Below are 70749 nucleotides of genomic sequence, written 5' to 3' on the forward strand. Positions count from 1 at the left end.
ATCCTTTGTTGTCTCCAGGGATCAAGCAGCATACGAGAGAGAACTCAGTCTGCTGCTGAAGAACTGAGCTGACAGGACCGGAGTGGACCGGACTCCCCGCTTTGGTGCCTGCTGACCAGCTGAAGAACTGGAGAATGAGACGTCTGCATTTGGCAATGGACTCAAGATAAAGATTCTCTGGATTCTACTGTTGCTTTCGTAATGGTCTCTATACCAATGACATCATCAGACTTGAAAGCCACCTAAATTAGCCCATGATGCTTTGGAAGGCAGGAGTACTCCTCACATTGTTTGTATTTACCCTGCAATCCAATCAAATCAAAGGTAAGACTGATGCACATGGAATATAAATGAGTTTAGATTGTTGCCTTTATTAACTTTGCAACAAGTTTTCTTATATCCATATATTAGATTGAGGATTAGACTAGACATTTAATCGACATTTTCTTTGTGTCTGAGTCTTGCAGAGAAGAAGAGCTCGATATTCCTAATTGTCCTTGAGCACTAAAATTCTAACAAATGAAAGAAAAACCTCACTGCCCAGTTAACTGGCACTTTAGCCAATATTAGAAACAATATTTTTCTGTGAAGACCTTCCCCAGCTCATCTATCAAAGAGGTGGTGAAATGGTCTAGTGCCTTTCAGGTGTAAAGAGGCGCTGATCCACTTTATGGGCAACAAGTGTGAGTGAGTGTGACGCTGCAGTATTGGAGACCTTTAAATCTGCAAAGAAGCTCATCCTCCGTGTTTCACACAGAACCACGCCAAGCACAGCCAGCCGTCCTCTTTAAGACCATGAATATTTACAGCGAATAAAAGCGTCATGTAATAAGTGCGGTGAGATAGATTGCATCGTTTGGGGCGGCGATAGCGTTTGCATCGTTGCCGGTCGCGTTGTGCCTGGGTGAGCTCATTATTCTGCAGAAAACAAGAGCCATTCTGTTCTCAGTGTGGCAGGATGCTAATCTTTTCTGGCTTGTAATTCTGCTGTGAGGCCTTTGCAGCTGCACTGGGCATTAAAGGCCATTTAATAGCCACACACACACAGACACTTCTCATCCTGGCGCTCATCTCTGCACATGTGCATATCAGGCTTTAGGCTCACTGATTCACAAAATCATTTCAGATGCTGTCTCGGTGACACAGCTGTCAATGAAATCATGTGGGATTGCCGAAGTTATTGGCCGACAGGAATTGAGCCTGACAGACACTAATCAGGGAAATAATTGCTTCCGTTAAATCTACATGCCACATCAATGGCCAAGCATTCTTTGCATGTTCTTGGTCATGAGCCAAATTTAGCTCGGGGAGAACAATCAGTCGTTGTACCAGGTTGCTATATATAATTCAGCAATTTAACGCTGTGTTCTGTGTGATTCTGATGTTTATTTGAAGCAGAAAATAATGCATTTTAATTCTTTATTCTAATTTAACAGATTAAAATGCAGACTCATAAACATTGTGAGCTTTGCAATGCTAGTGTTTGTTGCTTTCCAATTGCATCACATTAGATTATGCAGGTTGTTTGTGATATTGTGTCCATCTACTGCTCAAGTACACACACAGACCTTCACTTTGGCCCTTAAATCCAGAAGAGGTGCAGTTTGGTACTTCCTGACCTCCAGTCTGGTCTTTTGAAGCTCATAAATCCTGTTTTATTGTCTTAAGTAGGTCTCCGGGGTTGGCCACATGGCATCAGAAGGAACACCTTTCATCCAAAATAGCTTTGTTCACCTGGGCCTGTGTTGGAGAACTTGCTTTTTTACTAAGGTGATCAGAAAATTAGGTCAATTTCCCTCATACTGTGTGCAATGTCTCATAATAGGTACTATAATCTGCACAAATAGGCCACCTGTATATGGAATTACTTAGTTATTCTACCTTGGGAGCAACAAACAGCGTGATCAAATTGTTTTTTGTGAACAATTAAACTCTGATGGGTTCCTTTTACTCACAAGGTTTGCTGAGAATGCACATCGTTTACTGCTATAACCCACTTTTATACTTTTCTTCTCACTGCCTGGTACGACCTCGGCCTCGCACTGTCGGCCACTGAGCAGCTTCAGTGATGCAACTTGGGGTCGAGTCGCCCGGGGGCCTCTCAGAAACACTTCCCGAGAGTGAGAGAGAGTGTTACTCACTTGCTCTCTCTGCCCATCTGCACGTTTTGCAAAGCGCAGTGATTGAAAATGACAACCTCCCGGTCACAAACCAACAACTTTAAGCTCCAGGCTCAAACCTGTATTACACTGTGCTTAGGTCAACAAACTATACAGATGAAATCACCCATTTCACCTAAAAGAGCAAGCACACTGCTTTGTATGCAGTTCAAATTACAATCACAACAATTTTCGAGGTAACACGCTCTTGGTTGCCAGTGTTGTTAATTATAAGCAGTGTGAGAGCACAAGTCCGGCAGTGAACCTAGAGGGTCAGACAGATGCTATTAGATAATGTCCTTGTTGGATTAAGCATCTGCCAAATCAAATAGTGTGTAAGGGTAGTTAGTATGAACAGCCTAATCCCTGAATACACACCACCAGATTAACAAAGATAGCAGCTGACTCAAAAGGACAGCATACTTCCCAGACAGTGGTTGTGGTTGTTTGCTTTATTTCTTCGCCATGTCACACGGTTTGAATCAAGCCACTTACACATTTGGCGCCTTCTCTTGCAGGGCTTCACGATCACGCCCTTTCCGGACTCAATGATGTAAAATTCAGGCACTTACTGGAAGCTTCCAGAACGATCAGACATGGCGGCAGTGTGAGGTCGAAGAGGTCGACGCTCTTCACCACCGGGGTCAAACTCTGTCCGCAGGAGACGATGAAGGCCGTCATCACGAGCCACCGCGCCTACTACAGACTTAGAGGTAAGACGTTTGTGCCTGGATGATAGAAATATGACAAATATGTTGCCTTCCCTTTAAATCTCATGTTTATTTGTCTTCATCCTTTGTTGCCCGACATTGAGAGGATGAGGCTGTAGACGACGCGCGATGCCATGGCAATTCTGAAGCTGTTTTGACACTGATTTCAGGCCATTGTATGGAGACGCATAATAATGTCCAAACGCAAACCTCTGCACTCCTTTGTCAAAGCCAGATGGATGATTTGTTATACGAAGATTGCCACACCGGCTGTTACAATTGGCTATAATATACTAATTGTTCTGTAACGCTGCTGTGGCCTTAGCCACCTTAGTTGTTCTGTAAGTGCATATTAATGTGAGGTGTTGCTGGTAATCACATTGCTCCAGGAATGAGCTTGTATGAGAATAGATTGCACACAGTCATCAAGTTATTGGACTTTGTGGAGCTTGTTCCCCATGGAGCCAAATGAAACACAGCTTCAGGGGGTCTTTGCACTCATGATTCTTAATAGTCACCAAATGTCATAGGCATGCATCGTGTTTTAATTTGACCTTTACCGAAAGGGATTGTGAGTTTATAAATAGCTGCATTTTGTGGTTCTCTTTACGTCGTATAGTGTTTTTGTGATTTAGAATAATAACACGTCGAAGGGAAACTAGATTGTGTGGAGATGTGCTGCATGAAAATGTTGCTTCAGCAGGGGGGGAAAAAAAAGCTGATTTAAAGCTTCAAGTCCCAGATAACTCAGAGTGATGCCAAGATCAATACCAACACTCTTCTTCATCCTCGCTGATTTGATTTCTGCAGGCTTCACTCCAGTCCCATTTCCATCTCATGTGTCCTTCGTGCCAACTTGGTGTTCACATATTGAAGAACAATGGCTGCTGGCCTTTCTGCTCAACCTCCACTGTGCCGTCACAAGATTTGATTTGAATGTCTTAAACGTGCCAACTGTTTTGCATATTTGACGGACGTCCCTCTAATAAAAGTCAACAAATTATGCAACGTCTGTGTCAGTTTGTCAGGAGGCAATTTGGGAGGCGTTTCGCATCTTCTTGGACCGAGTCCCGAACTCAGAGGAGTACAGCGCCTGGGTCCAAACCTGCCAGCATGAGAACCTGTGCATGGATGACCTGGCCCTCAACTTCAGCAGGTCTGAGGAGCACCTAGACCTGGTGGCCAGAGTGGGTACTGCATATTCACTGCACTATACACCTTATTTATTATGTATGGCTGGGATTTGTATTCATTTGTAGCTTTTTGCTCTGTAAACTACTAAATGCAAAAAGCAGAAAGCTGACTGAGCTCCTTTCTTTACTTCCAGCGAGTCACTGATCTGGACGAAATTGACGGGTAGGTACAAACTTTATTTATTGCTTTCCTTTTTTCTTATTGCTCAATATTGTCCCCAAGTTAGTTTTTGTTTTGGTGTTATTTGTGGCAAAATCTAAAGAATCTTTTAGAATATATTTTATTCAAGTTCCCCAAAGCTTAAAACTGGATCTTTCTGATTAACGAATGGTGACAACAACATAAACTATAATCCTAAGAAGTAAATTCTTTCATTTCCAGACTCCAAACTGCAACAGTGGAGCCAGGAAGAGAATGTGAGTGAAACACAGTACAAGCCCTTTCCAGTTAAGGTGGTTAAATGCTGTCAGAGAGCGATATCAATGCTGTTGAATGAGTATGACTTTCATAAATCTGTTACACTGTTTTGTCTCAGGCACTTGGACTCCTCCAGTACTTCAGCTTCCAACTGGCGCAGAGGATGTGAGTTCAGTGTCACTTACAATTCAAACAAAATATTCAACACGTCGCAGGAGCTGCAATGTAATTCAGCTTTTGTTTGCCAGATTCAAGACGATCTGAATATGATACCAGAGATATACGAGCGATACGTCGTAGAGTTCAGTGTCACCATTGTGGACCCACGGTACAGCGAGCTGCTCAGTGACCCTGCTGCTCCTCAGTACCAAGACATCACTCAAGATCTCACAGACAAGGTAAGAACATCCACGGTTCACAGACTCACCGGAAATGTTAGGATGTCTCGAAGCTGTCTGCGTTCTCACTTCCAACACAACTTTTAAAAGATTGTTAATGCTTCCTGAGGACCTCCGTAGCTTCATGATGCTGCACAACATCATGTCTCACAATTACCTCCACAGCCAGCTCCTGCTATATTATAATGTAAGCTGTACTGTAAACTAAACCCCTGGCTGCTTTAACAGCTTTAGTAACTTTAAAAGCTTCCAAATGGCCACAAGCCTGGAATAGTAAGATCCAATCATATAGAGATTAACTCTGACTAAGAAGGCATTGACTCTTGCTGACTCTTGACTTCTGATCGTGTTAAAAGCATTAGCATAGGAGTTCATTTAAAGGGGACACGAACAAATTGTGCTCCTGTTTTCATTTTTCCTTTACAGCTTCTGTTTTCAAGCTTCAGCTTTCTTCAATGTGCAAAAAAGTGATTAACAACCATTTCTTCTCTCCCTTGTCTTAACACAAATATGCACAGTGAGTGAAAATAGCTTGTTTTAGATATGAGCCGCTTAAGCCCCACTCTGCTCTGATTGGTCAGCCATGGATTGTGAGTCAGGCCTCTGACACTGTGGACGTGTTAGGAGGCGAGTACATTTACACGTGTGCATCCTGTCGTTTATTAACTAAAGAATCAAATAGAAAAGATGTCAGTCAAGTACGTTTGGCTTTCTTTCACTGGTTGCATTTCTGTAGTGCATTAAACTGAGAAAATGTGGTGAAACAAAAAGCACAATGTCTGAAATTGAGCGTTGGAGCGACAGGGACTCATCCAGACTTACATGCAGAGAAAGATTGACGCCAGCCTTTTATTAACACTTGTATTTGACAAACAAGCTCGTCAACAGAAGTATGCCGGTGCCTCATTGACAATTAGCTCTAACGGTGACAATCAGACGCAGCTGTGAACTCGCCCGCAGCGCCATGTCCCACACAGTCTACCAGGCAAACACACACAGCACTGCAAACCTCACAATGTCCCCACGAAAATACATGTGGGTGCCAATAACAACGTTGTGTAAGTAAAAGCAGCCATCACCACCATGTTCAGATGTGTCTTTGTGTGAGTAGAGGAATGTGTGCAGTGTGCAGGACTCTGCTAATCGGGTTTATTATCAAACCTCTAATGCCAAACACGCAAGCGTGATGGAAAGAGTGTTTTCCTGTTTGACAGCAAATGTTTTTGTTGCTCCGAGCTGTGCTGGCTGAAGTGTGAAAGGAGCTTATTGGTCAATACGGAGCAAATCCAAGGTGGATGCTGATGAAATACTGATTTTACTCTGAATATCTTCTCTTTTCTAGATGCTTCATGTGTTCGAAAAAGTCCCGGGATTCAAAGAAGTTCGGGTTGTGGGATTCCGGTAGGTTGAATGAGGTTTTCATGAGGTTTTTGGGCAGAACTTTCTCTCCATTCAGTTTCTTAGTGTGCTGTGATTCACTGTGACAGAACAATGCTCCTGAGTTGTGCTCAGGTATCAAAAGAAACGATTACATCCCGGCAAATATCCCATCTTCTTCCTGACTACAAAAGACCCTGTGCTATCAAATAAGTCTCAGCGTGTCTTGACGTGTTTCACTGTGTCCCTCAGGTCAGAGGACGTGTCCGTGCGTTATGCTGTGGTCTTTAATGGAGACACTGAGCTTCACGCCGAGCCTGAGGGCCCTGTGGAGCCAAACACAGATGCAGATGTAAATGCACCTAAACTGAAGTACATCATTACAAAGGCCTTAAGACAGGAGACGTCATTGCCTGTGGACATACAAACGCTCCATTTTGAGGCTGGTGAGCAAAATATCACACTCACAACAGAGTAAAACTGAATTAAACAGGGATTTTAAAGCTGTGTGTGTGTTTATATGCATTCCTTCTCAGTGACCACACTTCATCCAGTCGCTGAGCTTGGCATGAATCCCTATGAGAGTGTTGCATCCCTGGACGACCTCACTCCGACTGCAGCAGCGGACGCCGCTCCTACCCAAGGCTTCTTCCCCACAGTGGCAGGCACAACGGAGATCTCACTTGGCGCTTTGACAGTCAGACCAGAAACACAAACATTTGTGCCTTTCATCCCCAACATCCTCCCAGAACCTTCATCTGGAGACAGCCAGGAGAATCCGCCGGTAGCAGTGATTGAATCCGCTGCAGAAGCCGGCGAGGATGGTAGTGGCATCGCGCCACCAGTCACCATGCCAGAAACTGTCACAGAGCAGGAAGAGGAAGCCGAGCCAGAACTGACAGAAATACCACAAACTGAGGCTGGAGAAGAGATGACAGAAGGTAAGACAACTCCTGCTATATGTGTGTGCAGCAATTTATAATCATGTTTATATGAAGAGTCTTAATCTTGCTTGGGAAGGTGATGGACATATATGCTGTAGGTGAGAGTGCATGAAGGGCTCACCCTGGAGATGCAAACAAACGGGAAGTAATCACCAGAAATTTAAGACTAATTGGATAATCGAGCGTGAGAAAGTGGAGAGAAACCAGAGCAGCAGCGTGATGGTATGGCTGCATGCCATGTATCACACATCAAACCTGCCAGCATGCAGTGTGTTAACTTGAACACATTCTGCCATGGAAGTGCAGCATGTAGACCTGGAATAATTTAGTGCAAATAGAGGCCAGGGTGAAGTATTTACACAGAATCGATGTGAATTATAAAGCTCTGAATCTAAGGCGGCCAGATCAGCACAGCAGTGAGATTTGATGGATGTGTTTGGAGGTTCTAGGTGTCAGTGTAATATGATCACTTTAGAGCGGGATGCCCAAACTAAATCCATATCCATCCACAACAGTTACTCCTTATTTCTTTCTTCTACTAACAAACATTCCAACTTTTCCTTGTTTTAAAGCTGGAGTAGTTTATTTTGTTCCAAATGAATCTGTGTCAAATATCATTCTTTTCTTTTTAGAATTACCTAAACCAGCTGATGTGACCGTTGAGACACAGATTGAGGATGTCCTTCCAACGACTGCAGACTCACAAAATGGAGGAGCAATTTCTGATGCACCAACTGAGGTGACCTTCAGCCCCCGAGAGTCCACAGAACCGACGCAAGTCTCTGTTCCGTCGCCTAATGATAGCGAAGGGCAACGGATTGACCCGGATCCAAAGGATGGGCCGGTGCCATCGCCTCCGGAGAGAGCAGCAGCCCCAGAGGAGAGAGAGGAGTCAAGCGGAGGTCAAGGCGGAGTGACCCCGGCCTCTGCGGACATAGCAGCTGTGAACTTACACAATCCAGAGGATGTAGAACCGATTCAGTTAGGGGAAGGAGAGGCTGATGTGACCCCGCCTCTAGAGGAACACAGCGGTAGTGGATTCCCGTCAGCGTCTGAAGAACGACCTCATGAATCGACCGCTGTGCCGGCCATGAGACAAGCCAGCACCCCTCTGATGGCTGCGGTGGACAAGAGTAAAGAGTTAGTGGTTTTCTTTAGCTTGAGGGTCACTAACCTGATGTTTTCTGACGACCTGTTCAACAAGAGCTCTCCAGAGTATAAGTCACTGGAGAACACCTTCCTGGAGCTGGTAGGTACACAAGCATCATCATCTCTCTGCATGCTTTGATCTCGTATCTGTAGCCTCGAGTTGAACTGTATGTTGGTGCAATATAGTGTTGAACTGTTGTCGGCTTTAAGTGAAACACAAGTTGCTGCTTATGTGCAATCGTTCTGTACCACAAATGTTCAATCCACCGTTCAACCTTATCCTCACTGCTGCTATGTTTTACTCCACATGTTCCTCAATCACGAATACTCAAATCGTGCAAAGGCCAAATTCAAATAGTATGGAAATCTTCTCCTTTCAGTGGAGCCACTGTGTCTGCGTTCATTAATATTTGGTCAAATGCATCTGTTCCACTTAGACACAACACCCTGGGTCCAGAAACTTGCCAAACCCTGCAGCGTCCAGTAAGTCTGGGCCTCGGAGACAGACGACCTTAGCCTCCATACCGGTATTTCTCTCCATATTGGAACTTCTATTGCCTCTCCAGTGCCTCAGAGAGAGCACGAGCTTTCCATGTCTTACCTAACCGTTCCTCATGCCGTATCTAACCATCTGAACTGATATTTCTAACATATTCATCTTATTTTCTCAGCTTTGCATTCGTCCTTAACATGGACACAAACCTGACCTCCTCTCCGCAGCTGCTTAGCTTCTGTCTGTCTGTTTTCCAGCTTGCTTTTCTTGTTTGAATGGTTTATTTTGCCTTCATTCGTTGAACTCTGCTATAACTTTGGATTCTTTGTTGACTCAGTAATGAAATTCCACGTCAACCATGATTTGGAAAATTCACTTTGGTAATTTATCATGGGTAGAATAATTTACAAGGTTTAAAGTTTTATTCAGTGCGTTTAAAGTGCTTTAACAGTTCTTTCATCAGTTAATTAATGAACAAAGCTTAGTCGACTTCTCCTACTTGCTAACATTATGAAAATCACAATAGCCTATTCTGTTGTGAAAGAATGGCTTTGAGTTGTACTCGGCTGTGACGCAGAGTAGACAGAATGTTGGGACTTGGGGTTTGTCTGATTCACTCCCGTCCGCAGAGGTTTGTGACCCATGGTAAGAGGCTTTAAGTAATTCTGGTCACTCCCAGCACGGCACATATTGTGCTATTATTGGTTTCAATCTGATTAGTGCAGTCAGTTGTGTAAGTTTTGTTTTGACATCTGTATGTATGCTACTGTGGTACAGTGTACGTATCTACTTTCCATTGAAATAATCGCTCATGATCACGTCTAAATAAAGTAAATCAAAGATCGTTTGAAGTGGAATAGCTTTGAACCCATTGTGCAGATAACCCCGGTGCAGGGACGACAACTTTTCTTCACTTTCTTCTCTCACTCATGACAGATTGTCTGCATTGCTTATTTCATCTAAATAAGTTTTAAATTTGGTGTGAACTGTGTCTCTTTAAACCTGCAGCCATTAGAGCAGATCAAAGAGAGAAGCATCAGTTGACATCCCTGTTTATTTTCAAGACTTACCCCGAGGTTGACGGAGGAAGCATATTTTTAGGCTCGCTCATAGGTGCTCTGTGTTATGTAAAGGCCTCAGCTTCAAACTGTGGAGGAACATCAATACAAATTGGATTGTGCGTTTGCAGCAAAGCCAAAGAGCAGAGCAGATGAAATGTGAGCTACTGGAGCAGGTTGGCCCAGTGTTCTCTCTAGGCAGTGAGAAGGAAGCGCACACAACCAATTTGTGTTGATTTTTGGTTTATTGTACGCACCTTTACTGATGTTTAATGTTTGATTTTGCAGCTTGAAACAGGATCTGTCGGCTTGTACAGATGACAGATTTTACAGATTATTTTCACCTTGAATCAGGGAATATAAAACAGGAGGGGTGACATGGAAACAAATTGGAATATGCACATATAGATGCCTGTAATACAATAATGTAATAACTCTCCATCTCCAATCTTGAATGGTTGCCCAAATTAGACTTTCTGCACTTCACCGAACTAATCAAAATACTAAGCTGTAATTCTTCCTGGCAAAACAAATGTGGTGAAATGTTTTGACTGATTAGTATTTACATTAGCTTACATTAGGAATAGTGGAACTGTTCTCCTTCAAATGGGCTTTTCAGACCGAAAGAGACACATGAGACACAGGAATGCTAAATGTCCATTGTACAGCCCATTTATATGGACATAATGCGTTGCTATGCTGGGTAGTCGGCCTTGTTTGTGATTCTGTAGGTTCACTGTCCTCCGCATCTATAAATCAGCCTACAGCACCTTGCAGTTCCCCTGCTTACCTTTGCCATAACTCCATTTCTCCTGTACCTACTGGTTTGTGAAGCAGCCAATAAAATTGGACATGGAGGTTGAGTTTGAAACATTTTCATAGCAGCAAAACATTCTTCGTTTTGACATTCGGGATCAGAGAAGGGAGAACCAGTAGATACTGTACATGTGTACCCTCAGAAGAACCCTTCAGACTGTCATACACTGCAAATATAGTCTTGGTTCTGTCACGACTACATGCACATTCACGTTATAAAGGCAGAAAGGTAGTATTCTGTTCATCCAAAGTTCTGGAGTTGTGGAAAGCCAGATAGCTTTGACCTTGTGTGGAAGGAAATGGAGCAAAGTAGGAGCCAATTTAAGAATTTAAGACATTCTCCATTGAGATAAATGGATGACCAAACACTACGCGGTGTGTGTGTCCAGCTGTTCTACAGGCTGAACTAGTTTAGGCCTCTGTGTCCTTCTCTCAGAGACTATTAACTGTAGGGAGCCGGGCCTCAGTAAACTGTCTGCTGGTGATAAGTGAAGTAACCCAATCAGAGCAGAGATCCTTAAGGCCTCTTATCTCTGGCTCTACAGCTGGGCCGGCTAAGGCTTTGTAATCTCTCCGTCTCACACTGCGCTGGTTTGATGTTGCCTCCTCTGGACTGGATAGAGGAGAGCAGGTCAGATCAATGAAAATTGATCCGAATCCATTAAATCAGCAGCTCGACTTCCTCCTCGCTTAAATATCACCACCGTCATCAGCTGGAGTCCATAGTCTTAATAGATCCAGCTCACTACTCTGCAGTTGCAAGTCAGTTTTTAAAGTTGCAAGTGAAACTGTAACTTTTGGATGAAGAAATAGCACATTATTATTTCCCATTAGTTCAGTTGGCTTCATGATGCATTAAAGGAAGCTTCACCAAAACTGTGACCCATATACTGTAGTGACGTGGCCGTTTGTTCATTAGTGGAACAATCTGCCCCCGGGGGTCACGGATGCTCCCACTCATGTTTCATTTATTAATTTCCCAAAACGTTTTGTCAAGTTGACAGTTGTGATGTTATTGCTGCTCTTAAATCATTACAACCTTTGGACTGTGATGCAGCGACTGGACCAAAGTCAGCACAGAATGAGCTCGTCTGTTTCATGCTCAGGAGACCGTGGAGACTGATGGGGCTCAGTCGGTCCTCCATAAGTAACATTAATGTTTGGCGGTACTCTAAAATCCTTGCTCGGTTACTTTTCTTGGCTTAACATTGAAGTGTTATCTGTTTTTGCCTTTAATTGTCCTTTTAAATGAACCAACTATAAAATTGCCTTGTTTCAGCTCAACACTGGTTAGCTGCAGCTCCCATGGTTAAAGTCTTAAATGTACCGCAAAACTAACACAATTTCACTTTCTAGAGAACAGATTCAGTAACAGTCATTGAGCTTTACTTAGGAGGTTAAGTGGTGAAGTGAAGTGGTGAAGTAATTAATTGATCGATTGATCCTGGGAGTGTTGTTAATGAAGTTAAACCTGTTTGTTTTATTGATGTTAGTGTTCATGTTAAGTGATATAGGTTTGTATCATTATGTTATCTCATCAGGAAATCAATACAGAAACACATGTAGTCTGGATGGATGTATACAATTAATTCACTACACAGGAAGTGTCACACTAGATAGAATAAGTCCTGACTGCCATAGCAAAACACAAACTAATCCTGGAGATCTGTGCTACTATGGCTGTCACATGACTTTGACACACAGGTGAGAATGATCACACGCCGTCTATTTCTGCCTGTGCAAAGAAACTGCACATAATATGACACCACAGCTGCCTGATGAGGAGCAGCAAGACTTAACACAAAACGTCCTCCACAGCTGATGCTCGGCTGATTTAAAAGCTACAACATGAACGATATTAATACACAAGCGGACTCTTGTATGGGCACATGGGTGTGTGTGTGCTTACAGCGCAGGTGTATCTTTAGTCAGATGTTGCGGTGCTGATCATGCAGACACGTCGCAGTGGCAGTCTAAAGATAGCTTTGTTGTTGTGCGACTCTTTTCTGTCCTAGTCGTTTGATCTTTCCACCATGTGTTCTCTTCGCTCTGTGTTCTTATACTAACACCTCCACTTTCCTCTGCATCTCATGACACACTTACCAGGATTTAACGCTGACATCAACATGTGACTGTGTATAATTCACTGCATTCACACTTTAAATCAAATTACAATAATTAAAGTGATTCAATATCAGCAGTGCTATGACAACCTGATTCAAGCCGCTCATGTCGTTAAGTGTTGATGATCTCTTTCTCTCAGGAGGACACAGATAACAGTCGCTGTCACTTTGTTTACTGACACAAATTAATTGGAAATCGTTCCCTCAAATGAGCAAATTCTGCCTCGCTTCCTGACAAATTATAAGGCAATAGTCAGATTAAGACTAGACTGAATTAAGCAGTGTATTAATTATCTTCATTCAATATGCTTTCCAGCTTCTGCCGTATCTGCAGTCCAATTTAACCGGATTCAAGCAGCTGGAAATCCTCAACTTCCGGAATGGCAGCGTGGTGGTGAACAGCCGGATGAAACTGGACGAGCCAGTGCCGTACAACGCCACGGAGGCCGTTCACTGCGTGCTGGAAGACTTCTGCAACGCCGCGTCCAAGCGGCTCGACATCGAGATCGACAGCCGCTCCTTGGAAGTAGAACCAGGTGAGGCCGAGGCAAAGACTCATGGCCGCTTCCCACCACCGCTCGAATTCTCCCTCTGCTGTCCTTTTGGAGATGTGATGCGAATGAAATCTAATATTCTTTGACGTGGAAGAGTTCATAATCGTGCCTGACTGCTCATTGAGTGCAGACGTCTTTGGTTCACATCAATCAAAATGCCCTTTAATTTCACCCCTGTTTCTGTACACAATGTCAGACAGGTGGACGCTGCGTTCATGTTAATGAGCTGTCCCCTTCTCCTGTCCTTATTTCCTCCGCCTGTCTCGTCCTTTTGTCCTCCTGTCTCTTCCAGCTGACCAAGCCGACCCCTGCAAATTCCTGGCGTGCAATGAGTTTTCACGCTGCGTGGTGAACAGTTGGAGCGACGAGGCCGAGTGCGTGTGCAATCCGGGCTACGGCGCGGTGGACGGCCTGCCCTGTCAGAGCGCCTGCACCCTGCAGCCCCATTACTGCCTCAACGGGGGATCGTGTGAGATAATCCCCGGACACGGAGCCGCCTGCAGGTACAGAACAACTGAGCAAGCGGAAGAACACATGCCTTTTTCCAACCCTTCCCTGCTTAGACTTCCATATGTATTTAGCGCACATTTCCACCTGTGATCTTTGACCTTTGCGGCTTTATTCTCTCCTGCTTCAGATGCCCTGTAGGTAAATACTGGCAGTACCACGGGGAGCGCTGCGGTGAGATGCTCTCCATGCCCGTGGACCCTCCACTCGTCGGCGCCTGCCTCGTGGGAAGCCTCTGCCTCGTTTGTGCTATCGTTGGGATTTTGACCTTCATCCACAAGAAATGCATACGGACCCAAAAGACTGCGACCCTAGTGTGAGCGCATCTGCCTTATTTTCTGTAGAGTTTTGAAGTTTGCTGTCCTGTAAAAGGATTTTTATTCATGATCCAAATCTCCTTTACATTGTAGGCACACCCTCGCTCCCTATGCCTTTGAGAATACTTTGCGGGAGAACCCAGTGTTTGAGAATGACGATGGGGTTTTGAGTCAAGTGTCCACATTGCAATGTCCCTCCAGTTCAGCTTCTGAGAGGGAAACCTTTGCCTCAATTGAAAATATACATCTAAGTATTGAGGTATTCATAGCCCAAGTGCCCACTAAACTACTAACCTTGATCTTTTCAACTTTTACAATCCAATATCGTCTAACAAACTCATCTAACTGAAGTGAAGTGGATCGTGACCTTGGTGTGTCTGCGTCTCTATTTGCTCTCAGATCAGTTTGGACTCTCAGGGCTTTAAAGTTTTGCCTCTCCAGCCAGCTGAACTCTTACAACTGTTGACTTTGTTTAGATATTTAAACCATAAATTGGAAATATACAAAAACAACCCCACAGAGACATAAAGCCTCCTTCTCTGAGGAAGGTTATGTGCTTAACTCATTTTGGATCAAAATGCCAGATAGAATGCTACAACAACTGAGGTCACAAAACTTTGAAAATGCTTTTGTTCTCATCCTCCATATGTTTTTACTCTTTTTGTCGTGAACCCAAAACATTATGTTGACCACAAACCCAACAAACACAGCGATGCCCCCAGGACATCCGCTAAAGGTCGGCCAAAAATAATCGTAAAGCTGTGAGTAACAAAATGTGACGGTCACGCCCCAAACCAGCTGATGACCCGTTACCAATGTTGGTAATGTCCTTATAATGTCCAGCCGAGAAGCAAATGCCAACGTCACCAATGTTTGGAAACCAGAACAAACATCTCTCTCTTATCTCCTAACACTCGATCTGATGCAAGGAATGTGTAGATGGAATCTAGGCAGTTTGGCTTTTATTGTCCAAAGGTGGATGCGACATTTTGAATGAGCAAAGGGCAGACATGGGCTGATTGATGATTTCATATTGTGAGGAAGGAGGCATCAGAGGCCTTTATCTATAGGTTCAAACGCATTTTTAGCCCCTTTCAGGTCCACATGATCCAGCGATGACCATATGGCTTTAACACCTTCACTCTCTTTCTAACTCTCATTCTATTTCTAACATTCTTTCCCATTACAGTGATAGATTCTATTTGCTCATCACTTTAAACAGCTCTAACTGCTTTAACGAACACTCCGATTGCTCCGATTTTTCACAGATCCCCAGAAAACTCTACACAACGCGGTCCGACAGGTTAGTCACCGACATGGTGGACTTCCATCACTGCATTCCGCACATTGAGGTGAGGAGCCGACCAGCAACCTCGTCTTTGTAGCAACCTGATTTGAATGCAGAATTACAAAATGTAGGAAAAAAGACAGAACATTTCAAATTGTATTTTCTGAAAGCATTCTATGGCGATATGATGAATGAGGTGTTTCCCATCTTTAATCATCACATATTTTCAAGCTCTATCATGCACACAAGAGGTAAAGGATGGCACAAACCAATCGTCGCTGCCTTTTGTGCATTAATTGTGTCTCCTTTGTTCCATTATTCTAAGCATATTTGAGATTATAACCCCAAATTGATTTTCAAATCAATGTGATTTCATTTATAATATTTATTGAGTGACTTTTAGCTGCTTAGGAATGATTAAATGAATCTTCTGCCCTTTGCTGAGAACTAAATCCATCTGATCGATTTATAAAATGCAAATTATACACCTACAAGGGTATACTGTTTACAGTTTGAACTTAAACAAGATATTTTGATTCTTCCCCTCGCCTCTTCCAGACACGACTTCAGGCGAAGGAATACAGAACACGTTGTCTTCTGAGGGCGTCAGATAGTAACGACTGTTTTGAGGTAACCGTCCTTTGATTTTCCACGATGACACAGTGAAGCAGCGAGGAAGAAGAAAACACCGCGGCTGCATTTGGGATGTTAACTGTTCATAGAGCTGGAAGTGTCCTGTTAGGCAGAACTATGGATGCCACACTACAAGGTGGACTTAGGTTGTCTAATATTTATTTTAAAGTGAAGTAAAAGTAGGAACATTTCCTCTGTAACTTTGACAAATGCTGCTCTTTCCTCACAATGAGGTATTTATTATTCACACGCTGATACTCGTACTTTAGGCTCTGCAATCCTGTCTGTTGTTTCACCCTTAATCATAACAGGTCCTAAAAAGAGACTTTGTACATTATATATTGCTTAATTTGATTTCTGAAAACAGTCAATAATGTTCACTGTCAGTATGAAAAAGTAAAACTGAAAATGATTACATATGATTTGTGAATTGAGTAAATACAAACCCCACATTTCTGATGGAGATTTTTCTTTTTTACACATTTTGCATTTGAGAATAAAATGTTTTTGCATCAAAAACTGAAAATGCTGTTTCCATTGTTTCTTACTGCACAAATGACCTTTTATGAGATAAAGCCTGACTTTTGTTTTCTCCGCTTCATCTTGTTACAATTTAACTTATTTATTGGTTGTAATATTCAATTTTACTTGTTGCGGTGCTGCTTTTTGCAAATTTGTTCCTGACATGTTTCCAGTGGCATTCTTAGGAGAGTAGAAATGATGAACAACATGGTGGCATCCATTTATTTTCTAAGATATATTCCAGTGTAAATGCCAACATTACAACAGAAGATGTGAAATCCAACCGTTACAGTCGACCATCTTTACGGAAACGAGTCGAAGCCTAAAAACAAAGATATGACACAATCCGAGCGATGAGATGATTGACACATTCCTGACTAACAAACAGAATCGACCTTATGAAGACAATAAACATAAAGAAGCACAACACTCACACACACATTACATTGCTATCTGTAAAAGAACCCAAACCCTCAAAACTGCAAACGTGACGGAGGAACACAAACTTGTTTTCCCTTCTTGCTTATTAATAAACGAGCAACAATTCCATAAAAGTGAAATGTTCCTTTCTTCCATAACTCCAAATAATCAGCAACAATGGACAAACGGCAAGGAAATGAAGGGTTGAGAAGAGAGAAAGTGTATTTTTGGATTGAAAATACACTCAGAAGCTATATGGAATAATGATATTTAATGTGCAGCCATCAAAAAGAAATGTAATGGCTGCCCCGTTTAATGTTATGCTATAAACACCAGTGGTTAGTAATGAACCATATCACATCATAACAGCTTTACAAGCTTTGATTGATAAGTTATGAGCCTGCCCAGTGACATTTGCAGGAGCTCTCAATACATTTGCATGCAAGTAATGTTCTTCACCAGGTGTTCTTCTCCCTTGAGTGATTCATCAGTGATTCCTTAAGTTGCACAGGCACCCAAGGGTCCAATCCAGTACAAAATAGAGAAAAAGGAGGCCAGCGTTCAGCTGATTATGCACTTGCTGGCTGCTCTCCATGATGGTGGTTCTGACCTAGTTTATTTGCTATCCAACTCGCCTCAGATATTCGCCTCTTAACAATCATGATAAAAGCTTTAGCTGGAACCAGATGCCACACAGGGTGATGTCATATATCAGCTGTGGAGGCCTTTTGGGAGAAGGATGTCAATGAAACCGGGCAGCCATCATTGTTGAAATATCTGTGCGAGGCTCAGGACTTATCAATCAACCCTGTTATCTATTTATGCTATTCAAATGTACAACATAATTATATTTATGATTAGATAAATATTCTTCCCTCACATTCTGTATAAAGTCATCTTTCAGCGAGCTCGTTCTCATTTGTTCCCTTTTCATCCTTTATAGGCTGCACTGTGAAAACGTCAGTCTAACTAATGACATCATACTAAATCCAATATGCTGTGTTGAAAAAGTAATTAAATTCTTGATACCCAGAAACGCTATGAAGTGTGAATTCAAGACGATTTCTGAAAGCATCTCCTCTAAAATCAAATACATTCTACCTCGTTGGTCGTAAGGTTTCATTTTAATATTATAGATCAATTAAGGCTCATCGGTGTCGTGCAGTAATATTGCATTTTAAGGCCTCGGAGTGGGACGTTTCATTTCATTTCATTCAAGCATACATACACAAATTCTTCCTCTAGATGAATAAGGTTACACGGCAAAATAAAAAGATATATAAAAAAGGAAAATAAACAATAAGGAAAGTGATGAGTCGACAAATTATACGGGCGGAGGTTTCGAGTTTGGATCCCAGGCACACTGCGGTTTGCCCTAACATGACTGCTGTGTGCATGTGTGCTGTTTGTGAGTTTGAATGAACCCGTGTTGCTTCACTTGAGCAGACTCTGGAGCATGGCGGTGGCGTAGGTAGGACGCGCCTGCTTGTTCTCGATGGCTTTCTTCAGGTACTGAATGCCGTCGCAGCGTTCCCATATCTCCTCGAACTGCCTCGGCAGGATCTCCGCCCCCCTTTTCCTGGTCAGTCCCGTCTCCTCCAGACTCAGCTCGCACATCTCCATGTCGTCTTTGCCTGGTCAATGTCGGGGACACAAGACGCGCAAACGCTGCTGTTACTGTGTGTTCTCTTTGGAATTGAGAGGAAACGGAAGCAAAAGCGTTCCTGGCTTACCTGCCACCAGCACGATGGGCCGCTTGTCCGGGTGGAGCTCCATCTGTCTGGCTATCCAGGGCCCGTCGAAGTGGGCGTACCACCAGCCTTTCTTCTTATTCTGGGGGTCCTTGTACTGGTCAGCCGGCCGGATGAAGGGGATGCGGAAGTAGCGCTGCTGGCGGTTCATGGCCACTTCTTGATGCTGAGCCGTCAGCACAGGAGCTGGATTCTGCTCGGCTGTGGTGGTGTTTTAGTGGTAATGCATCGTTAGAGAGCCGTGTGAGCAAAGACAGCTTTCATTTTGGTCTTGGAAGAAATCTTATCCAAGAATACTATCAAAGTACACTGTGAGTAGGAGAAAGAAACTATAAAGCTTTGAAAAACATCAAAAAGGACGCAGGAAATGCCTAAAATACCTCAGGGGGGGAAGCCATGTAGAGCAGCTTTTAGCCCCTTATGAGATGGCCTCGGTAAGACCCGAGCTGCGACAGGATCAGAATATAACACAAACAAACCAAAGCCGCTCCAGCTTTCAGGAGCTGTCGTATCAAAAGAGGAGGGCGAGTAAATACAGTCAAAGTAGGAGCAGCGGCGGCGGCGGCGGTGGGCGGCGGCGGTGGCGGTTTCCTGTCGAACTTAATAGGCTACTTGTTCTTAAGATGAAAAAGAATGGAAATGAGAGCATATGTGGAGCACTCCAGCTTTCAGGGAACAAAATAATGTGTGTGTGTGTGTGTGTGTGTGTGTGTGTGTGAGAGAGAGAGAGACCATGCTTGGTTGTGTTGGGAATGAAACAAGGAAAGGAGCGCAAGCTGCCTAACTTCAAACTTGACGAGGCGTTGCCGGCAGCCGTCCGCTAATTACAACAAATATTTTTTGACGGGAGAGCCTGAACGCGTCACGGGGCCTCGTTCTTTTCATCGCCTTTTCATGGCGTAATGAAATGAAACACGGTCAGGTTGTTTTGTGTGCCATTAATCCCTGCCAATGAAAGGCGAAGGAGGGGGGAACGCAGAGAAAATAAACACCACTTGTAACCATAACGGCAAATTGAATATCCTGATATATGAGAGAAAGCGAGCAGAGAGGAGAGAGAGAAACACACATGTACGCACCGTAGTCGGTGACGCATTTTGGGGCCCTCTGATCGCTTCCGTCGTCGTTGCGTTTCTTGTTCTTGGACTTCCACGCGTGATAAACCTTCAGGCGGCGGTGGAACTCCTCCCTGCAGGCGGCCAGGAGGTCGATATCTGTCCGCACAGCAGGACGCCAGTTAGTACAAAAGATGATCAAACGCCAAAGCGCACAAAGTTACACAGAAAACATCAAACACATCCATTCCCTTTAGGGGGCAAATTCGGAGGCTACATTGCAAAGTTTCCCTATTTGCTACCTGCCACCGGAGTGAATGAGCTCCCAGCAATTAGCCAGATGTCCTTGGAATCCCACAGGGGCCATCAGAGTGCTCAACACAGATCAGATTACTGTATACAGTGGCTTCATAGGCAGCCCAGTGGAGTGGAGTGGCATCTGTGCTTCGTGCTGACGTAGGAGTGGAGGGGTGTGTGTGTGTGTGTGTGTGTGTGTGTGTGTGTGTGGGGATTGGCTTGCAAGCGCCTACAGAGGGGGCAGAAGTCCGCCATCCTCCATAATGGCGATAATTTCCAACCTCTCCTCGGCTAAAAGGCGGGCTGATGAGCTGCAGCAGCTGCAGGAGGATCCTCACATTTCTCTCGCTCTTTTTGTTTTGTTTTTTTTTGCACCGTGCAGGAAAGACTTAGTCCAGCTGCAGTCTCAGCTCCTTGACTTCCACTCTGACGACTCGGAAAATTACCGAGAGGGGGGGTTTAAAAAAATCAGAAATGCAAATAGGAAACTTAAGTGTGTGTATGTGTGTGTGTGGAGGTGGTGCCACACGGTTTGAGACGCTGAAAACACGAGCTTGATTGTGAATTATTCACCAAGGGGGCTGGATTAATAATGCAGCAATGAAGGAGGGATTAAAGGTGTGTGAGGGTTTTCATTATGAGCTATAACAGCTGGTTCAGCGTGGACCGCCTATGTGTGTGTGTCCCGCGCGTGAACTGGGACACATCGGGGCTTGTTCTCACCACAGGAAGTGTTGATGACATCTCGCAACTCAGCATACTTCCACTTGCTGAGGTCGTACTTTTTCACGCCGGCAGCAGCTTTGGTTGCCTGCACCTGAGGACCCCTGTAACAAATAACAGACCGGGACGAAAAAATGGGTGTGTGAGAGGCGATGAAAAGAACAGAGCAGGTGATGAGGTGGTTCTCACGTCTGTGTGTGTGTGTGTGATTCAGGTGAGAGTTTACTTCATGCGTTGTTAGAAATCAGTTTAGCAGAACATAAAGTGAGACAAACAAGAGAGTTGAAATGAAATCGTGCAGGGATCTGAATGCTTTTCATCGAGCTCGCTGCCACATAGTGAGACAGGAAAGCGGACGCCTCATACACACACACACACACACACACACACACACACACACACACAGACAGACACACACATGCGCCTTGGCCAGGTCTCCTCGTTGTCTGGGCCGATTAAATTCACATTAGAGAGCAGCCACCGGGGGCAGCAGCTGAGGCGCTCCTCTAATGTTACCGCCCGACAGATACCGGCTTACACAGCCCGCCGTATACCATGACAATGCGTTCAGGAATGCCAGTTAACGGTCATTCCGAGGGGGCAGAGCTATGATGAAGTATTTTGCCTCTAACGCCAAGGATTTCCCTTCTCTCGTTACAGTCGCCGCAGCTCCTAATCACCAAAGCTGCGCTGATCATTCCACTTAACACTTGATGATGCACACTGACTAGAACCATCTCTCAGACACACACACACACACACACACACACACATTGAAAACACGTGTCCGAAGTGTGACAGTGAAGGATCGGAGCATGAATGCAGCAGGTGAGTGGGAGGAGGAAGAGGAAGAGTTAGAGGAGAGCGAGGTGAAGATGGAGCATTAGTGCTTTGGGACATGGCCGCTTTACTTTAATGCGCTTTAATCCGTCTCCTTCCTGGCCTCTTGCCACTGCGGAGCGCCCGACTCACCAGGATACCGGACGAGACGCACATTCTGCGTCACGTCCGTCTGCATTTGATGATTCATCCTGTTTTCCAGCAGATGATTATGCTGCATTCCAAATTTCAAATGGGAATTTCCCGGATCGTTACGGCAGCTTTGCATTGCTCATGACTGTCTTTGTGATCATTTGACGTATCGGAATGATGACAGGAGATTACGGCGGATAGAAGGAATGATTATACTATGATTATAGATTGTGTTAGGATCGACTCAGACGCAGGCGGGAGTGGAAAGCTTTGTTGCCTTACATGACTCTGCCGGACGCAAAGGAGATAGGAAGACCTGAGAGAAACTGGTAGCTGGGGGGAAACACAGCAAGGGGAAATGTAGTTACACACACACACACATGCTGGCCCTGTGTGTCTCGGTCTCTCCGTGTTGGTACCTGCGCAGGCCGGCGTCCTGCCCCTCCTCCGGGATGAGCTCAGCCTCGCTCTGGGCGATCCTCATGGCTAACTCCCTGTCTCGCTTCTCCTGCTCCAAAACGGTGTTCTGCTGGACCTGCTCCTCGCGCTCCAGAGCCAGCTGGACCTCCAACTCCGCCTGGAACACACACACACACAAACACACACACACACACACGTCACCTAGTTCTTTTTTGGTCCTCTTTATATAACTTTTACACGTACATAAATCTAGATTTCTGCGAGCCGCCCTGCTTGGTGATGAGCAGACCTCAGGTGTGTGGCCGAGCTTGATCAGAGCTATTATCCAGCTTCTGGGGCCGCTAATAAAGCATTAATTATGATTTGTCTGGACACTGCGAGGGACACAGCGGATAAACATTCATCATTTCCTGCGGTTAGTTCATTCATCACAGGCTTGACCAAGATTTACTACCTGAGCTCACGATTTTAGACCAAACTTTTCCATGCTAGACAGTAAAATGCAGAGAGATGATTTTAAGAGATTAAGATTTAAAGATTATTAGCTTTCAATGTGATTCTACACATGGTCTAATATTGTACAGTTTCTTAAATTACATTGTCTGGGCTTGTGTGTGTGTGTGTGTGTGTGTGTGTGTGTGTGTGTGTGTGTGTGTGTGTGTGTGAGAAACATGGCGACAGGATGACAGCAACACTTTGCCAGGTTAGGAGAGGTTATTGCAAGGAAGCCAAATGGGAAAATGGGAATAACAGAAATATTACATTGGATAGAAAGTGAATGAGAGGAGAAGCAGAGAAAGATGGAGATGGATTCATGTGGCAGCAAAGGGCCCGTCGAGTCTGAGGCACGGTAAGAAAATATAGGAATACAGCAAAGAGGAACAAATTACCGAAGTTAGAAGATATATGACCCAGCTGTTGCCGTGGGAGACCACTGAGCGAGCGGTGAGAGGGTGTAGATTGAATTCTTGGCAGCCTCCGGGTTTCAATTTATATCAGTCAGGTAATAAAGTAAATCAACTTGTAGAAGCTTTAAATTTGCCGTCGTTGCGTTGAAATCGTTATCGTAACGTTCAAGTTTGTGTACATGTAGAGTGATGCATTATGGGATGGAATTCAAAGTTTAGTCAGATGGGAAACAATCAGTCTCTGCTGAGTCGGCGAAAAACTTCATCCCGTTACACTTGTTACCTGCATGATCTTCTCTTCCTCCTCCCTCTTTTTTCTGTCCTCTTCCTCCTGCTTCCTCTTCAGCTCCATCTCTGCTTTCCTAATGTGTGTGTGTGAAGAAAGCAGACAGGTGGCATGACTTCACTGTGAGCTGAGGGACAAACTTTACAGCTTCTGCCAATCACCATCAATCACTCTCAGACACCTAATGAAGAACAAATCCCCCCGCTGTCACTTACAGCCTCCTGTCCTCTTCCTCCTGCTTGCGCCGCTGTTCTTCCTTCTCCCTCGTCTTCTTCTCCTTGTCCATCTCCTCCTCTATGTGCTTCAGCCTGTACTGCTCCTCCTCCTCCTGCTTCTGCCGCTGCATGGACGCCAGCAGCTGCTCCGAGCGCTTCATCAGCTCCTGGTACTCCGTGTCGATCTCCTTCCAGGTCATCACCGAGGTCTGCGGGTCAGGGGGGGGAGAAGGATCACAGGGACCAGATGGAGGCCCGGGTTCAGATTTCTACTTAGTTCCATCTGTGCCGTGTTTATTAATTACGCCGATGAGATGCAACAGAAAGCCCACAGGAGGTGTTATACTTGCAATAATCCTAATCAATTTCTCGGAAGTGCCCACCTGCGCTCTGACGCTGACTCAGCAAACACCTCCCGTATGGTGACAACAACACAGACGCTGACTCACGCGCCGCCACAGTGTTCAATCCCCTCCTGAGGTTGTCAGATAATCATTTCGGGGGGTAAGGAGAGGTCAACCCTATTGTGAGGACTCATTAGAATAAGTCTCTAACGGTGACACGGGGAGGGAAGATGACAAGCGCTCGTCCCTGGCGCCATAAAGGCCTGAATGACATCCCGCTGGCGTCTCATGTATTATTCAACCCCGCGAACGCCGTGCCAGGAGCGGTTTTATGCCGTTTGTGTTGACAGCGAGGTTGCTAATAGGCCAACGGAGGAACAGAGGGGAGGCGGGGGGAGGCGTAGAAAGGCGGAGGCGTGATTCCTTCTGTGTCGCTCCGAATAGCTCAAATAGTTCTGAAAACCATACCTGTTGTTTGCATATCGTTTAACCACAGGGAGAGAAGTTTCAAGTCAGCTGGATATCATGCGGATCTGTTTTCGCGATGATTTGCTCTACCTGGAGGGCCCAATAATAAAATATGTGCTTATTGCAGAGGGAGAGCAGGGATTTCACTAACCGAGTTTGATCATTTAGCAGAACGGCCTAAGAAAATGTAATTATGGAGGAGGCGAAGGTCTGTTCCTCAGAAACCGCTCCTTGTTTCTATCCTGGAGTGAAAGAAACTAAAAGCCGAAGAAGTTCAGACGAGAATGCTCAGAGCTTTAGAGGGCGACGCCGCATCGCTATAATCAGATCAGAACCCTTGAAGATGGATCACCTTTATCTTGGTCATGAGAGCGTCCACAGAGGCCGCCAGCTCCTGGACTTGTTTGGCCATTTCCTGCTTGCCCTCCCCCAGCCCGTTCACCACCTCGTTGAAGCGCTCCATGTGTTTCTTCAAGTTACTGACTTTCACCAAACCGTCGATTCTGCAAGAGGAGAAAGAATGTGTATTTGCATGTGTCCGCATAAGAGTTTGTACTTGAGTGACAGGCAGAATAGAATATCAATCACACAGCGGATCTGCAAGACTGAGGAATGAAACCGCGAAACCTCCCGCGTATTCAACAACACGAGCGATTGCTGACAAAGAACACAACCATAGGCAATCATACACACACCCACAGCCAAGACGTGATTCTAAAAACTATCTGAAGAAAGCCCATCATCCGGATGGATGTTTTTACCACAGCCATTCTTCCCAAGTGCAGCCCAATACAGCAAGACATGCAGTATTTTCCGAGGCAATACAGTAAGACATTTCCCCACAGATGACTTTCTAGATTGATTTGAACTCCTAAATTCCCGGCACGGAAAGGCCATCAAAACCAACCAAGCGTGGATCTGTTTAAATAAAAGCCACAAAGAGGAAGAGGAAGCATAAAAGAGCAAAAAGGCACAAACACACAAATGGCTAGCAGGAATGTGTGTGTGCGAGGGTGTGTGTGTGTGTAAGGTGATAGGGAGCTGCTCACCGTGGCTTATGCTTCTTCTTACACAGCCACATGCGGACAGTCTTCTGAATCTTAATGCAGGCCGTAGCTCTGTAAGTCATTTTGTGTGTAACTGTTGGAGAGGAGATGAGAGAGGAACAACATTCATTTGTAGCAGAGACTCACACTAAAACAAATATTAACACAAACATACAGTAGATGTAAAAGGTTTGACATATGAACAATCAAAACTGGATCAAAATATATGGCAGCCTTGTTTCTTTGCTCATCTTATTGCATCATTAATACTTCACCGGTCAAGTGTGCCGCCCTTAAACATCGCACACACGCACGTTGACACACACAACGCAAAGGCAAAGCGTTAAAGGGAATAAATCATCGTGTCCGAGGAAATTAATTTCCCCGAGGTCGTTTATGCAAGAGATGTCAGGCGGGGTCAGCGTGCGGCCGTAACTGTAACCCCACTGTATTGTGATGCCTTTGCATGAATAAGCAGGTGCCAGACTTCGCTTAGTTAAATGGCACAAATCAATAACTTGGCTCGGTCGTGTCAGAGTTCAAGGAGTTGCTGTTAAAGTGGCGCTGCTTCCAATATGTAGGATGAATAGAAAGCGTGAAACATGATTTAGCGTCGCTATCAGGCCTGTGAAATATATACACTCTGCAATGACAAAGCGTCTTATAGCCTCACGTCGAAAAGTGAAAAGTGAGGCTAAGCCGGCAAAAATAGGCTGCGTTAATAGGATTTCATATTTGGTTCCATTTGCAATTTCTGTTGTGTGTGTGTGTGTGTGTTGAAGTGTAATGTGCAGCAGTGGAGTGGCTAAGATGTGACTCGTTGTAACGCAGCAGGTTTACCAATGTGGCTCTTATATAAGTGAGCATGGTGGCGACAGAAACACAGAATGATTCATCAGGCTGCACATTGTTTCAGCACTTCAAATCACAAGTACTAACAGAGGCCATTTTGTAATCAGGATCTTGAACAATGCCAGAGAATTGATTTAATATTTTTGACAAGTCTAAGCGACAGAACTGCAAAAAGTGACGAAATCTGCAGATCTTCGGCGGCTGTAACGTACGTTTGATGACAGACAAGGTGCACCACTGGACCTTCTTCCAGCGGCTGCACACCAGCCACTGGTTGACCTTCTTCACCAACTCTGCCAGGTGGTCCGGATCAGACTTCATGATCTGGTCGAACTCAGCAAACTGATGCACAACACACACACACACGCGCAATCATAACAGTTCCGACCCGTTTAGAGCTCATTTAGACATCATGAGGTAAATGCACTTTTGTGTCTTTGTCGCACCTTTCCGGGCCGGAAGAACACTCTGGTCAGTCCAAACTTAAAGTCCATGTCATTGAGTCCAAGAGCTTTAAACAAAGCCTGGAGAGGAACAAATTAAACTCAATGAAACTCAGATATCTAAGCTTCACTTCACTTTAAACTGATTAACTTGGTATTTAACCCTCGACTTTCCATTATTCAGCGGAGGGGCCAAACTCTTTCACTCATTCATCAGATATACAAACTAGCCGGTGCTCGGCCGTCCCACCTTGCAGAAGAGTCGTGGATCGAGCCGCGTCAGCTTGTCGGGGAGGTATGCTTTGTACATGTTGTAGAGCTCGTGGAAAGGGGCTCTGGAGGGGAAGCCGCCCTGCATCAGGTCCAACACCGACACCATCCCTAACGCACAAACACAATGGGAAGGATCTCAGAAACTACACGGAGGATGTGATCAAACCTGCAATCAATTCAACACCTGTGATTCGAACTGAGGACGTAGCTCGTGTCTGTTGTTGGTTGTACCTGAGCACTGGAGCTGCGAGAGGATCTGCGCTCCTTCAAACTGGTGGCTGACCATCTTCAAGTTGGGTTTAACACAGCGGATGAAACTGGAGCCCTGAACACACGCAAGAGAGTGACGTAAAAGAGTCAGAACACACACACCGGACCTCTGCTTTGTATGAGACGTAGCAATAATCCATCACTCACTGTGCTGCGCAGCTTCTCCAGCAGAAGGTTCAGCTGGGTCTGTGTGGGCGAGATGATTCTTAATCATGTTTGTTGTGTCGTTAAACTAATACACTTGTTCTAAAACTTTGAAAGGACTTTAGAAAGGACAACAATGCCACAGATGCTGCTTCCTTCCGTCTATTGAAACATAAATGAAAGTCGCCTCCTCCTTGCTGACTCGACTCGCTTTCCTTTTATGAGAATCCCAGAGAACAACTCTTTATTTCTCTTTCATTCTCCCACTCCCCCTGTTTTCTAATCTCTGCTCCGTTATGCCTCGGCTGCCTTTAGAAAGCAGGGGAGGGAGGAGGTGTAACATTAAGCAAGAAGACGGATGCGTAAAAGTTCGGAGAGGAGAGAAAACTTAAGCGTGGAGGTTTGTAGATTAAAGCTGGAGAGGTGAAAGGTCGCAGAGTGAACGCTCTCTCTCTCTGTGGGCATAAAACAACTGCATAGATTCATCCATGGATGAATTCTTACCCTTTATTACAGTGGAAATATGAAATATGACGCACACAATCACCATCCGCTCTTTACCTTGAACTTGTTGCCCACGCTGATGAAGCTGAGTTTGCCTGCCTTCTGCTTGGAGTCCTTCTGAGTGGAGTTTTCAAACAACTGCCGCACAAACTTGTCTTTGGACTCACAAACCAGGCACTCCAAGGACATGTGCAGGGCGTCGTTGTTCTTCTCCACAAAACGAGTCTGAGAAAACGGCACAGGACGAACACATTCCACACATGCAAAGCTCTGTATCGTTCAGTAACGATCCCTCCCGGAGTACTTCATTATACGAGTCCACTGACATACAGCACAATTAATAGGTTCATTTCTATTAGTCTCTTCTATAGGCCAATGGGATCAGGTCCTTTCTCACTTAGGGGCAATAACAAATTAATCGACGTTGCTGCCGTTTCTTACGGGAATTCAAAGAGTCACATTTGCGAGAGCCTTCACTTCTCTGTCAGTGTGTGTGAACTGCTGTTGTGAGCTCTAACGTATCTTAAGACACCAGTGTGCTCGCTTGGGTTAACTTAATAGTACGGGTAGGATGTGGCTCCCTCCTATGACTTAAGGGTCTTTTTTAATAATGCGATATATTATAAACCCTGAAACTACATTAAAGAAAAGGATAGCGTAATATTTAATGTTGTCAGAGCCCTAAAGCAAAGAGCCCACCATATACAATAACAATAAAATGTGTATAAAATCACCGTTTCATAGCAGACGGCTCCGGCAAAGTGCCTGATTATAAATCCCTCGTCGTCCCGGAGATTCCTGTGAATGGCCAATTTAGACTTCCTGGGAACCTATAAGTGGCAGAGGGAGAACATAAATCACGTTTATTTACGGCGCTAAAACATATATATTGCCTCAGCGATTACTACTTCACACCGGAAGGAATGACGAGCAGAAATCACCTCGTATTTACCATCCAGGCCCCTTCACACACCCTCACACACCCTCTGCAGACCAATCATTTTATTCACTATGAAATATTAAATGCCCGTTACATTCATCAATATCTACAACAATGTATCATTAGCCTTCACCTATCCTCTATGCCTGTGTGAAGGCTGAGATTTGTGGTTGCAAACTGCACTCTCATTCTTAAACTTGAACCGATGACAAGACGGCATTTCTAAAAGGATTTCATGCCCGCGGCTGCACTCGCAGGGAAGACGAACAATGGCCACAAAGACCTTGGAGATAAAGGGAGGGACTACAGCTGTGTGTCATCCATTAAACAGCTGTTACAGACGGGCCAGGACCCGAACGCACAATGCCACTGTGCAGATTCATTTTCTCCGGGGTTCTCACAAAAGAACCTTATATGTACAGAGAGAGAGAGAGAGAGGGAGAGGGAGAGAGAGGTGGAGGGCAGGGGAGTGATGGAGGCAAAATGAGGCTGTGAGTGGAGAGAGAGAGAGAGTGGAAAGAGAGGGGCGAGAGAGCTCTGACCGTGAGTCTGAAGTGGTCTTTGTGTTTGCTGTGAATGGCCACGGCGAAGTGTTGGTCGCTGGCCTGAGGTAGACGGTTCTCTTCATCCAGAATGTCCAGGATTCCCACAAGCTTTGCTTCCACGAGATCTACAAACAACAACCACTCTCTAAAGTTCACTCTGAATCGCCGCATTGATCCATGCAACCTCACAGTAACTTTACAGTGCTGCATGCAAAAGTTTTTGTGTAGAACATTTTCAAATCAAAGAGCAAATGTATTCATCTGAACTCACAAGTGTTCGAGACACACAGTGCTGATTTGTTAAACATTCAGTTTCTAGAAATGAGATGTATTGGAAATGTCCTCTGTGTTCTGTTTATGGATGTGAATATTCAAGGCACAATACATGTTCATCAGGACACTCATTTAACCATATATCTGAATTATTCATGCGACACGCTGTGTTTGGAATATAATCTAATAGCCTCAGGACCTCAGAAAAAAATTAGCATGAACAAGCACCTGTGCATAAATCCTGAAGATTGATGACTGAATTAATGGCCGGCCTGAGCGGTCATTTGCAAGTCATAAACGTTGTTCACGGCTGTCAGTTAACCTCGCACCTGAATAATCGCAGCCTTTGAAATACAAATCCGACTGCTTCACCTTGATGCACTGACTACTTCGCCGCATTCATCCATGGGGGCTTCCGTTCCGAGCAAGCGAGACAACAACAAAACAACAAGGCAGCATCATTTTCTTCTGCCTCCCGCGCCACAAAAGAGGGCATAAAACCCACAAATGCTCATTACGCCTGCTCCCTTCAGACGCGCAGATATGGCAGCTTGCTGGATAATGAGGAGCCGGTATTTTCGTCCCCCCCCCGACAGGTGTATTTTTCGCTGCTCCGAGCGCGAGGAATGGCCCACATGAACGCCACGTGACTGAGCTGATGTTCCACGTGAAGACCATCCTCGCCTTGTTTGTGCCGTATGTCCGTCAAACCCTCAAAGGCAACACTCTTGGGCTTAACGAGGCGGCCCTGAATGTCACATCAGAATACCACACAGGGTGCAGATATAGATACATACAAGCAGACAGTAGACCCGAGTTTGACCTCGGTTTAAATTAGCCATTTTAACAGGTTTGGAGGCAGATGTGACATCTTGCGACAGGTCTGACTGTGTGTGTAAGGTTGTAAAGAAGTGAAACGGGGGTTTGCTGGATTTACCTATGCAGTCCTGGTTGTCAACATAATGCACCTCGTTCACTCCCAGTCCTTCCCTCTGATACAGCTCTTGCTCCTACACACAAACACAACACCCAGGGCAGAAAATCAAAGCCTGACACGCTTTTGATTCCAATACGGAGAAAGTGCAAAGAAACTGGCATTGTAAGCTGTTTAATTGGGGGGACCTTGGAAGACAATAAAGCCTTGTCGTGTCTCTTGAGAAATTAGGAGTTTGTTTAGAGAGGAAGGAAAAGTGAGAAAAATAGAAGCCTGGCAACCACTTGCTCCAGGTTAGTGAAAGAGTCGTTAGGTTTAGTTCGTAGGTGATGTCGTCGCCAGTAGCAGGCCCCGCCCCCCCTCCCCAGCTAAAACAAATCTTAACCCACTAAAATCATCTCCACCCACCTCTTTTAGAATGCGCTCGTTGAAGAACTGCTGCAGTTTCTCATTGCAGTAATTGATGCAGAACTGCTCGAAACTGTTGTGTTCGAAATACTCTGGAAACACAAGAGGTGGGAAAAACAGATTCCAATTAATATCTGAAATGGAAAATTCTGAAAGCAGAGGGGGGAATTACAAGAGCCCCTTTTTTTTTAATGAAGTATGTGTGTGTATGTGTGGCAGGGTGTTTATCTATAGAGACAAGCTGCACAAACAAAAAGTGCCGCTTCGGCTCTGAGTGACATTTTTTTTTGGTTTTCAGTACACAAACTGTATTTTACTGCATTACCAAAGCCGGCGATGTCCAGCACTCCGATGAAGTGGGTCGAAGTCTCAAAGGGGAAGCACTGGTTTACTCGCTTGACCACATGATCGAAGAGGCGACTGTATACCGCCTTGGCCAGGGCGTCGCGGGCATTGTTCGCTTGTTCCACCTTTAGAGGCACCCTGCGGGACACACAAAATGGGACAGAGAGAGAGAGGGACACAGAGAAAGAGAGAGAGAGAGAGAGAGAGAGAGAGAGAGAGAGAGAGAGAGAGAGAGAGAGAGAGAGAGAGAGAGGGAGTGAGAAAGTGAGAGAGAGTCCGAATCTGGGACATTCTTGTTTCTTATAGACTTTTTGGAAATCAACCTATTTTTCACACAGCAGAAAAAGTTTATCTGCATCGATGTGTCGTTCCTTATCACTTCCTCCATCTTGATCTCTGCGCTACATCAAGGTGACCAGTTTCAAATATTAAAACCCGAATGTGAACCTTGAACCCTGCCTGACTCACTAATGGCACTTGAACACCTCTTCTGTTAAATTATTCAGTCGGAGTTTGACCCTGAGGGCAAAGGGCGACTCCGTAGGGTGCAGGACAGACTGTTGTCCCAGGGAAGTTGGTGGATTTAAGATTCTAAAGGTCTGCCTCCTGCCATGATGGATCATTACCCAGCTTTATCTTTTGATATTCCATCCACCTGCACTTCATATAAAAAGAATCCTCATCCATAACAAACAGGAATGGTCAGCAAGTCTCCAGGGAACAGGCTGAACAGGTGAAATGGATTCGATCTGGGACACCAAAACAATTAATCCCACTGCCAGCCATTTTTTATACCCATATCAATGGTTCATAATTCACACCAGTTACAGTCATTGCTGATCTCATCACATCCCACACCCCCCCTCAGGTGCTGTCTCCCTCCCCGAGTGCCGGGTGGATCTGTCTGGGGCTTTATGACAAAGCCCTCAGCCCCGGCCCTCTGCTCCCTCCTCGCTCCACCTGCTCCCCAGACACCGGGCCCCCTGCTGCAGCCTACTGCAGCCCTGCTCACTAAACCTCCTCAGATACAGTTTGCATTATTTATACAGAGAAAACACTTCCAGGCCAGGCCAGCATCTGGTCCCTCTGAAATATTCATCCGCCAAAACGAAGCCCCATCGCTCACAAACTGCACCGCCATCAAAGCACAAAGGAACAGTGCCGATTCTGCAGCATAACCTCATCTGAACGACACTGTGCGTGAGATCACCTCAGACATGTAGGAGTGTGATTTACCAAAGCAGAAATATCCCACCATGATTGTATATAGCATCACAATTTCACATGAATATGCTGTAAATACGTCGAGTAACAGGCTTAATCCTGGATTTATTCTCATTGCTTTGGTCCTGGTAAATTGCAGGATATCGGCACTGATGCGGAAAGCACAAACTGCCTCGTCACTGCCAATATTGATTCAGCTTGAGTTGATTAATTTCCACCTAAGCTATTCTCAGATCTGTCATTAACTCACTGCTGTGAGCTGGCACAATGTTTCTGAGGGACTGAGATGACTTTTCCCTCTCTCTACAAATACACTTTCAAAGTAAGATAAAAGACTCATTCATCTCTGTGGCTGACATGCTGCTGCTGTTGGAAGCTTCTGGATGCGGCTCTTACTTGATAACTGTTCCTTTGGCGCCCCCTGCTGTGGTGAGCATGATCCTGGTGGTGAGACTGACCCGCAGATCATCATGGTCCAGGCCCAGCAGGTCGGCGCAATACTCCAGGGTCTGACTGGACTGATTCTTTGGGACGCAGCCACCTGAAAACACACAGACACACACGCACGCACGCACACGGACACACACGTAAGGGCCTTCCGATTATTACACAAGACTATGCAATAATGTAACCCAATCCTAAATCCTTATGTAGTTTATCATTTTGAAAGTAATAGTTTTTGTATGACTTTAAACTTAATGCTTCTTCTGTGTTTAACATTTTTTAATTTAGATTTTTGCAGATTAGCTTTTCATGTGGAGGGAGATCGTCTGTGATGCTGGCTGATATCAGGAGGGAGATATTATTACAGTATATCCACACATATTTCTGATTCTGGTAATTTTGAATTACTGTATAAATAAGATAAGATAAGATAGAACTTAATTTATTTCTAAATGTTTTTATTCAAGAAAGAAACTTAACCCATTCGTCTTATGATGGTACTTATGTTTATGTTAATTGTCACGGTATTATTGGAGTAGGAATGTGTTTATTTCGGCAATGGGGCGGAACGTTTGAGTTCGTTTCGGTTGCGTTGGGGAATCAATAGTGAAGCGTCCAGATTCGCGCGGTTACTTCAGAAACAAACTGGGAGGAAGCGAGACGTGTTCCGGTTCACCTGCTCAATACAGGTCGGTAAAATGTCAATTAACTATGACAAACAACCTGATAAAGTTATTAATTAACCTTAATTAATGCGACTGTCAGTTAAATGTTTTGAATGTTGTAATAATAGGGAACCGAAGTAAAGTACCTCTGCTTTGTTCGGGTTTTCCACACTTTTAACTTTTTCAATACTTAAGTCTTAACTTATCCGTCGTAAATCCAAAACATTTTCACAAAAACTTTTCTCTGTTGGTGATAAACAATGTTATATAAAGCACAGCTGACATAATACTTTGCAGCTTATGCATTTCCAGTGAAATATCCTCCTGCAGACTGGAGGTGATGTTTGTCTTATTGTTGACAGGAGCAATAGTTTGTTCGGATAACATAAAGGAATTGGATGGTTGGCCTGAGCAGTGACAGCCACCATGACAAACACAAGAGTGCCACTGGGACAAAAACCTCTGCAGAAGAGTTCCAAATATGATTTTGAGCTGAAGTAAGTAAAGTTCTGTATTGTACACATCTGATCCAGTTTTGGTGTTTATAGGCTCGTCTCTTTACCCGAGGAGCTCCCCGTTTCCTCAAAATCGATGTTGCCCAGGTGTAGGACGCCGGCCACCACCCTGAACTGGTCCAGCTTCTCCGTGTCGTCCAGGCCGATCCTCTTCATGGCCTCGCACATCCTGATGAAGTCACCCTGGTCGTCGAGGAGAGGGTCCTTCAGAGCGCCACCCTGTAGGTGCTGAGAGACGCAGCAGTGAGTCAGAAACTATGTGTGATAGCAATGATTTCAAACCGAACAGCCCAAACTAAACCCAAGCAGCACCTATTAGTTCATCTACACATTCTACAAAACTATCTACTACCATCCAGCAGCAGCAGCAGCAGCACACAGGGAGCAGGCAGATTCTAGCCGTGACATGTTTTTACACCGAAAATTGATAAATAAGCTATTTTGGAAACGATACAGAACATTTTGAAAGCAGAAAGTCGAGGCATGCTGTGTGGAATGTCACTGGATGACTTCTCTCTGAACTCTGCAGACTCAGTTCAGCTGTCCAGATGGTAGAGAATTGAAACTATATTATAACTGATGGTGACTGGCTGAATCATACAATGATATTTTAAAAGGGCGCCACAATTATGACCAAATGTGTACGATCGTGTCATAATACAGCGAGCTATCAATATGTGTTTGCATTTAATGGTCATGAAATTCAAATAGAAGCAGATTTTTATCATAATGTCGACTAGTTTCCGTCTTCATAATTGTGCAGCCCTGCATTATTTGACTTTGAAAGCTCTGTTTGTTTCTATCTAAAGCAAAATCCCACCCAGTCCCCTGCATGCAGACAATAAGGAAGCATGCTCTCTTGTTTCCTGTTTGCACGACACACACAAACCCACACACACACACTGCGGCATGCAAAACCAGGGAGTGTTTACTTAAATGAACAATACAGGACAAAGAGCAGGGAGAGAGAGAGAGAGAGAGAGAGATAGAGAGAGATCACCTTATTGTCCTGTATAACACAGGCGTGTGGAGGGACAAACAGACGCACAATACAGTGATTTCATTAGTAACATATTTAGTTGTATATGTCATTTGTAGTATTTATGACACACAAATGCGATGTATAACCGGTGGAGCCTCGATTTAAATGATTCATCTGGCAAAAGACAAACAAATGACGATGGACCACATGCAAATCAGGTGTCCTTCCTGAAGCAGCGCGTCGGTGCTGCACAGGAGGATCTCAAAGGCGACACGAGTGTGAATCATCGTGTAGAAAGGAAGAATAAAGGCTGTTGTTGGACTTGAAAAGTAAAGTAAAGTATCGTTCTCCACCTCACTCTTGTTTCACCTGATTTTCCCGACTTTTCATTAGCGTAAAACATTTGATTCAATGAAATTAATACGCGAAACGAACACCTATAATTAGTCCCCAAGAGAGCAAAAACGTCGCAGTTATTCTTTTAATTGTTTGGCGATATTAATTACAAATGTCCTCAAGGAATTGCAACTCGGCTGTGTTCCTCACATCTTACATAATTCATCAAACACAGAGACCTGAACTCATTTCCTGCCTTGCAATATTCCTATTGATGAATCCTGCACACGGTTAACGTATCCATCCAATTAACTTCATATAATACTTCACAATCTAAAACTTTGTGTCCCATAAAAGGCAAAACGTAACACATTTGTTCCCTTGTAGATGAGACCAAAGTAGCATCAAACCATTGTGTTAATTCATGTATGGAAAGGACAGAACATACCTCGGGACTTTTGCGGTTCTGCATGATTTGTTTGTCAGAGTCCTTATTGGCAAAATATCTGGTGCAACCTCGATTCAGATACTGCAACACACACACACACACACACACACAAGCAAAATCAGCTTAATATCACACAATTTATTCTTTTTTTCATCGTCTAACAGAATTACTTCATCGTCTTCTGATACCATTTCACAGCTGAGCGGAAGTGATGGAAGTAATTGCCTCTGTTGACGTGGGCGTCACATGAGAGAGCTGACACCATGCCATGGCGGCAGAGTGTGTGTGAGGGTTGCTTGAGTACTGTGCCGTTGTGTAAAGCGATGTTCAAGAACCCGAGTGGGCAGATTAACACGTTTGTGGCCCTGTTGTTTTGATAGTTGCTATCAAAAGGTACATCATTTTATTTTGAAAAGTTTGATTTCACTCCAATGGATCTGTTCACTATATATTAGTGAGCTCATGTGACACCTAGTGGTCTTTAAGAGAACTTACAATCCAACTCTACAAGGAATCCATCAGTATTTAGTATCTTGATTCCCCAATATTAAGTTAATTTATCAAACAGGCATTAAATAGAGGCTTTGTTTGGTTTTGTTGTTTTAACACAATTCCCCACTTCTTAAGGACTCCTATGGTGTCCAAAGTGTGTGGACTGACCCTGAAGCTGTCCGGAGAGTCCAGGTGTAATTTCTTCTTGATGTCCTCGGACGCTCCGGCACACAGCCTGTAGAAGATGTGGTAGTTCCTCTCTTCGTTACTCTGCATGCAAATCCTTGACTTCTCCAACAAGTAATGGGACACAAATCCACCAACCACCGCGTTCTGTCGACACGAGATTGGAATCAGATGGTCAAAGCAGGTCCACACGGAAATATAAACAAAGCAAACAAGCAACCATCCGAGGAGGAACATCACCTTCTGATTAAAGTGGATTTCCACAAATTTCCCAAAGCGACTGCTGTTGTTATTCCGGACTGTTTTTGCATTTCCAAAGGCCTCAAGAAGTGGATTTGCTGAGTTTTGAAAGGGGACAAAAAGAGGATGAGCTGCTGTTTAAGCTCTTGCAAACTAACATCTAACTCTGCTGATCCGTTACCTTCCACAATTCTCTCATCGATATCTTGACCAGTTCCGTATGATGTGGTCAGATACCTGCAGTGAGAGGGTGACACAAGGGCGACAACAACAACAAGGATACATGAGTGAAGGAAATCAAGAGAGGAGGAGGTACCGATGCAGAAATGATGCAGGTGGACTCATACCTGAGAACAAACTTGGTGTTTTCAGTCTTTCCAGCACCAGATTCACCTGAAACTATGATGGACTGGCTCATCTTCACCACCTTCATGTCCCTGTAGGCCTTGTCGGCTAACAGAGAAAAGCATCACAAGTGTTTTTAACTCATTTTAGCTTGTGTATACTAACTCCACGGCGTTTGACAGCTTGGAGTTCTCACCGATAGCGTAGACGTGAGGTGGCAGCGTGCCAAGCGACCTCCCCTGGTACGTCTTGATGGTGTCTGGGCCGTACAGTTTGGGGATGTGGCAGTAAGGGTTCACAGCGATCAGGATGTTGGCCACATAAGTCTGTGTCAGACAAAATAACAGATGAATTATTAGATTAAAAAAACACTAGGAGGAAGAGGAAGGAATCAGATGATTGGCGAATAATGCGAGAGCACATAGACGACAATATGTCCGCCAGCTGTCCTTCATTTCCTAAGTGAATGACTTGGATCAGGATTGGGTTTGCCAGTGTGATTCTGTGACCGTTCACCAGCTTCCCTTCCCTCCTTACCACCTGGCCCTCAATCCCCAGGGGAGGGAAACCAGTACGGCGATCTCCTCTCCTTCTGTCCAACCAACCTGTTATCTCCTCGCGATGCAACTGGATAGCGGCGCGCCTTTAAGCCGCGGCGAGAGCGTAAAAAGAAAGGATCGATAGCGATACAAACGGAGGAAATAGAAGGAGAAGGGGGAGAGGTGGACGTACATAAATGTGGTCTTTATTGTACCGCACTCGGACGTTGTTGAGAAGAGTAGCTTCATTCAAGTACATGAGGGAACCTGCGAAAACAAAGAGAGATTATGTTTGACTTCTTGTTTTCGTTGTTCTAGCAGGTGATATTTGCAAAGTTTAAACGGGGAACTCACAGTTGTCCTCCACATGTTTGTTGACGTCGTCCTCTGCTGGGAAGACTTGGCTCATCGACGCCAGAAAGGTCTGAAAGGCGAAAGGGACTTTGACACTTAGGCAGCACCACAGTGAAACATTCTCAGTCATAAAGATAGAAGATGGGATAATTCAGCTGTTTTTGTTTGTTGATAGGCTTATTACGACAGGAGATAAATCTATTAGCATCCTCAAAAGGAACAAGAGTTAATCGGCATAAAAAGATAAACAAGCACGCGTAAACGATGAATCATTCATCGCGCCGAAAGATTTGCAGTAATGATGTTTGGAGGCGCGCAAGTTCTCAGGCGGAATTAGTTACTGACATTCTCCCTCTATTGTTTAAGAGTCTGAGTTAATGGAAATAGACTCAATGGAACAAGCCGACTGAGAGAAACAAGGGGAGACATGGCAGCATAATGAATAATTTGGTGGTGGAGCAACAGGATCTGAACACCTGAGTGAGTTAGCAGAGTGTGTGTGTGTGTGTGTGTGTGTGTGTGTGGAAGAAGAGATACTAATGGTACTGTTACGATAAAGAAAATGGCTTTGATGGTTCAAAGAAGACGATCAGATCCAAGCAGGGCAGCTTTTCCCCTTTGCATGGTCATTACATCATCTATCACTGTGTGTGTGCGTGTGTGTGTGTGTGTGTGTGTGTGTGAGAGAGAGAGAGAGAGAGAGAGAGAGAGAGAGCAAGCCGCCATGCAAACAGGCCATAAGCATACACAGAACACTCTTTGTGTGGCTGCTACCTAGACTCAGAGTGACAATACAACCATGTGACAAATGTCTGACCAATGAAATCGGACACTCTGGCTGTGACCCCGGCTGAGGGTCACACATAGAGCTGAGACCCTAATGAGCTGGAGCGGGAGGAAGACCCTCAATGCTCCATTCATTCCCTCACTGAATGGGCTGGAATTTACACCGCCACGCTTCCTGATAATGATTCACAGGTGGTAAAGACGATATCAGGCAAGAGCAGATTTGAAGCAGGATGAGATTTTAACACGACGTGAAAGCACACAGAATAAACAAATATGCACGTGCTTTCATTTGCTATCACCTCTCTGCGATTTCACCTATGGGAGAGACTTAAAATTCAGTGCGGCTGCTTCATGTTGGATGGTAAACATCAGACGCCTGCTCGCCGGGGGGACTCGGCGTGGCTCAGGTGTAACAGGTGGCCTTTACCTCCTAATGAGCAGCTCTCCCTCCAGGCAACACTATCAGCACACCTGCTGCCGCTCGCCTTATTTATTCATGCCTCCGTACGTGCGGCCTCTCGTGTTTCTCACATTTTACACACAGTTGCGTTTGCGCTGCTCTGCCTTAAAAGTGCAATTATAGTCTTCCTCTGCGGATGTGCCACGCCCGTGCGTCCAGAGCGACAGGACACACAAATGTGACGTGTGAGTTGATGGTTTTGGAGAGCAGATGCAAAAAGATGCAAAAATTAGAAGTTTATACCGGTCTGTAAGTCCAAACTAAACAAGGACATTTATGAGTGTAATGGATGCGAGTGTATGTGTGTGTGTGTGTGTGTGTGGTAGTGAGCACCCTCCTGGGCAAACAACACCCAATTTATCTGACATGATTCCCCAGATGGACTAATTTTGCCCTCGAATGGAAAGCCAACGTACTGTAAGTGTGTGTATGTGTGTGTATCTGTGTGCTCCTGTGTGTGTGTGTGTGTGACCCACCTTGCCCTTCTGGTTCAGTGGCTCTATGGTGAGCGCGTCGGCTCCTATGTCAACGATCATGCCCAGCTGGAACCCGTCGGTGGGGTGGGGCGCCCACACTGGCTTCCCGTCCTCCATGGCTCACCTCCCGTCAGTGCAGACACACACTGAGAAGGGGAGCAAGGTGACGCGGTGTGAGTGACACATGGCACAAAAGCGGCTTAAAACACAAATATGACGTACTTCTTCACAAAGTCAAAGTCAACCTCAATGCTTCCAACGCACAGGCATAGTATACTATGCAAATCACCTGACTGTCATTTGCATATTATACCATTACCTTCCTCCCTCCCGACAATAAAGCTTTATTTAAAGGTCTGGAAAAACCTGACGTGCCCTTTGAACATCAGCGTCTACCTGACAGGGGGACTTATATTCCATTGGCTGTGATCAGCAGGGTTTCCACCTCTTGTTGATGAATGAATTCCCATAAAAAAACAAAGATGAGACCTATTTTTAGTCAAAGTGAGTGGCGCTGGTATGTCTGTAGTATTTGCATCGTGCCATCAGGACTTGGCTTCACCATTGTTGCTTGTTTAGTTCCACCTTCACCTGCTCGTTCCTCTTGAGGGATTCCAGCAGAACAACACGAGCCCATGTGAGCGGTCATAGTGTCAAACTGACCCAGTTCACTTTGGAGTGTATCCAGTCAATCAGTCTTTGTGTGGACTATGCGGGGGTCCAAGCTATAATAACTCAAACTGAAATGAACTGCATCTTGACCTTGACATAACCTGTGAAGAATGAATTAGCTTCTTCATCTGACTTTTTAGCTGTGTTTTCACTTTTCAATGCCTTATTGATACCCGTGAGTCATTAACAAATCCTAACAGTTAATCCTCAAACTAAAGAGTTCCTTAAAGCAAAAGTGCTGACGTTATCCCGATCCAATTAACTTCAGGATTGGGGTCAAACGTTCGAGAGCGACTGGGAGCCTGGAAAATGCTGATTCAGCGTACCGGCTTTCAAAGTTCACGAGGTAAATTAACTAAGCGTGGCGTCGCAGCCAGCTGCACGAGTGACCTCTCTCTGGATCGAGATTAGTTTTAAAAGTACAAGAAGCGAAAGTCAAACGTTTATTTCTGCAAGTTTGTACTTTGAGTAATAAGGTAACAGTAGTCAAGCTTTTACTGCTCCATTATCAAGTCCGTCTGGTCAACACGCCTCCATCCATCCCTCCCTTCAGGGATTTTGTAACATAAAGCTCACGTGGTTAAAATGTTTATCTAAATATCTCATGAATGTATCTGGGGACACCTGGATCAGATGTACACGCTCTATAACAGCCCAATAAGAGTTATATGAGCCTAAAGGAGGATAACGTACAGGCGTGATAAGACACCTGGCTTACAGTAAGATTGCTGATAATCGTTTACAACTGTGACCTTTACAATACAAAATGTAACAATTACGCTAGCAATTGGCAAGAAGTGATTTGCATCCAAGACTTGTTAACAAAAACTACAAACTAGGGCTGAAAGTGAGAACTCCTTATATTCAATAAACCCATAGGAAAGTGAAGAAAGTGAAGAAAGCAAGTCACAGCTGCTATCTCCTTTCATTGTTATATAGCCCATCCATTACAACGGCAATATTCCTCTGTTTACAATAGACGTCTGTGCTGAATGTAGGCCAACAGCTGAGCAAGAGGACAATCAGACACGCAAACTTTGTACATTGCAAGAATCTGATCTACTTACAGGTCACGTCATAGCAAAAATGAACCTTATACCTGACAGATGTAGAGAGAAAGTTACAGAGTAAGTGATCCAGGCTGTGAGAAGCAGTCACATAGGGTTAATATGGAGTATTGATCAGATTCTGACATACTGATTGGTGCTGATCACAGGCCACATTTGAAGTTTGAGCAAAAGTCGATGTGGACTGGAAATGGTAGCACCTGGTACTCAATCACAACTCTGCATTTCTTTATCCAATATAGCAAACTGACCTGGAAGGTTCATCCCACAATACACTACATGTGTCCTAGTTTGATTGATTACAGTTTATCCATAGGAAATATAACTCATTTACTATAAGTTAAATGTTACAAATCCACATTTTAAAGTAAAGTACAGTCTATTACAACGTGCTGGGTCAAAAGGTGAGCCGTCTGCCATCATACTTAACAATGCTTTGAACTAAGAGCTTTGGCATTCATGTGCCTTTGGATATGCTACCTTAAGCAACAATCTGGAATATCACTTAGTAAGACCGCTTTCAGCCTCTGCAGTGGTCACCAACCAAAGCAAAGCCATCACTGGTCTCGGCTAACCTGAATCCAGTCTCACGCGGGTAACTTTGACTCAAATTGTCCTTAAAGCCTCTTAGTATCTGACCCTAATCCAGAGTGAGAGGTGAGACGCTTGAAGTCTAGGAAGAAATCTAAGGCTGACGATAAAAGTCGAGATCAGTTGTGTCGGCGGGGTTGTCATACAGTACGGACCACAGACACAACCTGGACACACACACAAGCATAGACATCAGTCTCAGCTTTAAAACGGGACACAAAAACACGCCTCTTGTTTCCTGCCTCTTGTTTCCTGTTCCCTGCCAGGAGAAAAGGATATGGAAAATGCATTGGATGTGTCTGCAGGGCAACACGAGAGAGAAAAAAAGAAGAACACACATATCACACACTCACAGGTAAATGTATAGATCCCACATATACTCTCCACTCTACTATATGAGTGATGACATGTCAGAGATGATCACTTTGCTCCAGAGACAGAGGTGAAGAAAGAAAACTTAAAGTACTTTGCAACACTACAAGTGACTCCTATAATAAACTTAACAACATTATACACATGCACGTATAAATGAGTAGTTATCCTTATAAGAATACTATTGCGTATTGAAATATTTATTAGGAAGTATAATATGATGACGCTAAGAGGTATTTTTTGAACGCTATGAGAAACTTCACATTATTTCATGTATTTATCGATTTTAAACCCGAGCCTATAACGGTTCTATAAGCGTATTATCGATCATTTCAGGCCCTTTCCAAACTACCATGATGTTACAGCAGAAATTCAAGTATTTAATTGAATGAAACGATGACAAAAACTGTGTAAAAGTTGTACATAGATGTAACAAAACACTTACGATTTACTCCACACAGTCAAATGTATGTGCAGGGCGACGGTCGGGACTCGTAACTCCCATACGGATGGATGTGAGTCTGTGGTCCGGGTCCTGTCGATCTTTCCTGCCAGGTCGGGACCGGTGAGGCTTGCAGGCGGTCTGGAGAGCACCGAGGTGACGTCACGGCGTACTGCACTGAAGGTGCCTTCAGGTGCTGCTCGGTCCTCAATGAGGAAGTATTACAAAGCTGCGGTTGAAATGAATAAGTATTAGAACCGAGTGCAGTGTAGTAATAGTTGCACTATTCCCAGCGTGTTAATCATTAGATAATAGTTTGTGGTCGGCAAGAGGTGGAATTGAGGCGACTTTGGAAAGGGGGGCGGGACTTATGCTGCTCTACTGTATGCAATTCATAAAGTTAGTCCCAGGTGGCGCTGTGGACTTTGACCATGTGTGCTGTCACATTTCCAGGTTTGCCAAATCAGAAAAAATAGAATTTAGCAGGAAAGAAAAGCTATTATCACTATTCCCAGCTGTACTGGCCTACAAGAAAGCTTTGATGAAGCCTATTTACAGTGTTATAACAATAAAACAACAACAACATCATTTTAATTAATATCAATATTAATACAATTCATCTCAAATATTTTACAAAAACCCTGAAGAAACTAGAATCAGGAATTAGGGCATGAGCAGAGATAGACCTACACCTGAGTGGCTGCAGTGAAAAGACAGCAAATGTTGCCTTGAGAGTCATCAATATTTCACAGCCAGGTAATCTAAAACTTTCGGGGGGGATTTTTGAAGGAGACATCCAATCCCCCATTGAAAGCTTCTGCTAGTTTTGTAAATCTAATTAGGAAATCTGATACCTGTGTACTGGACCATATCTGATTACTGCCACTAAAATGACAGCATGTAAACACTAACAAGACATTACTGTTCATATGTTAAAAGTCTGAATTAGTTATAGCAAGGCATCCTAAATAATGCACAACAATGACAAGCACCACTTGATCATATTGAATGATTTTTCCCCAATCCCATGCTTCATGCAATGACAAGGATCAATAACTGGAAATGATTAAACTTTTATTTACATATTTGCTTGTGCCTTTTTCCAGATCACAAGAAGACAATACAGTGTATGTGACACAGCAGTGGGTGACTTCATCAAGACAAAAAGGCAATGAGATATACAGGTAGTTACTCAAATTTCGGTTACAGAACCCACATGTTAGTAATGTGTAATATGGTGTCATACGCAGGGGAAACCATGACTTACCTGCTCTAAATCGCCCTTCTGTATGTCAGTTTGGTGACTATTTTGAATGAGGAAATGTTTGCTGATGCAAATTAGGGCCCAGTATCACCTTCCAAATATGTGTGTTACTATATAAACCTGATAACCAGATTAGATAGAGATGTTGTACTATGACAACCAGTATAGCACTGCCTGGTATATAATGTTGCAAAATGATTCATTGTATAAAATAGCAATAACATACTGTATGTAGTCCAGACCAATAGTTGTAAAGGTTCACTGCTTACATGGACATTGGCTCCACCAGGTGGCCACATGGGGGAGAAACAGCTCTGCACATGTGAAGCCAAATCCCAAACCAATTAACTCGTTTGCAAGGAGGCAGAGGAGAGTTAAGAGCAGCTAAGGAGAAAGAATGCGCTGGGGAGCTGATCATCATAAGAACCAGGACACTCCGGGGAAATGTTAACAGCACAAACGCTACCCCAGTAAACCACTTGTTTTCATGTAAAATCACAACAATTCATCTTAATTGTTGGGACTTTGACCGACCGCTGGACCCTTAATTACAGGAAAAGTGCAGCCAGGCCTTAGAAAACATGAACATGATAGATTCGAACCACTTAAGGGAACAGACAAAGTAATTGTAAGAGATGTGCGTGTCAGACGGTCGGAGTTTGACTCAGCAGTATCTACGCTTTTCCTGCAAAAACAAACAGACCACACCAAGGGATAATTTTGTTAGACAATGAATCACCTTTAAGAAAGACTTCATATTACTCTTCCTTCCTTGAATTAAGAATCAGCAAGTTTTTTTATCGGAGAGAGACAAATTCTGCACTTTTTTATTTTTTGACTTTATGTACAACATGTACTGTAGAAAAACAAGTTGCATCTCCTGCAATTTGTAAAATGTTTGCAATGAAGATTTGTCATTATGATGTTCCAATTGATATGCAATGTGAGAACTTGACAATATGAATATAAACAACAAATTATTTTTAATCATAATATAAAGGCCTTCAGATTGCCCTCATATAACCACCTATTTAATTTCATGAAAAAGAATTTACAAATGAAAGCGTTGCAGCTCGGTAATTAAGTTATGGGTGATTGCGTAATTTCCTATGTTGCATAAAATTTAACGATGAGATTGTTGACTCACTAAGTGAGACAAATGTATTTAAGTGTTGCAATTAGCACTATGCAAATAAACAAATCAGTGTAAACTTTCACAAAGGCCTTGTAAATTTGTTTAATTTCTGACAGACATTAAAGTTTCATCAGAGTATTTACGGGGCTTCACTGCTGTCAATCACTCGACAGCTTTCCCAGCCAATTATCTGTGGGGCCCCAGCTGCTTTGGGACTTTATCTGCAAATTGTTTACGAATGTCCTATCACACACATTCTGGGATGCCTGTGGAGGAAAATGAAATGTTTTCTGCAAGACCACCAGTGTTCAAAACTCCCGTGAGTCGCTGCAAGCTGGCAGCACTTATCACTTCTGTCTGGGATATTTCTTTTACAGGTAAGCTGTCCAGATTTTCACATGTAGTATACTGTAGCGAGCAATATGTAGCCCTTGTGATTCTAGATGTGGTGTTTGCGTCCACAGTAGTGAGAATTTAAATGAAGGTTTTGATTGAGAACAATGATCTATCCGTCTAAACTAATGTCTCTGTCTTTAAACTTGTGATGGGAGTTCATTTAACTACTCAATCTTTCCCAAGCTAGAAGAATACTTCTTGTTAATGGATTTTCTGGGTGTATTTGTGTTCATTAATGCGGCATATGTGGCTTTTGAAATGGCAAGAGAACTCAGAAAATTGTTCAGAGCTCTGTTTAAATACCAGCTGGCGCAAAATAATTGATTCACACTGACAATAACGGATAGCTGCATTGTATTCTCTCAACTTCTGTCTGTGCTGCTCCAGCGTAGACGTCCGTCCACCCCATGTAGAAGGATGAGAGGAGAGAAGCTCTTACTACCCATGGTATTATTGTCTGTGCTCACTTTATTAATGCTGCTACTGACATGTGATGGACAGCACTTGACAGAGGAACCCTGCACTGTTCAGATCCTTGTCCCTGGACTCAAAGGCATGCGGTTCTACTTGTGCATATATAAACACATCACACACAATCTGAACAACTGCAAGAATGTATAACAAGGTCCTGTGTCTTCCACAAAAAGGAGAACCAGGAGATAAAGGACTAAAGGGAGCACCGGGGAGACCAGGAAGAGTCGGGCCCCCTGGAGAGATTGGTATAATTTTTAGTTCTTGTATATAACAATACCATACACCCTAAGTTGCGCATATCATTGCATTTTCTCACCATTATCACTTGGCTAAAAGGCAAACTGGGGTAAAGATCACCATGCTCGGGCTGATAGGATGCTTGTTACAACACTACTGTTTACATTTGGGTGAGAGATTGGAATGAAAAATGATATACAGAATCTACTGCTGGTGACAAGTGTTTACTGAAGGCCGTAATGAGGAGTTGAGGCTGTTCTTATACCTTTACTTAAGAAAAATCCACATTTTAATTTGGTAACATAAATAGAAACGTTCATTCTTTCAAATTGTAAACAATCAAAACATCCCTATTTCAGGCCAACCAGGGATTACAGGACAGAAAGGCATCATGGGACGTTACGGTAAAATGGGCCCCAGTGGAATGAGAGGTAATTATAAGCAGACATAGACTTCACATGTGCATGTATAGGAGTACAAAGAGTACAATATGTTTCATGCTTCAGGAATCTTTGAATATTTTCTGTCTCAGGGGTAAAGGGAGATATGGGGGATCCAGGTCCCAAGGGTCCAGATGGAGAGCCAGGTGAAATACCTTCTTATTCATAGTTACATGAGTTAACATACATCAAATGGAACCTTGGAGATGATGAAACTACTGTGGGCTTTTCTCACTTATCAGGTGTTCCATGTGAGTGCACTTCAATGAGAACGATGATTGGAGAAATGGACATTCTCGTGGCCCAGATTTCCTCAGAACTGAAATTCCTTAAAAATGGTACGATTTTAAAGCTTCTTTTAATATCACCAAATTACCGCTGTCGTTCAAAGAATTGCAAATGTCACTGTGAAATGTATAGAAATACAAGTGCTCATTTTTCAGCCCTGCCCTCCCCTGTAGCTGTTGCTGGCATAAAAGAGACAGAGAGTAAGATCTATCTGCTGGTGAAGGAGGAGAAGCGTTACTTTGACGCCGAGGTCTACTGCCAGACGAGGGGAGGGCACCTGGCCATGCCAAAGGATGAGCAAGCCAACGCGGCCATCGCTGGGTACATCGCCGAAGCTGGCCTGAGTAGAGTGTACATCGGCGTTCACGATCTGGACCAGGAGGGCGTTTTCACCTACGTGGATCGCAATCCCATGACCACCTTCAGCAAGTGGAAGAGAGGAGAGCCCAACAATGCCTATGATGACGAGGACTGCGCAGAGATGTTGGCCTCTGGAGAGTGGACAGACGTGGCCTGCAACCCCACCATGTACTTTATATGTGAATTTGACAAGGACGTCTGAGTGCAGCCAATGTTAAAGAGAGCTGCTGAAAAGGATAAAGGCCTTGAACAAGTAAAATCCAAGAAAGAGTAAAAGGCGTGACAAAATAACATAATAGTTATGCAAATATGCTGTACTTTCCAATAGTACCTGACTAAGTTGCCCTATTTATTTTTGTTACACACATAACATTCATGAGTTCCAATTTCACCTTTTACAGTAAGCCCTCATCTGTGATACATATTCTGTATTAATATTGTAATAATAGATGTAAGTGATTGTTGTGCAATAAACATTCACTGATGACCTAAAACAGGGATTCCTGGACTTTATTGAGCTGTTGAGTTTAGAATTTAATCATGGAATAGTAGAAAAAAGCTTTTTCCCTGGTGGATAAAACAAGTATTGCATGATAAGGTCACTTGAGTACTGAGGTTTAGAACTACAGTCTGATTACATCGAGCTTTTAAAATACATCTACACAGCTGTTTAGTGCAGTCTATAGCATTTAAAAGTAAAAGTTAATTTTGGTTAGGATGTTAACCACATGTTTTGGTTCTACAAACAGCCACATTTTACATGGAAGTGACATCATCAAGGCAAATATTAATCTTCCAAATTGTAGATTTAACATACAGATTTAACATACAGAATGGGAGTGTTATTAAACGACTTCATGTTTCAAAGAAGATGCAACCCCAGAGGAACACAGGGAAAATGATTTTGAAAAGCAAAACTAAATATTTTATTCAGATTTGTTTTTCACTTCCAGCTTTGTAGTTTTTTTCCTCTTTCTAAGGCTTTGAACAGGAAGTAATTAGAGAAAAGTCTTTTGTGGACCCAAGATGTGGCATAGAGTAAAAACTGTGAAATTAATACTGACAATGCTGCTGTGGTGTGACTAGTCATTAATAATGTCCGGACAAAAGTGATTTAACACTGAAAATAAATAATCTTTAACAGTTCATAGTTTGACAGCGTACATTGCACCTTAGGTTAGCAGGGCATTTTCTACCCCTGTTGTTTCGTTGTATGATTAATAGAAGTTGTCTTCCAGCTCTGGCTGCTATTGTTTTTGAGGATGGGCATCCCAGTTGAGATGATATTGCCTCCCTCCATGAAGATGAATTTGAATATTCATGATGCAGTTCTCCTAATAAAGCACAACACGAGTCCCCCAAGAAATGAATAATTAATGCACAGATGAATTATGCATTTCATTGACCAGGAGTTGCCTGGCATAAACCAATTAGGTGCCATTGTTGGTGCAATCTCTGGTTACCTCTGTGGTAAACAATTTAGACAGCTATGTCTAACAATCTGTGGTGAACAAAAAAATCGCTTGCAAATGAGAAAATGAAGTGTCTGTAGGGCACAGGAATGCCAGAAAGCACACTGTGCACTAGAGTGTATTTCTACTTATTGTAACTCCACTGTGGAAATATTTTATTTTAATGTTTTAATATTCAACTGAAGTATTAGCCATGTATGTGCTTCAGCTTTTAGTGTTTATGAGTTCAATTGATTATAGGGAACAATGGCAGCTGTTCACATTGCACCAAGCTTAGAGTGTTTGTGACTTTGTTGTTTTGAATTTTCAGTTATAATGTATTGAATCTAATACAATTTACAGAAAAACACACTTTAAACAGCACTCATCCACTTTGTAGGTTCTAGGAGCATCATTTCATTTTGCAGAAATTTGTGTCAGAGGACAGAAGTATTGGATGGTTAAAAACCCCAAAACCAGCCCAGTATTGGATGGGAATAAGATTGGACAGATAATCAGACTGGGAAATCAACTTCCTGCTAAATACTGGAGGCAACTGTGATTTGTTTTTTCTTAAAAAGGAACTTTATTGATCAATTGAAGTTGAACATGAATTCTAGGAAAACTATGGAGGTGTATTGTTTCAAAGTTAACTTCAAAACAATTCTCAAAATATATATAAATAACCTATAAATAAAGTGTAATGTCAATGTAGAAGTTTGTCATAAGAACAAAATATAAAATAAAATAAAGTAAAATGTAATAAAATAAAACAAAGTTGTTGCTATGTTGAAACGCAAACCTACAGTAACCAAGGGCATGGCTGGATAGCTTTCTGGCTTTGGTTTCCATATCAGATGTTATCTCCTGTTACGTCTCCAGGGCCTCAATTATAACAAGCCCGTCATTTGTTGTCACACACTTGGCCTGGTAACCTGTGAACCTAACGCTTTTGTTTTTTTAAATTCTAATTTTAATTTTAATTTGACATTGGTGATCAAATATGTCGCTGACATCACGGAGGGACATGCCTCCCATCAAAACCATCACAGTGTACAGGAACGGAGACGCGTTCTTCACCGGAAGGAAGGTGGTGGTCAGCGGTCGGCGGGCGGCGAACTTCGACGGCTTGTTGACATGTTTGACTGCCACCGTCGAGGCTCCTTTCGGCGCCGTGAGGAACCTTTACACAGCCAAACAGGGCCACCGGGTTCCTGACCTGGACCACCTGCAGCACGGGAGCCCCTATGTGGCAGCGGGGTCCGAACGCTACAAGAAGCTGGAGTAGGTGAAGGGGGGAACGGGGGGAGGAGCAGCGGGGGTGGGGCACTGAGAACCGAGACCAGGGGCCAACTAAGGCCAGGGAAGAGTGCCTCTGTCTCGGGTTGCCTTTGGGGAGGACACGCGGTGGTGTTGGTACTCTGTCGCAACTCCACTAACACAAGTTATTTTAAGGGTTAAATCTGAGAACAATGTGGAATTGTTTTATCTCTGAAGTTGTGCTTCACAGACATCTGCTGCTGTAGATGAATATGTTTGAAGTTATTGAGTTTTAATGCAGTTTCTACTGTCTGTTAAAGTGTTTAAGCTGAGTTTACAGGTCTAAGAGAGAGATTAACTTTTTAATGACTATTTTGAACCTTCTGACCTTAAATGATCAAACAACAGCTTTTCACTTGATTGTTTGCAAGAAAAAACACAACTTGACATAGTTTAAGACAAAGAAATGCATTAAAATGTAATGTTATGTGTAATGTAATGTGATGGAATAGTCAAAATGCTAAATTGTCTTTTCCATGTTTTTGACTCCTTCCAGGTATTGTGAAATAACAAGGAAGAAACCAGAGAACAGGATGAAAGAACAGGTGAATGCTGCTCCCTGTGTTTACTTCATTAAACTAATAACACACGATTACATTCAATCTATAATTTATCCCTAGAACTGTTTCATAAGGGTGAGGATCCCGTGAGTGGGCAGCTGTATACAGATGATTAGATGGTTCAAACTAAGCATTAGCACTCCGTTGCCAGTACAACGTCGCTTTTATTACAGACAAACCATAACAATATATAACAAAACGCCCCTATAGGGTTCAAATTCCATCTTTGATTCCTATTTTTGAACATTTCAGATCTTACCCATAATTCACAGCAGAGTTGTAGCTCCTGCTCGCTGGAATAGTGTTGTGGACGAATCGTACACTATTAAGTGAGTATTGAATTTCAGCTGGATACAAACTGAATCCTAAATGTGAAAGGAGGAGCAGGGTGTGGTTTATATCAGCCGATCTGATCCTCTTCCTCTTGTGCGTTTGTTCTCTTCTCTAGAGTTTTGACCAACGGGGAGGTGCTGGTCCCTCCAGTTCATATACGGATCCCAAAATATACTCTGAGAAGCTGGGAGAACGTCTTAGCCATGGTGACAGAGCGGGTGCGTCTACGTACTGGAGCCGTGTACAGGTACTCGGTCGCTTCTACACTTTCCACCTCTGATTGTCAAGGCAACTCTATTACCTGTCACAAATAATGCTTTGAATGATGTTTTGCAAAGATCTATAATCTATAATCTGTTCACAGGAAGATGAAGTCGTTAAGGGTTGTTAAGTCACAATATTTCATTTGGACTCACTGACGGGGGCGGCTTCTGTAATTTACATGAGGCAAATGTGCTCTGGGGAGGCTTTCCACTACGTTTAAATGTGTCAAACCCAGCTGATTACACACATTTTTAGTAATTAATTAGAAAGTGGTGCCAATGAGGATAAAGTCTAGTTTTAATGCACTGACTGGAGTTTGTCCAAAACCGCTTGCTAGTTCAAAGTTTCTTGGACGGAGTTCTAAAAATTGCAAACATTAAATTTTAACAGCTCGAATCCTATTTAGTGCAAACAACCGATAACATTGACATAAATAACATGTAAACTAGTTTCTACCTTTTAATTATTGCTCAAACAATCACTTTGATTTGCATTACATCTCATTTGGGTTCCCAGGCTCTGCACGCTGGATGGACACGCTGTACGCGGTCCAACTGAATTGGAAAACAACCAGTATTACGTTGCTGTTGGTGCAGATAAGTTCAGAGCCCTCCCATACGACAAGTATGTCCCCAGCAGGGCTTTAATCAGGTAAAACATATTAATTAAACTCTGGATGTCTGCATTAATTTTAAAAGGAAAGTGAAATGTGTTTATCAATTCTGTTTTTACTCCGACTCCCCGCAGCCACAACATCCTGCCTGCTGTTCGAAAGCCCAGACAAGCAAAGGATGTGGTGAGTAATATTGCTTCAGAGTTGTGCGCTTGTTTGCCATCTGGCCACTCACTTTTCTGCGATATGCTGGATCTTCTCCTTTTTCTAAAAAACATTTTTTCAGTTGCCTAATTTCCCTCTAGTTTGCAACAAGAGTACGTTGTTCCAACACTTTGACGGTGTCACAGTTGAAAAGCGTATCTTTGCACACGCAGCATTTCAATTAACATTTCCCACGTGTGAGACTTGTTGTGGGGGTGCGCAACTCGTTATGAGACGGCACGATCATCAATCACTGTCTGCGGGAGGCATTGAGTTACCGTTGCTTTCCACTTTGATGGGTAATCCCACAGAGACCGGCTGGCCCACTTGATCAAGTGCAGCGAGCCTGGTAGACTGAGCATATATGCACCAGGGGGACTTGACTTGAGTGAAGAGCGAAGAAGGGGAAAAAAAAAAAGAATCTCTCATTCAAACCAGAACCTGGACAATTTGTATTGTGATTAAGTAGACAGTGAAATGCTTTGAATCCATATGAGGATTGCCCCGCCGCGAGGCCCTGAAATGAACACCAAATGCACACGGCGAAGATGAGAACATGCCCACTCAGCAGGTTTGAGGTGGAGACGGAGGCCCCTAGTGTGAGACGCGTCTGACGTCTGAAAACCATGAAAAACCATGAAAGATGACAACGGCGTGTCAGATGCCAATTTTTTCCGATGGAGAAAAATGTCTCTCGCCTTAACGCCGCGTGCATCTGCGTCTCCACTACCAGGTGGATACAGTCAGAGCGTATCTGTAGGTGATATGTGAGAATCTGTCTTTTTTGGTACGATTTCTTCATCTCATCAACGCTGGTAATTGATAGGAAGCACATGTTCCCTTTTTGTGAAGGTGTGTTTTTCTCTCTGAACACAAACTGGAAAAGCTCAACGGCTGCAGCTGAGGGCAGAACTCCTCCTTTGCCATTTCACTCAGTGCCATAAGGTGGAGACAGAGACAGAGACATGGCGCCGCTCTGCATCAAGCGGCTCATTCTAGCATTAGTCATTCAATGGGCACGACGCTGCTGCATTTACTACTCATTCCTCCTCACCGCTCCCTCATGAATTTGTAAACATGATTTGACCAGTTAATAAGGACCTTTCATGGGGAAGATACATGTGACGAAAATTGCTCGCCGCCGCTCCAACTGTCAGCTGTTTAGCTTACTGATTACACGTGCGTTTATGGGGTCACGTCCGTCATTAATTTCAGTTTGACCTCACAAAACAACAGCAGTCTGGTTTCAAATGCCCGTAAAAGGATCCTTTAAACGTGCCCGCTGAGGCTGTGTAAAATGTAACCTTGCTGTATGGTAATGGCGTCTGTCCTGTCTGCACCGGCGGCGGAGCGTTTCTGCGCCGCTGAATGGGACATCTGGTCCGGGAGCAACCGCTGAAGTCAGAACTGACGGCTCTGCAGAGTGTGATATTGAAACTCTCCGGCACACCGTGTTCCCATCAAGAGGGGTAGATGCTGAGCTAGGTGTTCGGAGAGATGATGAGGTAGAAAGTTTTTTTCTCACGTAGACATTGCATGAAGAGAAGATTAATAGGGGCGAGAGGATGGCAGAGGGGAACGCCAGAGAATAATGGTGTGTATCAAAGCAAAGCAAAGTACTTTCATGTTATATTATTCATAATGAACAGTACAATAGCGCCTCACTTTGTACTCCACACAAAGCGCAGCGCGATAACGGCTGAGGGAAGCTGACTAAACCCCCCGGTGATGTGATGACTCGCCGCTCCGCTCCTCCTGGATGATGTCATCGCTGAGGGGAAGTGGCAGTGCCCCCTGTGGGAAAGTGGCTCCTCCTGATACCACAGTGCGGTTGTAAGCTTGGGGGGCTGGTCCTATTGGTTGGGACCCCTGCTCCTGCTCCCCCCCTCTTGCCACCCCACCCCCTCCTCCCCTTTGGCTATCGGATCACAGCGTCCTCTTGCTGACTCCTGCTTTCTGCCACTTGAGAGGGGCTGCAGATTACGCGCTGCCTGCTCCCCCAGTGCCTCCTTCACACTCTCACTCCAACCCTCTCTTCTCTCCTCTCCTCTCTGTTCCTCTCTTTCTCCTTTTTCTCTCTCTCTCTCTCTCTCTCTCTCTCTCTCTCTTTCTCTCTCTCTCTGGGGCCTCCTGATAGACACATTTGTCTGCCCCCACAGGACATGGTGCTGCAGATATGTAATGCAGAACAAGAGCCTGGATGACCTCAGCTTTTCCACTGCCGTCTCTCTCCATTTTTGCTGCTACTTCTACTGTACTCCTAAACACCCCCCCCCCCCAACACAGACACACACACACACACACCTCACCAATCTCCCTCAGTGAGACAGCTCTGATTTAAGTTTGTGTTTATTTGGGAGTTATTTACATCAACAGGCTGGATTGTCAAATTGGGATTTGATTTTGAACTTAAAAGCAGAGTTTCTTCACAGGACTTGCATATTAATAGAGGTTATGGAGTTGCATTAACATCTCCCCGTTGCTGTAACGCGACCATACATCTGTCTTTGATCTTGCGATTGCGGACACTACAGCAATAGAACATAAACTCCATTTCAACTCCCCCTCGTTGAGTTTTTCCCAGGCAAACTTCTCTCTCTCTCTCTTTTGTTGTTTTTATTTTCCTCCCTCGGCCCACCAACGGCTACGCGAATTCAAAGGAGCGCCATCCGACTTTGCCTTTTGCATTAAAGAAAGCAAACAAGTGAAGAAACAATGCTGCTTATTCCCCAGACTCCATGTTAGTGAGCTTGCAAACACCATTGCCAGAAGTGCATTCTGGTGGAAGCCTGAGATCACTACACTATCCCCGAGCCAGCCCAGGGATTCAGCCAGGCAGCCGCAGTAAAGAGCTGTAAAGAGCAATGTAGCTGAAAGAAACATTAAGTCTGCTCTCTCTCTCTTTCTCTCTCTTTCCCACTCCCTCCTGCTCTCTCTCTCTGCGAGTCTCCCTCCGTCTCCACCAGGGAGACACCTCAGCTCGCTACCTGCACAGCGGATCAGGAGCCTGTGCAGAGAAAATTGCCTTTTGTGGAAGTATTAATTCAGATGTGTACCCTGCTGTCTGAGCATCAGTCTGAGCTCTCTCCCTTTCTCTCTCTCTCTCTCACTCTCTCTGCTTCCTTCACTCCAAGTCCCATGCCTCCCCACCATCCAACCCCCCAACCCCCCCACCATCCTCTCCATCAATAACCCTCTACCCGTCTACCGCCGAAGAATAAGTTATTCTGTACGACTCCCTCCCGTTCTCTTTCAGCTTGTTTGGATTTTCATTGTTTGATCTGGCTTGATAAATAAGACAAATGCAGTTAGAAATTCATGGCCGCCCCGTTTCATCAATAAATGATTAGTTTGCCACACTCCCCAGTGATTGATAGGTTGTGCACGGGAGGTATTGGAACCAGATGAATTCAATACAGTAGGAATCACGGGGGAGCCGCAAAGCATATCAGCTCATGAAAAATTGAGGTCAATGAAAAATGTAAAAAGCGTTGAAAGGAGCGAGAGAAACAAGTTTTGCTCGACACGCCGCGTAACCCTCGACACCGCCCCTACCCTCCCCCCTGACACGTTTTGTCTCTTGTTCGTCTTTACATAACGACGGCGAAAAGACGCAGAGAAATCAAAGGGTATTCTGTTCTTAATCCGTGTCCCCGTTCTTGTTCTTCTTTTTTTTCTTCTCTTTTTTTTGTGTGTGTCTGTGCACGTAGTTTGCTCACGCGGGCTTTGCTGAGGACCTTGAGCACACAGCCAGGGGCCACGTGAAGAAACACACAAGCAAGACGCAGAGAACAAAACAACAGAGACAGGTGTCCAGAATCCCAGCTCTCTTCCCAGCAGGGGGTAAGCAGAGCAATTCTATAGAATCCCCTACACGCACACGCACGTACGCACACACACACACACACACACACACACACAGACACTCCCCTCCTCCCCTCCTTCTCGCAATGTCTAATATGTGTTTTTTCTTTCAGCCGCCCCCTCCTTTTCTCACTTTCTCATGCTATGGATCGGACCTGTTGGTTGGTTCATATGTGCCCTATACTGTACGTCTGCGTCTGTCGTGTGCGTTTGTGTGAGCTTGACAACCTGTCCTGTAAAGTCCAAACACGCTACGCGGCGCGGTGCTCTTTTCAAAGAACACAACGCTCTTTTCTGGTGAATATTAAATGGAACAGGGAGGCAGTAGCTTAGTTGGTAGAGCTTCCGCTTGGGAACTGGAGCTTCCGCTTGGGAACCGGAGGGTCGCCGGTTCGAGTCCCTGCCGAGGTGCCCCTGAGCAAGGCACCGAACCCTCAATTGCTCCCCCCTCTGCGAAGGGTGGTAATGAATGTAAGTCGCTTTGGATAAAAGCGTCTGCCAAATGATCGTAATGTAATGTAATGGAACAAGACATCAGACGCTTAAAGAGCTTAAATCATAGATGAATTGAACGAGGCCATTTTGTTGAATATGTATCCAGGAAGCCTTGTTAACTATGTTGGGCCTCTCCAATTTTGGAAATGGTGATAAGTTATTCCTCACAAAAACACAGATAAGAGATCGTAAAACTGACAAAACACTCTCTTGGATTTAGGGGTTTAGACATTAGAGCAATTACGCTGTTTCAAAGTGATTTGCTGTCTAACATTAATGCACAGCCATTTGGGTCTTTGTCTCATCCTCAGTTTAACTCAAAAGTTGTTGTTGTTGTTTCTCTGGACGTCCTCTGTCATGATGTATACTGTAGTGACCCACCTTGAAGGGCTTTGTCATTGGCCACACATGACATCATAGCAGATCAGATAAGTTTGAAGCCTACATAAAACAATTGAACCTCTTCAGCTCACAATTTGCCAGAAAACATATTGGATTTGTTTCGTGTGGCAGGTGAGAGTCCCCGTATTTGCCCCTGTTGCCACATTTTGGACCGCCGGAGACTTCCCAATGTGTTTTCCTACAGAAAGATCATTACTTAAGATACAGCATGGAAAAATCCATATGCATTGTCTTTGTTGCCTCTCTCAGCCTCTTTATACAGGCAATAGCTGTGAGTAGTCTGGCAAGCATCACCCTGTAACGCCACCACGTTCCTTTTATCTTTCTGCCATATATTTTACACTGCGTACTATAGTTTTATGTTGTGTGCTGAAGTCTAGAGGGGGAGATATCTTTCTGCAAAATGCCACAAATTAATGTTGACATATGTTCTGGCGATGTAATTGCCTCGCTGAAGCAAATCATGGACCGAATGTTTTCCTAACACGGTTCCTTATCGCCAGTGAGTCCACTGTCATCGCTTGTTTATTCGTTTACATAAACTAACGCACATATTAAAGGAGATTCAAGTCCCTGTAGCGTGTTTCGTTATTCCCATCCCACCTTGCATCAGACTGAGCAACCGCAGACGAAAAGGATTTTGTTGTCAGGGAGGAGACGGTGCGACTTGGCTGTGTAAGCGTTTCTTCCACATGCATCAGGATCAAGCCATCGCTGTCAGAAAGTAACCCGCGACCTGAAAGTTCAAGCTGGGCTGGCCGCACTTGTGGCCGGGCAACTGTGGCTCTCTGTAGCCCTTTCTGTCTGAGGGACCACTCTAAATAAATAAATGGCCTGACAGCAACATTGATCTCCTCTGAAGTTGAACAGGGAGAGGAAGAGGGACAGGACAGGAGGGCAATGAGGGATGGAGGGATACAGACAAAGGGCGAGAGAGAGAGAGAGAGGGAGGGAGAGAATGAGAGGCTGCAGGAGAGCAAGACGGTGACTGCCAGCGGATGAGGTAATTGTGATTAATCACTTTTCTCAGAGGGCGGCGTGTTCAATGCAAAAGCCACAAGGAGAGAGGCGGAGGGAGCGGCGGAGGTGCAGGAAGACGAGCAGCTGAAGGTGGAGCTGCCCATTGATCAGGTAAAACACAACCCCATGCTGGACCCTGCTGAGGTCTTCAGCACGTGATCTTGAAACGTCCCAATCCCAAAGAACACCACAGATGATGAATTAGTTATCATTCCTGAAATTTAACTGCTTGTTGTCATTGGAAACGATCAATCGTAAACATTTCAACATTGCCACAGATTGCAAGCTGTTTGTATTTGATGATGGAAATGAATGCTTACGATTGATTGATTAGAATAATGATTTTGTTTCTCATCTTTGTAGGTAGAGGCTAAGATCGTAACCGAGGAGTATGAGCATATGTTTTGCTGCAAGGCCTCACTCCATGATTTGAATGGCTCATGTCTGCAGGTACACACACACACACACACACACACACACACACACACACACACACACACACACACACACACACACACACACACACACACACACACACACACACACACACACACACACACGTATTCTCACTTTCGCATTATTGATTTGCTCATTTTGATCTGGTCACATGAAAAAAAACAAAAATTAAAACCATTTCTCCGATTTATGTCGACCTGCTTCCAATAGCGTAGCTGCGTATTAAAGGTGTTTGTCTGTCTCTGTTGTTCTGTCTGTGTGTTTACCAGCGTGACCATTCTTCAGATTGTCAGTAAACAGCGGCGGACGCATTTTCTAGTCCTGGAGATATTGGATCAAAGTCGTCTGAGCTCCAGGTACAACACGCTCCACATATTGTATTGTATTCCGTATGAAAAACAGCCACATTAAGCTTAGCCTTTGTTATTAAAGCAGAGCTCTGTATCCGTATGGGCCCGTGTTTGATGTCTGTCCTTTACTGTGGTTAATATGTATGTTGGCGGTGATGAAGCGGGGCTGAGCTCTGTGTACAGATGTTCCTGCATGGATCTGTGCTTCCTAGAAATTACAGTCATTTAAATACACTTATTTTGCTCTAATAATCCTCGAGGGACAGCAATATGAAACCGTGTAACTGTGATGAATGCGCACAATAGTTGGGTGATATTACTATTCCGAGCAATTTCATTCGGCTTTGAAATGAGAAGATATTGAGTCTTATTTAAGCAATCAATAACCTTGAACATTTTCTTTTAATGAAAACTATAATTTCAAGCAGTGGCAATTACACCATAGGGGAATGTTTCGGTGTGGCGATGATTTTGCTGGCGTGTGCACTTTTGCAATAAAGATATTCTTATCAGGATAATTATTGACTTCTGGGGGCCAGTTATGACCCCGGCTAAAGACCCCATCAATACCTTAATTCATTACTTATCGCTTTTAGTCATACATGAATATTGCTGATTCAGATTAGCTATGGATTCCAGGCAATGGCCATTAGATAATGGATAATAATAATAATCCCGGGTACAGACTCAGCTACTTTTTGAACTAATCAACTAGCTAAACAGATTATGATTTGCCAGTTGGGACAGACTGACGGCTCAGACAGACGAAGGTAAGAGAAGGTATCGTTTCTCTGCCGTCTTCGTAGCTGTACTGCAGAATTTGAATCAATCTCCTGTCTTGGACCTGGACAAAGCAGAAGCAGATGCGCTGCTCCGAGGCTTTAAATGATGTCACCATGCACCTCATGAATAAAAATGTGTGACATCAGGAAAAAATAGTTGGAGCTCTTAAATCAATTCAACGTTTCCTCATCAATCAGAACACACGGTGCCAAAGTGAAATTTAGGAAAGTGATGATCTCTGCAGCTTTTCCTGCTTTATGTTTCTATCTGGGATTATGGTATATTTATAAAAGCTTTTTGTCATGGCAGAAATAATTGTTCTGGAAGGTATAACCCTAGTGGACGCTCTGAAGCCTCGCCATCACTCATGCATGTGCGCGCCTCGGTTTCTTTGAGTCCAAACAGACTGCCGCTGTCTCACTGTCGCCAACCTCATCATTTAGAGAGCTGTGAATAATAATGAGAGATAACTGCACTGCTATGACTCATACTTTGAACTGACTTCGGACACATTTCCTCCCACTTTGGTCCCGGTGCGTGCTCGTGAAATACTCCGTGAGCTCCGTATCTATGCATGTATATAGTGGATATTGATGACCAAATTCAATTACATGATTACATTTTCAGCCAGAGCTTTAAATGATTTATTGCATTGAATTTAAATAGTGAATACATTTACAGACAGTATACCAGTGAGGTAGTGTGTGTGATATTGACCTGTGTGGTCCAGGCCAAATAAAGAATAACGAGATTCAGCATCTATGCCAAGTGGAGACGTCCGCTGGGAGTGAAGGCAGGCTGTCTGGGGTTGGAAGGGAGGGACGGATGGCAGGCTAGAGCCCCGATGCACATTCATCAACGCTTTGCTTCTAATCAGCTGACTGACTTCTGTTGGGCTCTGGGAAGGTTGAGTTTGCTATCGGAGGCGATTGATTTCACAAGGGGGGCGACTACCTCCGCGTTGTGAATGTCATACACTTTGAGGAAATGTAGACAAGGGTAGATTTGTACGTGCTCGTGTTGTGTTGTGTTTACAACTATCATTTGTTTTGATTTAACAATATCGGCTGATTTATCAACCAGTCAGCTAAGCATTTTTTCTTAATTAATATTGTTAGAAATGCCAATACGACTAGGGATGTTTGATCAATCGTCTTCCTCTTCTTAAGAATTTTGTGATAAAAGATCGAATCCTTATTGACCTCCTCATTGATCCATTCCTTTCCTTTTCCAATGCCAGTCCATTTCATTTGTCTTTCAGCTGTTTTCCGTGCTCCTATTCCCCCAAGCTCAGGTTAGCCGTTTCAAAGGCCTTATTCTCCCCATGCAAGGTCAACCATAATCAACTCTAGACAATGTCACCGCCTTACGTTTCCACAGAGCCTGGCAGAAGAAGACGAGTCCTCTGGGCTTTTAAGGACCTGCTGCATTATACCATTCAATTACTGTTCATTAGTCAGTGTACAGCCATTAATCAGACTGAGATGTTCTGTTAGTCCTCAGCGGGGACAATGAACCGAGGAAATTTATTCTGACTTCCTGTCTGGGCCGCTGTTTAGTGGTGTGAAAAAAAGAGATGACACTTAATCTGAACCTCCAAACTGAGCCGGTCCTCCATCCTCTCTGTGTGTCTGGTTTGAAGCAAAGTTCTCTGCTGTCTTTGATTTTTGAGAAACACAGCCTTTGTCAAAGATTTACTGCATATGTGGTGGAGTATTACGAATCTGATATATCACTAAAAGGGGATAAACCTGACAGATTTACTGATTAGCGCTGCATATGCATTGAATATGACTAGATGATGATATGAGAAAATGATTTATGTTTTCCAGGAGGATAAAGAGGCGGAGGTGTCTTCCCAGCTCTGCAGAAAACCATCACGGATGTCCCAGCTTTTCAAGGGTAGGTTCATCAAAGCATAAACCCTGGCAGTAGCTCACTGGCGGCAGCGGCGGCGGCCCCCACGTTCTCCTCCACGGCACCTAATGCACCCATAAAGAGACCACTAATACACTCTGCATTACCAGTTCCTCCCTCACATTGCATGTCACAGGATCCACAACCACCTCTCAACATCTGGGAGAGCTTTACGCCATGCTTTATGGGGACCATCTGGTTGAGTGCTTTTTTTTTTGCCCTCCCCAATCTCAAATGACTTATTCCAGCATTAAAGGCACCTGCACATGAAGGTGCGCCACGCTGAGAGTCGGGGAATATTCACTGCTCTTTATATTCCTGGTGTTGTTTGTAATTTTGCCCCGGCTCGGAAAAAACAGTAAGAGGGAGTGCCTACCTTGTGATGCGATTACTTATTCTAACGAGCATTGCATGGTCTCGGCTTCATGTGGCTTATCTTCAGACAAACACCCCTAAAAATAGTAAATGACCAAGACCGAGCATTTCCGTGTGTGTGTGGGGGAAAAAACGGAAATTGTGCTCAAATGCAAACAGTAGCGATGTAAATTTGACATTCCTCTTTGTCTGGGCGAATGTGCCTTGCACCTGGTCCAGCCAATTTCACTCTAATTGACTACAAAACATTGTCCGCGGCGGCATTCTTTTGTCCGAAACTCCAGAGGTGACTAAATGGAAAGGGATGTGGATCCCTGCAGGTGGTGATCACCGGCTGCCCTCCAGTCGTAGGTGTGCTATGTCAGTACGACACCGGGTGTATCACCGCCTCCTGCGCTAACTGCAGGCCCCCTGCCTCAATCACGTGTCATCCATTTTATCACGATAGTACACAAATACACGCACAGTCGCCGCCGACGCTTCAAATCAGTCTCATTTCTCACTCCTGATATTACTGGTGCACACGTTTCTCCGTCTGCATGTATTCTCTCTCAATTATCCTCATATTGGCAGTACTCGAGGTCTTGTCAAATTTAGTAAACAGAAATATGGCCTTATAAACTGTGGTTGTGGTTGTGATTTCCCGACAGAATAGCAATAGGCACTGCAGGGGACATTTGAAATCAATCACGGTGTCTTATTACTTGCATTCTGTAGAGCCACATACTCATTTTTCCATCCATATCACATCATATTGTTGTTGCTGTTTATGAATGGCTCTGCAGCGTGTCTCTTATTCCCTGGCTGTCACTGTAGATCTGCAGATGCCACACATGCAAAGCATATAACCGGAGAGCCGAGGTGGCGGGGACGTGGGATGTGAAAATGTAGGAAACGCAAGTGATCCAAAGTAACAGAATCAAACCTGCCACCTGCTTTGCATCAGTGTCGTCGGTGTCGGTTGCCAGATTTTTATCCTTGAAAGGAATGTTTCAGCCCGAGTGAGAAAGAGGTCTTTTTCTAAAATGTAAATTCACCGTCAAACCGCTTGCCCTGCCTCCCCCGTAGACTTTACTCCTGTGTGTTTTATCTCCACTTCCACTGTATAAAAGCGAGAGATGCTGCTGGGTTCAGTTTGGCTGAGATTCTCCTTCAAAAGTTATTGGCATCGTGAACAATGGCCTTGTAATTTATGAGGACTGTTAGGGCCTCTGACAGAAGTTGTAAAGCATCTTGACTGATAGGGGAGATATGAGATGTGTGCAGTCGTGGCATATTGTCGCCTCTGTGCGCGCACTACACGCAGAGAGTCGCATGGCTCGCTGTGTCACAGATAAATTACTCCGCACAGTCAAATTAAGTCGTTGTAAATCACCCGGCGGACCCGAGACGAGTCCTGAGTGACGACCTTTACGCCTGTTTGACTCGAACCCTTATTTATGTTAATCACATCTGTGTTATACGTCAGAGAAATTGTGTCATATTGGAAAAGGTCATTGTTTTGCATTGCAGTGGGAAAAACACGGAGATGACAGTTTTGATTGTTTATATATAATTAATCTGTTTTGTTTCTTCCCCCCCCCCTACAGGAAGAATGGAACGTTCCTGGCTTTGATCTCCACGCCGCTCATTTAAAAGGTATGTGCTGTATCATTAATATGAATGCCGAGCTCATTCATTTGGATGGTAATCTGAGCTACGTGAAGCATAATGCAGTGTCACAGCACAGCAGGGTGCAGCCACCATATGGAGCTGCAGCCGGGCCCCATGTTATCTCTGAGAACTTGTTCCATGCGTGTTCCATTACGACACGTCTTCATGATACAGAATATGTTTTCTCAGTGTCATTTAGGCATCTTTTGTAGAATTCTTATTCAGGCAAAGTGAAAATGGAATCCTTGGAGACGGGTTAGTTCAAGGAGAATGAGCGCTATTGTGAACTACAGTGGAGTTTGAGGAAAATCTCTGCCTTTCTTCTCACTGATCATACACTGTACATGTCATGAAAGACGTTCAGAAGACGGTGGCTCCCCCCCAACAGCTGTAAGTGTCTCTCTCTCCATTTACACGGCGAAAAAACTAATAAGTTCCAAAGGCCGCGTGTTGAAAATCAGCCATTGTGATGTGAGCGAGGCGTCGGCGTGTGATCTCCGCCGCACTCCAGACGACAGCCCCCTGTGATGTGCACCACTGCCCGGTTACACATTAGCTTTGATTGCCAGTTTGTTCGGCTCGTAGCCCGTTGCTTTGAACCGCGTCGCAAGATGAAAGCCAACCTTGTCCACAGTGTGTCCACTGCAGACCGCCGCTGTTGCTTATTTGCTTCAGGCACCATCAAGGGCTTGGGGACTCTCTCTCTCTCTCTCTCCCTCTCTCCCCCCCCACTCTTTTTTTTCTCTCTTTCTGTCGTTCTTTACCACACTGGGATGAGCATTATGTATAATTTATCATACAATGCGTCCCGAGACATTGCTCCATCCCAACTCCATTTTAAATTAATGCCTCTTCTTTCTCTGCGTGTCTTGTGTTGACTGACTCTGTGGTTGTGTGTGTGTGTGATACCACTAAGGTACGTCTTTGTTGTGTCCGGCAGATGCACTTTGATATCTGTGGTGGGAGCATCACCACTCAGGGCTCTCTCTCTCTCTCTCTCCTTCTCTCTCTCTCTCTCCCTCTCTCTCTCTCTGTGTCAGACTGCGGAGGACCAGCCGTCCTCGTTCTCTGTGTCTCTAGAAGCCAGCTGCTCATGTATAAGATGAAACAGCGTTATAAACCAAATAAAAATGTCTTGCCTCTTGACAGCCCCACCGTGAATATATGGCCTCTTATTTCAGCGAATATATTGCATAATTATGTATGGTTATGAATATTACATGGAGCCTCACACTGAGCGCATGGTAAGACGCCTAATTGCGGAGTTTAATTATTAAGAAGCAAAGGTCCTGCGCGGGTTTTGTGAGAAGCACTTTTGATAAATTATTTTTTACAGTTTGCTGATGAATTATTTTGGGGGCTTGTGTCTAATCAGCAGGCGTAGTGGACGATATAACTGCTCTTGAGAGAGACTTATCTTCCCATGGAGAGGAATTACTATGCTGATTAAATCCACTGAAATCAACTAATAACTTAATGATATTGGAGTGGATCAAAAAATGAGTCATTTGCTCCGGCAGCGGTGGCTACACAGAACACAAGGGCGCAGTGATGGCTAGACTAAGAGCTGTTGCCGTTGACCTCGGGGGCACGGCTTTAATATTTCTATGTAACACGAGGGAAACATAGAGAGAGGGAGGGAGAGAGTGAGAGAGAGGGAGACTGTGTGCTGGTATGCGCTAAAGCAAACCACGTAGTGAAGTAGTATTTAATTGTATACTTCACACCAACTACTCGTGGCAAAAAGAGTCTAGAGAGGCTGAGGAAAACAAGGAATAATAAACTACATTTCCCTTAAGTGCTGCTGAAGCGATGCTGCACGCTCTCCTAACTGCAGCCCTGCCACTTCTCCCTCTCTGGCTGGGAGTGTATCTGGAACGCCTCCACGCGTAAACATCCCTCCCTCGTCATGCATTCAGCTCAAGCACTCTTAGTCTGCAGAAAAAAGTTGGGGCTCGACCTCGGGTTTTGTTGTGTCGAGAGACATTCCACCAAAATATGAAAATGAATAAAACAGGCTTCCTCTACTACAAGCTGCCTCAAACATGGCAGCGGCACACATGATGTACGCTTCCATAAAAGCTAATGGCTGGAATGCTGACAATAAGAATCGTTGACCCTCTTAATCGCCATCTCGTGTCGTGCTGTGACGGTGCGAAAGCTTCCTCCCGGCCTCTACTTGTGTCGGATCAAAAACGGGGTAATAGCGGCGCTCTCCATTCTCCCCCTCCTACAAAATGCATGTCAGTCTCGCACATGCCAAATGCGCTCCAGCCGCTTTTCACAAGCCAGCGCCGATATGTGAATAATTGATTCGCTATCGATGCCGGGATCAACTCGGTGCGTCCGCCGGTTGTTTCGGGTCTGGGAGTCTCGTGCCGGGGGCTGTTTGTCAATAACGAGTCAGCTGTCAGTCACGCACGTTGGGCTCTCGGACCCTCTCAAAGGCTTCAGCGAGCAGCCGTCCAGACGTGTTGACCTTATTGTACATTCAGCTTTTAGATGTGCCAATCAGGTTTTATCCAACATGGCAGCTGTTTCACTCAGAGGTATTCAAAGTTATGTGAAATATAAGAATACATGTTGTTCTGTTTGTGTGTTGTAATTGGAGAGTGTGGTGCATAGCATGGTTTCACTGCTTCCTTCTCAGAATAAGTGCCTTGCCCGAGGGTAGTGTGGCATTCTCATGTTATGACAAATCTCCATGTTGCATGTTTGTTTTGGTGCTGTATGCCCGTAAGTAAAACATTTTATAGAGAGGCCGCTCCTGCCACCAGACATGTATTGGTCCGCATAGCGCCTAAGAAGGGCAGGTGGTGTTATGAAAAGACCTTTATGCCATGACATCATCCAGAGCCACCAGGAGGCCACTTTCCTCCCTCTCGCTCTCTTTTCCACTCGCTCCCTCCCTCTCTGTTCCGGCCTGGTAGCTGCTCACTGTCTGCAGCTAATGGCATGAAGCACAGCTAAAAGCTCCCAGTGTGATAAGGTAATGTGAAGTCAGAGGGAGCGAGAGAGCGAAAGAAAGAGAGAGAGAGAGAGAGAGGGAGAGAGAGACTGATTATACAGTGATGAGGAAATGGATTGGTCTAAAAATAAAAAAAACAAATGGAGAAAGGGAGATGATATCACTGCGCCCAGATTGCTGACTGCAGAGTTCCGACTCGTATCCAGATGGTTATGGGGCAGCGATGACGGTGGGAGTCGAGGCTCACTGCTGTCCTGGCAACTGACCTTCATGATGTCATGCCTGTTAAAACACACAGCGCGGCGTGGCATTAGATTTATATATTTTCGGGAATTGCCAATGAATTGAACAATTAAATCAGCGGTTGTTTCATTTAAAGGCACGGTTTGTTGTGCAGGGCCGCCCCCACGACTTTAGGGGCCCCAGGTGGGATTTTAGAAGTTGAGGCCCCTCCAACTTGGCTCAGTGTAACAGCAACTTGTATTTATTTATCCTCATAATGTTCTTTTATTTATGTATTCCAACCACATTGTTATTCCGTTGGATTACTAGAATTAACCCTTCGTAGGAGGCCCTGGGCTGCTTATGTCACTTAATATGGATTGGATTTGACCTGACATGTTTGTTTGATTCTATTCTCATCATGTTTCTAATGTTGCCTTGTACAATAATACTGTTGTGAAGTAACTTATGTAAATCTGGCTCATTTAATGTCGTCATCTTCATCTTATTTTCCCCGTTGTGTTGTGCCACCCTGACCGTTGTGTGGGCGTGGATGTCCGCTCGCTCGCTCCCTCGCTCGCTCGCAGGCTTTGTGAGTCCACACATGATCAGCGCCTCCTCGCCCAGATTGTTCAGCCTTCACTATCTGCAGATGGTGCCACCAGTCTAGATTACTGTGACGCCAGCCTCCCTCTTCTCCCTCCTGTCACCCTGTCTTCACTCATTTGCTCCCGCGCAAGCCCTCGCCGCCACCAAACCTACACACACACATACACTGAGGCGTACACACATTTGTTTTCCCATTTCTATTTTTTCCTCTGTATCTGCCGCTCTGCTTCCTCGTCTCTCTCGTCCTTTTGTTTCTGCCTCTCTGTTCCTTTTCCTTGTTTTCCCTTTATCTGTTGCTGTCCTTAGTAAGATGGATGTGTGTGTTCCCAGGGCAGATGGTCCTGTTGTTACTGTGTGTACCCGGCTCACACTTTAACACCCGGCCTGCTTGTCTGGCCTGATGGGCCGTTGCCTGGGGAAAAGAAGCCTTACCACACCGTGTTGAGAGCATGTGTGTTGTGCAGTTAACCGCACGGGTTCTCACACCTTTTTAGTAAGGGAGGCGACTCCAGCATACTGTATGTGAAACACACAGATGGTTTAGTATTTCATTAGTATATACTTGGATACCAACTACCTTTTGTGTCGTGAAGCATTTTCCACTCAGTTGCTCTCTTAACTTATAACTTTACCATAACAGTAACAGTGCCACCCGTGTTCAAATGAATGTAAAGATTAACTCAGTAATGGCTTCTAAGTATTGACCATGAAATCTCATCTGAATCCATTTTTGAGGGGTTTCCTGCCAACCAAGGCCTCAGGAACAGTGGCTGCCAAAGTTGAAATTGCAGCTAATGTAACGCCCCGGCTTCCGAAGTCACTTTATGTGCTGCACGTAGGAAAAAAACAGCTGTGAAAAAGAGATAGAAACACTTTTGCATCATTTAAATGACCCAGATTGACCCATTAATTCCAAATATAGCTCACAAGTAAACAAGAGTTGATATTATCTTAATTCTGTTCCCATTTCCCTGCTCTGCCTCTGATCAGGCAGCAGTCTGCACCATGGCAGCCGGTGCCTTTTTAAAAGATGCATTCAATTTCATTGGCATGATAAACTTTTATAACGGCTATCATTTAACTGGCACCGTATGCAGTCCCTCTACAGGAGATCTGTGCTTGAATTCTGCCCGATAGGATCTAAGCATGATAAATCACCGCATGTACATAAATTATATCAGTGAATTCACGTGTAGTAAAGCCCCCTTTTGTGTCCACATATGTAAATTCAGTCCGGCATGTTCCACTGTGGGGAAATTGCAGCCTTTGTCTCCCCTCTAACCACACAATTTCCCTCATTTCAATCGCAGAAAGCAATCTGAATATTGCCCCTTAGCCGCTCCTATCATGTGTAATGAATGTGCTGCCGCAAAGGTGAGGCCCGTAATTGATTAAAAACCGTCATGTTTTCCCCCCGTTGCCTCTGTGTAGTCTGCGATAAGGATATCCACCACGTGTAAATGTGTGCGTCTGCCGGGTCGGCGTGGACAGGACAGGACAGGACAGGACAGGACATCAAAGGCGGGCGCTCTGGCTCCATCTCATCCTAGCTAATGAAGAAGCTGTGAGTGTGCTTCTGGGTCACAGTGGGAACGTGCGCGGCGAGGTCACTTCAAAGGCGGGATAATGACGGATTAAGTCTAAATCATGAGCACGCTTTAGTCTCTGTCTCACATCCAGCCTGTCGCTTTGCATTTTATTAACAAATCATCGCAACATGATCTGCTAAAATGTGTCTGACTTAATTTCCCATGTCCGTCTTACTCTGCATAAATCCTCTATATCCAGATTAGTGGATCGTGGTGGGCAGAACGGTGGGCCTTTTATAAACCCTTGATGGTGATGAAATATTCTTTCATTAGTGTCCATGCATCTCTCTATGTATTCACGTGTTAATGCACTGCTCTCTGCAGTTCCTTATTGCCTGGCGTACTGTAAGTGACAGTGATACGATTTCCATACAGCGCTCAAGAAGAATATGCTCTCCTCCACTAGTTCTCTCTCTATAGTTCTCACCTATACACCCGCTGGCCTTCGCTCTCAATAGATGAACAGGTAAAGAAGAATGTCCATATGTGTCATACAGTAAAGTGAATAATCGACCAGACCGCTTCAACCCACTGAACTGCATGTGGAGTAGAAATGGTTTAGACGAGAACAGCACTCTGGATGTATTGAGCTGTTAGCTCTTATGCGCAAGAGGATGGGACACGAACACACTGTTTCGCCACTATTCATCTTATGCCGTGTGCAGCCCTCGCTATCTTTGACCTCGACCTCCGTGTAGCACTCGCTCAGCCGGCTCCCCGTCCCGATGGCTCTCTGTGTTGCAGGTATGCAGGAAACACTTAGGGAAGCGTAATTGCTGCTGGAGTAATTTATCCACCTGTAGATCCTCTGAGAGCACTCCAAAACACAGATAATCTCATCAGCAATGAATCACAGCAATTATAATGGAGGGGACCCACTGTAAGCTTTGCCGCTCGCAGACTTGTTTGCAGCGAGGAGGTTCAGAGTCAGGAAGTATTGGAAGTTTCTGCAATAATTTAGGTGTAAAGAAGGTGTTAAAATGGATTACCCTGCATGTTAACGTGCACATTTCTGCTTCAATCAGTTCAAGCAGCACAGGGACATAATGTGCACCATGCACAGCTCTCTGAATGGAGCATTGTTAAAGGTTGGATCAGTTGAATTCAGGCTGTACATCTCCTGCCCCGGTGAGGGAATCGGCCGAGCCGCAGAGTCTCATTTGTCGGAGGTTCTGTGGCAGCTCCCATTTCACCTGGGTGCTCCCATGTTTAATTGGCCTCATTATGTGATTAACTTAGCAAATTTACCCCTTACCCTCAAGGCACAGCTTTGAGCACTGGCAGACCACAAACCTTCCCAAAGTCACTCCATCACCGAAACCACACTGTCAGCGTTTAGGTCGGCCATCGCGTTCCACTGGGAAGTTTTCATTTTGCAGCAGAGATGCCTATTTGGCTTTATTAACCTCTGCACCTTTGCCTCCGCACACCACTTTCGTAAAGGTGGTAATTCCTTTTAGAATGATTAGCAATACATCATTGTTTCCTTAGAAATGCTCAGTATGCACATTATGTTGCTTATCGCACTTAATATGCTCGCCGTGAATTTGCAAGCTGTGTAAATTGGTGTAAT

General features: G+C 44.3%; 4 protein-coding genes across 8 annotated transcripts; 3 read left to right on the plus strand and 1 right to left on the minus strand.

Moving 5' to 3' along the window:
* The first annotated feature begins 257 nt into the window (after window positions 1-257).
* impg1b (interphotoreceptor matrix proteoglycan 1b) lies at window positions 258-16149 on the plus strand. Its single transcript, XM_076165531.1, has 16 exons — window positions 258-324; window positions 2678-2872; window positions 3890-4060; window positions 4599-4645; window positions 4729-4878; window positions 6221-6279; window positions 6508-6701; window positions 6792-7196; window positions 7847-8448; window positions 8786-8875; window positions 13155-13374; window positions 13685-13895; window positions 14030-14215; window positions 14310-14475; window positions 15485-15591; window positions 16089-16149. Exons 1-16 carry the CDS (start codon window positions 258-260, stop codon window positions 16147-16149), a joined length of 2931 nt encoding a protein of 976 aa, XP_076021646.1.
* A 727-nt stretch (window positions 16150-16876) lies between these two features.
* On the minus strand, window positions 16877-43244 carry myo6b (myosin VIb). The gene is made up of 33 exons (XM_076165487.1): window positions 43138-43244; window positions 39991-40136; window positions 38266-38335; window positions 38105-38178; window positions 37569-37698; window positions 37375-37480; window positions 37209-37264; window positions 37028-37125; window positions 36770-36934; window positions 36110-36190; window positions 35344-35352; window positions 34391-34571; window positions 33116-33260; window positions 31476-31633; window positions 31151-31242; window positions 30746-30818; window positions 29533-29660; window positions 28785-28880; window positions 28108-28275; window positions 27550-27588; window positions 27364-27457; window positions 27110-27240; window positions 26863-26940; window positions 26629-26758; window positions 25568-25658; window positions 24871-25021; window positions 23707-23915; window positions 23489-23567; window positions 22297-22454; window positions 20906-21009; window positions 19910-20044; window positions 18813-19031; window positions 16877-18713 (listed from the first exon to the last, which is right to left on the minus strand). Exons 2-33 carry the CDS (start codon window positions 40105-40107, stop codon window positions 18514-18516), a joined length of 3765 nt encoding a protein of 1254 aa, XP_076021602.1. The 5' UTR covers window positions 40108-40136; window positions 43138-43244; the 3' UTR covers window positions 16877-18513.
* Window positions 43245-45780: 2536 nt separating this feature from the next.
* colec11 (collectin sub-family member 11) lies at window positions 45781-48214 on the plus strand. Of its 5 annotated transcripts, none has more exons than XM_076165551.1 (7): window positions 45800-45910; window positions 46317-46482; window positions 46577-46648; window positions 47000-47071; window positions 47173-47226; window positions 47323-47418; window positions 47524-48214. In XM_076165551.1, exons 2-7 carry the CDS (start codon window positions 46347-46349, stop codon window positions 47928-47930), a joined length of 837 nt encoding a protein of 278 aa, XP_076021666.1. In that variant the 5' UTR covers window positions 45800-45910; window positions 46317-46346; the 3' UTR covers window positions 47931-48214. The 5 variants fall into 5 exon arrangements, with proteins under 5 accessions (XP_076021665.1, XP_076021668.1, XP_076021666.1 ...); XM_076165554.1 differs by having other exon boundaries at window positions 47542-48214; XM_076165552.1 differs by having other exon boundaries at window positions 45810-45910; window positions 46322-46482.
* Window positions 48215-50206: 1992 nt separating this feature from the next.
* Window positions 50207-61765, plus strand: dcdc2c (doublecortin domain containing 2C). The gene is made up of 10 exons (XM_076165532.1): window positions 50207-50463; window positions 50996-51044; window positions 51312-51388; window positions 51508-51639; window positions 52173-52307; window positions 52404-52452; window positions 56184-56316; window positions 58265-58365; window positions 58618-58704; window positions 61676-61765. Exons 1-10 carry the CDS (start codon window positions 50207-50209, stop codon window positions 61763-61765), a joined length of 1110 nt encoding a protein of 369 aa, XP_076021647.1.
* The last annotated feature ends 8984 nt before the right edge of the window (window positions 61766-70749 follow it).

This window comes from Genypterus blacodes, unplaced genomic scaffold (assembly GCF_046128005.1).
Source record: "Genypterus blacodes isolate CSIRO-AG114 ecotype Tasmania unplaced genomic scaffold, CSIRO-AGI_Gbla_v1 ptg000147l_1, whole genome shotgun sequence".
Classification (NCBI taxonomy): Eukaryota; Metazoa; Chordata; class Actinopteri; order Ophidiiformes; family Ophidiidae; genus Genypterus; species Genypterus blacodes.

Excerpts from the sequence above, each read along its gene's own strand:
- impg1b (XM_076165531.1), top strand. The coding sequence starts at position 258 with ATGCTTTGGAAGGCAGGAGTACTCCTCACATTGTTTGTATTTACCCTG. Across the intron at positions 4,646-4,728 it reads TTCCAACTGGCGCAGAGGAT|ATTCAAGACGATCTGAATAT; the intron begins GTGAGTTCAGTG and ends TTTGTTTGCCAG. Across the intron at positions 4,879-6,220 it reads CTCAAGATCTCACAGACAAG|ATGCTTCATGTGTTCGAAAA; the intron begins GTAAGAACATCC and ends TCTCTTTTCTAG.
- colec11 (XM_076165551.1), top strand. The coding sequence starts at position 46,347 with ATGAGAGGAGAGAAGCTCTTACTACCCATGGTATTATTGTCTGTGCTC. Across the intron at positions 46,649-46,999 it reads CGGGCCCCCTGGAGAGATTG|GCCAACCAGGGATTACAGGA; the intron begins GTATAATTTTTA and ends TCCCTATTTCAG. Across the intron at positions 47,227-47,322 it reads GGGTCCAGATGGAGAGCCAG|GTGTTCCATGTGAGTGCACT; the intron begins GTGAAATACCTT and ends CTCACTTATCAG.
- dcdc2c (XM_076165532.1), top strand. The coding sequence starts at position 50,207 with ATGCCTCCCATCAAAACCATCACAGTGTACAGGAACGGAGACGCGTTC. Across the intron at positions 50,464-50,995 it reads GAACGCTACAAGAAGCTGGA|GTATTGTGAAATAACAAGGA; the intron begins GTAGGTGAAGGG and ends GACTCCTTCCAG. Across the intron at positions 56,317-58,264 it reads AGCTCTCTTCCCAGCAGGGG|AGGGCGGCGTGTTCAATGCA; the intron begins GTAAGCAGAGCA and ends CACTTTTCTCAG.
- myo6b (XM_076165487.1), bottom strand. The coding sequence starts at position 40,107 with ATGGAGGACGGGAAGCCAGTGTGGGCGCCCCACCCCACCGACGGGTTC. Across the intron at positions 38,179-38,265 it reads CAAACATGTGGAGGACAACT|GTTCCCTCATGTACTTGAAT; the intron begins GTGAGTTCCCCG and ends TTGTTTTCGCAG. Across the intron at positions 37,126-37,208 it reads CGATGAGAGAATTGTGGAAG|CAAATCCACTTCTTGAGGCC; the intron begins GTAACGGATCAG and ends TTCAAAACTCAG.